The following is a 71,642-nucleotide window of genomic DNA, read 5'->3' as shown; positions in this document are numbered from 1 at the left end:
ACGAAGGATCCATCAGGAATAACTTGTAGAATAAGTCTTACAATTTCCTCATGGAAGAATGGCTAAACTTGCTAAAAAGGATACTACAACAATAGGTCCTCCACCCAGGGGGGGGGGTGCTAGGCATGACATCATGTTACCGGGTCATCAAAGGACCAACATCATAACTCTTGGAAAGTTGTCCCAACCATCATATCTGACCGAGATTCAGATCCGATTGGTGTTAGGATACCTCAGACTTAGGATACCTGAGAAGAAAAGGTGCAACGCAAATTGACGAGATGACATGGTAATATTCTCGGGGAAATGAACTATGAAGCGATTTCCGTTAACAAGAGTCCATCATTAACCCAAGGAGAGGACAAGGCGGTGTCTGGTGAACTCAACGGCAATTCACCGAGATTCCCAAAAAATGGATTTCCACCATTAAGTGAACAAGGAGATAACATTTGTCAGATCAAATGATATAAGGAAGTATGCTCGAGGAAAACATACACAATTAAACATTGGTTGAAGGGTGCGCCCGAAATATGGGTTGGGTTGCACGACCAATGTCAGAATGGTGATTCAATAATCAATAGCCTAAGAATGAACTTTCGACCATTAACTTCAAAAATAGGGTTGCTAGAAGGAAAGAATCCAAACAACACCGTTCACTTGTTGGAATTAACACGGGGACCAAGAAAGAATGGTGATGGTGAGAAGTATTTCTATGTCAAGAATTCTCAAGAGGTGGAACAAATCTCAGAACATTCTTGACATAAAGGATGGTAATACTCCAAGGTAAAGAAGAACAATTGCAGGATAGCAAGGAACTCAAGGTATAACACCAAACATGAACAAGCTTGTGTTGGTGGGAAGGCAATAAAGTGGTCGATGATAATACAATTCATCGAGGGCAAGGATGGTATTTCTCATCATGAATTCAATTGATATCCTGGATGAGCTCAGAATCGTTGATGATCACGACACCTTTGTCGCGAGAGTTCATGAAGATGTAATCGATCGGCGACGACATCAAGTCAAAGTAATGATGAAGTGAAAGGTTATTGGAACCAAGGGTACGACACAACTCGAAACCAAGCTTGTTGTTCAAGGCGAAATGGTATGACGATGAGGATCGACGTAAGGTTAGTTCATCGTCGAAAATTGTGCTCCGAGAAGAAGGACCGGGTAGCACAGTTAAAATCATCAAGACAATGATATAGCCAAACAGGCTAGGAATGGCGTGATCGGGTACAAACTCGTACTTAAAGAAGATTACTAAGAGTTGTTGAACCGTAGTGCGGACTCGGCTCAGTTATCGGTGTCTTTGAGTGTTTAATAACTCAGAGCCCATGAAAAATTGTAATCAGTGAGAATGTAGTACTTGATGAAGAACTCATAAGAAGTTATGCAGTTCCAAGATAATCTCGAGATACCAGGGGGGTAATACTCGAAGACGGATCAAAGTAGAGGTTGGACCGGGGTATTGATCCACAGAAGACAAGTGCTTACACTTGCATCGAAAATGGTATTTAAAGGAGAACATGGTCGGAACCACGATTGTAAAAGGGCAGACCCCAGATATAAGATGAACTTATATCAAGGGAATAATTAGTTTTAAAAGAAGCTTCGATGAGAAGATGTACAACGTGTCCATGGGCATGAACATAAAGTTCAAGGTCGACTCCCACTTCTCCAATGTATAACCTTTCATTCACTTCTCACTTTCGAGGAAGTTGTAGTGTTGAAATTTTATCTGGCATAATACCAGGAGTGTATGACTCGTGAAAACTTTCGGGTTCACACGTTTTAGAGAAGGCATATGTTCAACCCATCAGGTTATCGTGGAAATATATACCACAAGCTTCAATAGTAGATATCACCAGCTCGAAGCAGAGCATGGTTGAGAAAGCAGAGGATACAATTTACCAAAGGCATTATGTATCAGAGGAAAGGCTCACAAGGTTATTGAATATGAAGGGCGTTGTCAGGTAAAATCCAACAATGGATCGGGCGATCCACAACGGAGCTGATGTGAGTATCGGTACTCAATCAGAGGAAGAAAGAATGCACGGGCATCATATTATAGGACAACTGAATAATTTGATGCTTAGATAACAAAGGAATTATGATTTCCAAAACAAAGGATCAGAAGCAGACGCTCTGACCAAGGATGGATAAGTTCAATAGACTTAGGGGCACAACCGACGGCAATTGATTGGTCGAGAACCAGCTCATGTTCAAAAATGACGTCTGAGCCGGAAGGAGGAATTCTAGGATCTGTTTGAGGATTGCGAGCATTCGCAACAAATCGAATCAACGGACTCAAATGATAATGACAATGGATGTCAACAAGATTACTAGACTTATGGGATTAACCATAATGCAAGTAATCAAGAATTTCAAGAGCAATAGGATGCTCAGGATTTTCGGAAGATCGAATGGTATTTCGAGGATTCGCGACATACATGCATCAACTGGGGATGAGTGGATACTCGGTAAGTGCGAGAAATTATCCGTAGGGGTATTCAGGCGACAAGGAACTGCAAGGCAGTAGGCACAAAAGGATTCTCGGAACATTAGAGAGAATTTCGGGGTATCTTGTAATAACAAGATCAACTGGGTATAAAAGTAAGAACGACAGGTGTAAGTATTTATCCATAGGGATGTTTCGGTGGTAGGGAATTGCAAAAGCGACAGGCATAAGGTCTCGAGAGAATATCGGAGAGTATCTTCAAAATCTTCTGGCGTAGTAGGCGATCATTTGTGATAATGGGCTCTCCGGGAGAAAGTAGTTACGAGAACCTAGAGTCAGATTTAGTAAAATTATTTAACCCGTATAGAGGAGAGATTAGAGTCCCAGAGTATAGGTCGAGGAATAAAAGATCCTAGTACCACCCAATGGCGACGTGTGCCCATAAGACACACAGCCATGTTAGTAAAAGTTTTGCAATGCCTAGACTCGACTTCGGCCAAGGAGTTGGAAGGGGGATTCCTACAGGCAGTCGGCTCTGATACCAACTTGTGACGCCCCCGATTCAATCGTACACTAATCATGCACGCAAATGTGTACGATCAAGATCAGGGACTCACGGGAAGATATCACAACACAACTCTAAAACATAAATAAGTCATACAAGCATCATAATACAAGCCAGGGGCCTCGAGGGCTCGAATACAAGTGCTCGATCATAGACGAGTCAGCGGAAGCAACAATATCTGAGTACAGACATAAGTTAAACAAGTTTGCCTTAAGAAGGCTAGCACAAACTGGGATACAGATCGAAAGAGGCGCAGGCCTCCTGCCTGGGATCCTCCTAACTACTCCTGGTCGTCATCAGCGGGCTGCACGTAGTAGTAGGCACCTCCAGTGTAGTAGGGGTCGTCGTCGACGGTGGCGTCTGGCTCCTGGACTCCAGCATCTGGTTGCGACAACCAGAAAGAAAGGAAAGGGGAAAAAGGGGGAGAAAGCAACCGTGAGTACTCATCCAAAGTACTCGCAAGCAAGGAACTACACTACATATGCATGGGTATATGTGTAAGGAGGCCATATCAGTGGACTGAACTGCAGACTGCCAGAATAAGAGGGGGATAGCTAATCCTGTCAAAGACTACGCTTCTGGCAGCCTCCGTCTTGCAGCATGTAGGAGAGAGTAGATTGAAGTCCTCCAAGTAGCATCTCCAAGTAGCATCTCCAAGTAGCATCTCCAGTCGCATCGCATAGCATAATCCTACCTGGCGATCCTCCCCTCGTCGCCCTGTGGAAAAGCGATCACCGGGTTGTCTGTGGAACTTGGAAGGGTGTGTTTTATTAGGTATCCGGTTCTAGTTGTCATAAGGTCAAGGTACAACTCCAAGTCATCCTGTTACCGAAGATCACGGCTATTCGAATAGATTAACTTCCCTGCAGGGGTGCACCACATAGCCCAACACGCTCGATCCCATTTGGCCGGACACACTTTCCTGGGTCATGCCCGGCCTCGGAAGATCAACACGTCGCAGCCCCACCTAGGCAAAACAGAGAGGCCAGCACGCCGGTCTAAACCTAAGCGCACAGGGGTCTGGGCCCATCGCCCATAGCACACCTGCACGTTGCGAGGGCGGCCGGAAGCAGAACTAGCCCCCTTAATACAAGAGCAGGCTTACGTTCCAATCCGGCGCGCGCCGCTCCGTCGCTGACGTCTGAAGTGCTTCGGCTGATACCACGACGCCGGGATACCCATAACTACTCCCGCGTAGATGGTTAGTGCGTATAGGCCAGTAGCCAGACTCAGATCAAATACCAAGATCTTGTTAAGCGTGTTAAGTATCCGTGAATGCCGAACAAGGCCAGGCCCACCTGTCTCCTAGGTGGTCTCAACCTGCCCTGTCGCTCCGCCACAAAGTAACAGTCGGGGGCCGTCGGGAACTCAGGCCCACCACTACCTGGATGGAGCCACCTGCCCCTTCAGCCCCCATCTCCAAACAATATCACCAGTAATGTAACAATGTAAAGTATATAGTATATGCCCGTGATCACCTCCCGAAGTGATCACAACCCAGTAGTATAGCATGGCAGACGGACAAGAGTGTAGGGTCTCTGATGGTAAACTAGCATCCTATACTAAGTATTTAGGATTGCAGGTAAGGTATCAACAGATGTAGCAACAATGTCAGGCTATGCATCAGAATAGGATTAACGGAAAGCAGTAACATGCTACACTACTCTAATGCAAGCAGTATAGAGAAGAGTAGGCAATATCTGGTGATCAAGGAGGGGGGCTTGCCTGGTTGCTCAGACAAGGAGGGGTCGTCGGTGACGTAGTCGTACACGGTGGCATCAGCGTCGGTCTCGTAGTCTACCGGAGATAAGAGGGGGAAGAAACAATGAATACAATGCAAACATAAACACGACGATGCGTGACGTGACAATGAGCGGTGCTAGGTGTGCCCTAATGTGGTATGAGGTGGTACCGGTTAAGGGGGGAAACATCCGGGAAAGTATTCCCGGTGCTTCGCGTTTTCGGGCAGAGGAGCCGGAGGGGGAAAGTTGCGAGTTCGATAGGTTAGGGGTGTGTGGCGGATGAACGGACTGCGTATCCGGATTCGTCTCGTCGTTCTGAGCAACTTTCATGTTGAAAATATTTTAATCCGAGTTACGGATTAAAAGATATGATTTTCTAAAGATTTTATTAATTTCTGGGATTTAATTAATTATTTAATTAATTCGAAAATGATTTAATGACATCAGCATGATGTCATGCTGACATCAGCAGTCAACAGAGTTGACTGGTCAACCTGACATGTGGGTCCAGTGGGACCCACCTGTCATTCTCTGTTTAGGTTAATTATAGATTAGTTAATTTAATTACTATTTAATTAACCTAACTAGCTAATTAAATTAATTAAACCGGATTAATTAACTTAATTAATTCATTAGATAATTAATTAATTAATAATTAATCTTATTAAATCATTTTTATATTATTTTTGTTTTATTTTTATTCCCTTTTTTTAAAGGTTATGGGACGTGGGCCCCTGTAGTCAGTGGCACACAGGGCCATAGCGGGTCAGGCGCTACGGGCGAAGCCCCAACCCGATTGGGCGCTGGCCCAGGCGAACGGTGGGGGGGGGTGCCGGCGACGGGTGCAGGCCGGCGCGAGATTGCGGCGGCAGGGCGGTGCGTGGCGGGGTGGGAGCAGGGGGAACGACGGCGCGACAGTGGGGGGCTACGGCCATGGCCGGGCGCCAGCTGCAGGCGGAGCCGGCGAGGTCAGAGGCGGAGCGGGGGCACGGCGAGTTGGACGGGGCGAGTGGGCGCGTTCACGAGGAGGGGCGAGCAAAGGCGGGAGCGTCGTCGCGCGCGCGTAGTCGACGCGGGCGGCGGGCGACGCACAGGGGCGGCAGAGGCGAGGGCCGCCGCGGTAAGGTGCTAGGCGGGGGAAGGAGGACCGGGGTCCTCACCGTCCGTTGGAGGGAAGGGGGCGTCGAGGCGCGATGGCGACCGGTGGGGAGGAGGACGAGGAGGCTATCCGGCGACGGCGACGGGGCGGCGTTGAGGCGAGGGAGATCAAGTTGAGGGGGGGGGGCGCCGCACAGTATTTACATATTTACATATTTACATATTTTATACAAGTGTGGTTTCTCTACCATAATTACCTACGCATTATTTGGCACAACCAGAACATTTTAGTTTTATTATTTGAAAACTTTTGTCGTTTGCCTATATTTTCAATTTGAATTTGAATCGTTTTGAACTAACATGAGTTTACCAACAGTAACCGAGGTGACGTGGCATCATTAGCGCAGGGTTACTGTAGCTTGATTACCCGGGCGTCACATCACGGGCATACAGTATATACTTTATACTGTTACATTACTTATGATACTGTTCGGAGATGGGGGCTGAAGGGGCAGGTGGCTCCATCCCGGTAGAGGTGGGCCTGGGTTCCCGACGGCCCCCGACTGTTACTTTGAGGCGGAGCGACAGGGCAGGTTGAGACCACCTAGGAGAGAGGTGGGCCTGGCCCTAGTCGGCGTTCGCGGATACTTAACACGTTTAACGACATCTAGGTATTTGATCTGAGTCTGGCCACTGGCCTATACGCACTAACCATCTACGCGGGGACAGTTATGGGCACTCGACGTCGTGGTATCAGCCGAAGCCTTTGTGACGTCAGCGACTAAGCGGCGCGCGCCGGGTTGGACTGGAACGCCTGCTCTTGTATAAGGGAGGCTAGGTCTGCTCACCGGCCGTGTACGCAACATGCAGGTGTGCAATGGGCGATGGGCCCAGACCCCTGCGCCATAGGATTTAGACCAGCGTGCTGACCTCTCTGTTGTGCCTAGGTAGGGCTGCGACGTGTTGATCTTCCGAGGCCGGGCATGACCCAGGAAAGTGTGTCCGGCCAAATGGGATCGAGCGTGTTGGGTTATGTGGTGCACCCCTGCAGGGAAGTTAATTTATTCGAATAGTCGTGATCTTCGATAACAGGACGACTTGGAGTTGTACCTTGACCCTATGACAACTAGAACTGGATACTTAATAAAAACACACCCTTCCAAGTGCCAGATACACCCGGTGGTCGCTCTCTAACAGGGCGACGAGGAGAGGACCGCCGGGTAGGATTATGCTACGTGCAGCCCGCTGACGACGACCAGGAGTAGTTTAGGAGGATCCCAGGCAGGAGGCCTGCACCTCTTTCGATCTGTATCCCAGTTTGTGCTAGCCTTCTTAAGGCAAACTTGTTTAACATATGTCTATACTCAGATATTGTTGCTTCCGCTGACTCGTCTATGATCGAGCTCTTGTATTCAAGCCCTCGAGGCCCCTGACTTGTAATATGATGCTTGTATGACTTATTTTATTTGTAGAGTTGTGTTGTGATATCTTCCCGTGAGTCCTTGATTTTGATCGTACACATTTGCGTGTAGATTAGTGTATGATTGAATCGGGGGCGTCACAAGTTGGTATCGGAGCCGACTGCCTGTAGGAATCCTCCTCCCACACTCCTTGGCCAAAGTCAAGTCTAGTCGATGAAAACTATTTTACTAACATGGCTGTGTGGCCCATGGGCCCACGTCGCCATTGGGTGGTATTAGGATCCTTTATTCCTCGACCTATACTCTGGGACTCTGATCTCTCTTCTATTCGGGTTAAATGAATTTGCTAAACTCTAACATTAGGTTCTCGTAACAACTTTCTCCCAGAGAGCCCCTTGTTATAGATGATTGCCGGCTGCACTTGAAGATTTCGAAGTTACTCTCTGATACTCTTTCGAGACTTTGTGCCCGTTGCTTTTGCAATTCCCTACCACTGAATTATCCCTACGTATAAATACATACACTTGCCGTTCTTACTTTTATTCCCAGTTGATCTTGTTATTACAAGATACCCTGAAATTCTCTCTATTGATCTGAGAATACTTTGTGCCTACTGCCTTGCAGTTCTTGCCACATGAATACCCCCTACGGATAATTTCTCGCACTTACCGAGTATCTGCCCATCCCTAGTTGTTTGTGTGTTTCACTAAGTTCTTCAAAATAATATTCGAACTTCCGAAAATCCTGAGTAGCCTATTGCTCTTGAAATTCTTGCTTGCTTGCATTATGGTTAATCCCATAAGTCTAGTAATCTTATTGGCATCCTTTGTCACTATCATTTTAAGTCTGTTGATTCTATATGTGTGCGAATGCACGCAATCATCAGTTGATCCTGATAAATTATCTTTCCGGCTCAGACATCTTTCGAACATGAGCTGGTTCTCGGCCAATCAGATTGCCATCGATTATACCCCTAAGTCTATTCAACTTATCCATCCTTGATCAGAGCATTTGTTCCTGATCCCTTGATTTGAAAATCATAATTCCTTTGCTAATTAAATGTTGAATTATTCAGATGTTCTATAAACCGATGCATTGCATTCTTTCTTCCTCTGATTGGGTATCGATACTCACATCAGCTCCATTGTGGATCGCCATATCCACTGTTGGATTATTATCCGACATTGTCCTTCATAATTAATCACCTTGTGAGTTCTTTCTCCGATACATAATGCCTTTGGTAAATGGTATCCTCTCCTTTTTTCAACCATGCTCTGCTTTCAAGCTGGTGATATTTACTCTTGAAGCTTGTGGTATATGTTCCTAAGAATCCCTGATAGGTTGAACCAATGCCTTCCCTAATCTGTGCAAGCCAAAAGATTTCACGGGTCATACTTATCTGGTATTGCACCAGGTAAAACTTTCCACAACTAATGTCATTTTCGAAATACAAGAGGTCAATGTAAGGTTATGCATTGAGGAAGTGGGAGTCGACCTTGAACCTTTGTGTTCATGCCCATGGAAACAATGTAGATCGTATCATTAAAGCTTCTCTTCAAATAAATATTTCCGTGGTATAAGTTTATCTTATATCTGGGATTTGGCATTTTGCAATCGTTGTTCCGGCCATGTTCTTCTTTAAATACCATTTCTCGGACAAGTTGAAGTACTTGTCTTCTGCAGATCTTTGCACCTGTCCAACCTTTACTTTGATCTACCATCGAGTATTACACTCTGGTATCTCAAAAATAGCATGGAACTGCATAACTTTTTATGGGTTCTTCATCAACTGTTATTTCTCACCGATTCCAATTTTCCTAGGTTCTGGGTTGTCGTCAACCGAGAACACCGATATGTGAATCGAGTCTGCACTATGGTTCCATAACTCTAAGTAATCTTTGTTGGTTATGAGTTTATTAATCCTTCAAGTCATTCCTAGCCTGGTCGGCTATATCATTATCGTGCTAAATTTTAACTGTGCTACCTACTCTTTATTCCCGGAGCACAATTTTCGACGATGAGCTTAGCTTATGTCGACCTTACTCGTCATAGCATTTCGCCTTGAACAGCAAGCTTGATTTCGGGTTTCTGTCATACCCACGGTTCCAATAGCCATTCGCTTCATCATTTCTTTGACTTGATGTCATCGCTGATTGATTACATCTTCATGAAGTCTCCCGACCATTGTGTCGTGATCATCATCAACATTCTGAGCTCTTCCAAGATATCAATTGAGTTCATGATGAGAAATACCATCCTTGCCCTCGATGATTTGTGTTACCATCGACCACTTTATTGACTTCCCTCCAACACAAACTAGTTTGTGTTTTGTGTTATACCTTGAGTTCTTTGCTATCCAGCATTTGTTCTTCTTTACCTTGGAGTATTACCATCTTTAATGTCAAGAAAGTCGTGAGAATTTCACCACCTCTTAAGGATTCTTGATACAGGTAATACTTCTCACCATCACCTTTTTTTCTTGGTCCCCGTGTTGGTTCTAACCGAGATACCAACAGGTGAACGGTGATGTTTGGATTCTGCCCTTCTAGCAACCCTATTGCTTTGAAGTTAATGGTCGAACGTTCATTCTTAGACTACTGATCACTGAATCACCATTCTAACATTTGATCATGCTACCTAAGGCCATACTTTGGGCACCCTTTTCAACTAATGTTTAATTGTGTATGTTTTTCCTTGAGCATACTTCATTATATCATTTGATCCGACAAATGTTATCTCCTTGTTCACATAACTATGGAAATCCATCTTTTTGGATACCTCGTTGAATTATTGCTGAGTCCATCAGCCACCTCCTCATCCTCTCCTTGGCTTAATGATGAATCCCTTCGTGTATCCAGACTCTGACCTTTGATTGAAGACCATGTCAATGCTATCTCGAAGCATGTCTGTGGTACTCCGATTTTCAAAGAGAACATTTGAAGCCCAATGCTAAATGTTTCCTGCTCAATTACCCAAACACCAATGTATGGGTAATGTCAGGAAATCCCCCCCCCCCCCTTACCTAAAGGGTTTTCTACATTATATCCTGTCAAGGAAATCATGCTCTGCTTGTCCTTGGGAAGAATATACCCTTGAAATATGTGTTTAAACACATTTTCCTTTCCATTGTTCTGTTTAAACCTGATAATCACTTTCCCTTTCCATTGGTTTGTTTAAACCTTCTTGTGATCTATATTGTATAAGCAGTAATATACCCTTGCTTATGTAAACACCTTGTTGTACCACTCTGTCAGAAAGACCCTTTTACTTTTGTCGATGGCATTCCGGTAACCACCGATGGACGAGAATCTTGCCTACTGGTCCGCCTCGTTCAACGAGCAGGAAAATGGTTCTCTCCGTCCCTCGCCCTTGGTACCGATGTGTTGCCGACATGACCGACAGACTATCCTCTGACATGTCTTGCTTACATGATCGTGCAAGATGTCACCGACCTTCCTACTTTTAACCACATGGTGGGCCCATAACCCACAGTTCCACATGATCGAAACCTGACTCTCCTATATGCCTTGTTAACAAAGTTATCCCTTGCTCTTGGTTTCGTAGGTAATTCGCGAGCCACCTTCCTAGTGCTCCATTATGGTATCAGACGCAATACTTACTCTCGCTGCTCTGAACCCTTTCTCACTATGGTTCAGACTTTGAGCAGCTACCTATCCGCTTGGACCCTCTCATTGTACCTTCGTACCTTACTCTTGATGTATTTTATATGTTCATCTCGAGAGTTAGTCTTATGCTCATTCATGGGTTAACCCCCAGATTTTTTCCCTCATAAGCATTCTGACGTAGCCAAGTTGCCCCTTAACTATTCGTAAGTACGTTGGAGTTCCCGAAGAAAAGGATGATGACTTCCTCATGATGACCTGAAGCAGAGGAATGAAGGCATCGATGTAATGGATCGACCTCTCCGGGAAGAGCAACCAAGACCGAGAAGACTCGATAGAATTTCGTAGCCACATCTTTCCCTTACTCCCCTCTTAAATCTCGGGACAAGATTTCTTGTAGTGGAGGAGAATTGTGACGCCCGGATATTTAAGCTACAGTAAACCTCTACTGATGATGCCATGTCACCTCGATTACTATTGCTAATCTCGCATTTGTTCAAAAAAAAGGATTCAAATTCAAATTAAAAATATGGCAAACAAAAGTTTTCAAACATTAAAACTAAAATGTTCGGAGTGAGCGAAATAATGCATAGTTAATTATGGTGGAGAAACCACACTTTTATAAAATGCTTAAATACTCTAAAATGAATAAAACAGCGGCAAAACTATTATTTAAAATGCTCTTAGAATAATAAACAAATGCAAACTATTTAATTAATGTACCAACTTAATTATGGTAGTAGCCTAATTATAAATACTAATTTATGTACTAACATTATATTTTATAAAACTAAAAAGAAAACAGAAAGCAAAGAAAAGGTAGAAGAAAAATAGAAATGGAGAAAACCCCCGGGGCCTTAGCCACCGGACCGGCCCAGGTGGTCTAGCCTAGCCCACTTCCCCGCAGTCGTCCCCTTCCCCCTGTTCACCCGACCGAGGCGCGCGGTCGCCGCCCGACCACCTCGCCACACCGCGTCTCGTCGTCGCGGCGATAAGGTCAAGCCCCCTGGCCTCGTCAGCTTCCCCTCACCCCGAGCAGATATTTCCCTCCACTCCCCTGCTCACTCTTCCCCCTCCATCGAGCTCCCTCTCGATTTGGAGCTCGCCCGCCCGAGCCCGACGCCAACGCGTCATCGATACCGTGCTCCGGGGTCTCACCAAGCTGCGCTGTGGCATCCAAGAGGACTGCCGCACTCGTCTCCGTCCTTCTCGAGTGCCAGGACGAGCCGGACCGGCTCCGCAGCTCCGCCCCGACCTCGTCTTCGACCTCGGTGCCCCGAGCTCGCCGATGTCGATCCACTCCGCCCCGACTCCCTCCGGCTTCCCCGAGACCTCCTCGCGCTCCGCTGTGAGCTTCCCGTCGTTTTCCTCCCCCCCCTAGGATTTCCCCTGTAGTAGGCCGATCCACCCCCGCGCCCGGTGTCCCGACAAGCTCGCGGCCGCGGCCCCGTCGCTGTGCACCCGCCGCACTCTGGCCCTCCTGCTCGCGCTCGCTGCACCCATGGACGCGGTCCCGCTCGATCCGTACGCGCCTAGCCGCGTAGTCCCAGCCGTCGCGCGCCCGCTCCTGCTCGCTGCTCGCGCCTGCTCCTACTACCGCCTCCCACTGCTACTTCTACGTCCGCCACTGGCTGCGGTTTGCCTCGCACCGCATGGCCCGAGCCTCTGCCGACCGCCGCCGTCCGCCCGCTGACCTGCCGCTCCTTGTCGAGGCCACCACAGCCGGAGCTCCACCCTTAGTCGTCGTTGCCGCTGCTTGTTCTGCTGCTGCTGCTACAACTGCTTGCCTCGTCGGCGCCCGCTTCTGCGAGCTCCTGCTCGTCGCTCCCCGTGGCCGTGCACTCGCGCAATGGTCTACCCCGTCTGCCGCTCACCGCGCCGGCCGTGCCCCGCTCCTGACCCACTCCCACATGCCCCCGCCGTCTCGTTGCGCCCGTCGCCGCCTGCGCGTGCCGCCACCGCGCCTCTTCCGTCGACGCATGTGCGTGCCGCCGACGTGCCTCGCCCGTCCGCCGCTCCCTCTGGCCGCTGCTGCCGCGCAGCCCGAGCCCCGCTTCTGCAGCTATCGGCGCCCGCAGCTACCTCCAGCAGCGGTTGCCCGGCCGTGGTCGCCGGTGCCTCGTCGGGTGCGCCCCGACTCTACGGCCTCGCCCATAGCCCGTTTGCCGCGCCCGTTTGGCCCTATGGGCCAATGACTAGTGGGGCCCGCCCCCTATTAAAACAAAAGAAAATTTATTTTCAATAAAGTTAATAATTAGTAAAAATAATTAATTAATAAGTTAATTAATTAATTCTTAGTTAATTATCTTAATCACACTGCCATACGGGTCCCACCAGACCAGTTGACTGGTCAACCGTGGACCAGTCAACTGTTGAGTCAGTGGTTGACTGGACCCACTAGTTAGCCTCACTGGTGCACTACACCGGGTGCACCTAGCATTTCACTCTTATTTTTGAATTATAATTAAAATTCAGAAAAATGTTTAAAACTTTGAAAAATCATAGTATAAAATAAACCGTAACTCGGATGAAAAAACTTTATACATGAAAGTTGCTTAGAACGACAAGACGAATCCGGATACGCAGCCCGTTCGTCCGCCACACACCCCTAGCATAGCGAACACGCAACTTTCCCCCTCCAATTCATTTGTCCAAAAATGCAAAACTCCGGGGATACTTTCCTGGATGTTTCCCCCCTTCGTCGGTATCATCTCCTACCGCGTTAGGGCATACCTAGCACCGCGTATTACCTCATTATGTTTTGAGATGCTTTGTTTGCATTATATTTATTGTTTCTTCCCCCTCTTCTCTCGCTAGACACCGAGACCAACGCCGCTGCTACCCAGTACGACTACGGTGTTGATGACCCCTCTCTCTTGCCGGAGCAACCAGGCAAGCCCCCCCCCCTGACAACCATATATCGCCTATCCTCTCTACTGCTTGCATTAGAGTAGTGTAGCATGTTACTGCTTTTGATTTATCCTATTCTACCGCATAGCCTGTCATTGTTGCTATAGTTGTTACCCTTACCTGCTATCCTACTGCTTAGTATAAGATGCTAGTGCTCCATCAGTGGCCCTACACTCTTGTCCGTCTACCATGCTATACTACTGAGTCGTGATCACTCGGGAGGTGATCACGGGCATACACTATATACTTTATACTGTTACATTACTTATGATACTGTTCGAAGATGGGGGCTGAAGGGGGAGGTAGCTCCATCCCGGTAGAGGTGGGCCTGGGTTCCCGACGGCCCCCGACTGTTACTTTGAGGCGGAGCGACAGGGCAGGTTGAGACCACCTAGGAGAGAGGTGGGCCTAGCCCTAGTCAGTGTTCGCGGATACTTAACACGTTTAACGAGATCTTGGTATTTGATCTAAGTCTGGCCACTGGCCTATACGCACTAACCATCTACGCGGGGACAATTATGGGCACTCGACGTCGTGGTATCAGCCGAAGCCTTCGTGACGTCAGTGACTGAGCGGCGCGCGCCGGGTTGGACTGGAACGCCTGCTCTTGTATAAGGGAGGCTAGGTCTTCTCGCCGGCCGCGTCCGCAACGTGCAGGTGTGCAATGGGCGATGGACCCAGACCCCTGCGCCATAGGATTTAGACCGACATGCTGACCTCTCTGTTGTGCCTAGGTAGGGTTGCGACATGTTGATCTTCCGAGGCTAGGCATGACCCAGGAAAGTGTGTCCAGCCAAATGGGATCGAGCGTGTTGGGTTATGTGGTGCACCCCTGCAGGGAAGTTAATCTATTGGAATAGCCGTGATCTTCGGTAACAGGACGACTTGGAGTTGTACCTTGACCCTATGACAACTAGAACCGGATACTTAATAAAAACACACCCTTCCAAGTGCCAGATACACCCGGTACTCACTCTCTAACAGGGCGACGAGGAGAGGACCGCCGGGTAGGATTATGCTACACGTTGCTACTTGGTGAACTTACCATCTACTCTCTTCTCCTGCTGCAAGATGGAGGTTACCAGAAGCGTAGTCTTTGATAGGACTAGCTATGCCCCTCTTATTCCGGCATTCTGCAGTTCAGTCCACATATGATATCCTTATTCCATTTGATACCAATGCATACATATGTAGTGTAGCTCCTTGCTTGCGAGTACTTTGGATGAGTGCTCACGGTTGCTTTGCTCTCTCTTTTCCCCCTTTCTGTACCCAATTGTTGCGACCAGACGTTGGAGCCCAGGAGCCAGGCGCCACCGTCGACGACTACTACTACTCGGAAGGTGCCTACTACTACGTGCAGCCCGCTGACGACGACCAGGAGTAGTTTAGGAGGATCCCAGGCAGGAGGCCTGCGCCTCTTTCGATCTGTATCCCAGTTTGTGCTAGCCTTCTTAAGGCAAACTTGTTTAACTTATGTCTGTACTCAGATATTGTTGCTTCCGCTGACTCGTCTATGATCGAGCTCTTGTATTCAAGCCCTCGAGGCCCCTGGCTTGTAATATGATGCGTGTATGACTTATTTTATTTGTAGAGTTGTGTTGTGATATCTTCCCATGAGTCCCTGATCTTGATCGTACACATTTGCATGTAGATTAGTGTATGATTGAATCGGGGGCGTCACAAGTTGGTATCAGAGCCGACTGCCTGTAGGAATCCTCCTCCCACACTCCTTGGCCGAAGTCGAGTCTAGTCGATGAAAACTGTTTCACTAACATGGCTGTGTGGCCCATGGGCCCACGTCGCCATTGGGTGGTATTAGGATCCTTTATTCCTCGACCTATACTCTGGGACTCTGATCTCTCTTCTATTCGGGTTAAATGAATTTGCTAAACTCTAACATTAGGTTCTCGTAACAACTTTCTCCCGGAGAGCCCCTTGTTACAGATGATCGCAGGCTGCACTTGAAGATTTCGAAGTTACTCACCGATACTCTTTCGAGACTTTGTGCCCGTTGCTTTTGCAATTCCCTACCACCGAATTATCCCTACATATAAATACATACACTTGCCGTTCTTACTTTTATTCCCAGTTGATCTTGTTATTACAAGATACCCTGAAATTCTCTCTATTGATCAGAGAATACTTTGTGCCTACTGCCTTGCAGTTCTTGCCACATGAATACCCCCTACGGATAATTTCTCGCACTTACCGAGTATTCGCCCATCCCTAGTTGTTTGTGTGTTTCACTAAGTTCTTCAAAATAATATTCGAACTTCCAAAAATCCTGAGTAGCCTATTGCTCTTGAAATTCTTGCTTGCTTGCATTATGGTTAATCCCATAAGTCTAGTAATCTTATTGGCATCCTTTGTCACTATCATTTTAAGTCTGTTGATTCTATTTTTAAGTCTGTTGATTCTATTTTTAAGTCTGTTGATTCTATATGTGTGCGAATGCACGCAATCATCAGTTGATCCTGATAAATTATCTTTCCGGCTCAAACATCTTTCGAACATGAGCTGGTTCTCGGCCAATCAGATTGCCATCGATTGTACCCCTAAGTCTATTCAACTTATCCATCCTTGATCAGAGCATTTGCTCCTGATCCCTTGATTTGAAAATCATAATTCCTTTGCTAATTAAATGTTGAATTATTCAGATGTTCTATAAACCGATGCATTGCATTCTTTCTTCCTCTGATTGGGTATCGATACTCACATCAGCTCCATTGTGGATCGCCATATCCACTGTTGGATTATTATCCGACATTGTCCTTCATAATTAATCACCTTGTGAGTTCTTTCTCCGATACATAATGCCTTTGGTAAATGGTAACCTCTCCTTTTGTCAACCATGCTCTTCTTTCGAGCTGGTGATACTCTTGAAGCTTGTGGTATATGTTCCTAAGAAGCCCCGATGGGTTGAACCAATGCCTTCCCTAATCTGTGCAAACCCAAAAGATTTCACGGGTCATACTTATCTGGTATTGCACCAGGTAAAACTTTCCACAACTAATGTCATTTTCGAAATATGAGAGGTTAATGTAAGGTTATGCATTGAGGAAGTGGGAGTCGACCTTGAACCTTTGTGTTCATGCCCATGGAAACAATGTAGATCGTATCATTAAAGCTTCTCTTCAAATAAATATTTCCGTGGTATAAGTTTATCTTATATCTGGGATCTGGCATTTTGCAATCGTTGTTCCGGCCATGTTCTCCTTTAAATACTATTTCTCGGACAAGTTGAAGTACTTGTCTTCTGCAGATCTTTGCACCTGTCCAACCTTTACTTTGATCTACCATCGAGTATTACACTCTGGTATCTCAAAAATATCATGGAACTGCATAACTTTTTATGGGTTCTTCATCAACTGTTATTTCTCACCGATTCCAATTTTCCTAGCTTCTGGGTTGTCGTCAACCGAGAACACCGATATGTGAACCGAGTCTGCACTATGGTTCAATAACTCTAAGTAATCTTCGTTGCTTATGAGTTTATTAATCCTTCAAGTCATTCCTAGCCTGGTCGGCTATATCATTATCGTGCTAAATTTTAACTGTGCTACCTGCTCTTTATTCCCGAAGCACAATTTTCGACGATGAGCTCAGCTTATGTCGACCTTACTCGTCATAGCATTTCGCCTTGAATACAAGCTTGATTTCGAGTTTGTGTCATACCCATGGTTCCAATAGCCATTCGCTCCATCATTTCTTTGACTTGATGTCATCGCCGATTGATTACATCTTCATGAAGTCTCCCGACCATTGTGTCATGATCATCATCAACATTCTGAGCTCTTCCAAGATATCAATTGAGTTCATGATGAGAAATACCATCCTTGCCCTCGATGATTTGTGTTACCATCGACCACTTTATTGACTTCCCTCCAACACAAACTAGTTTGTGTTTTGTGTTATACCTTGAGTTCTTTGCTATCCAGCATTTGTTCTTCTTTACCTTGGAGTATTACCATCTTTAATGTCAAGAAAGTCGTGAGAATTTCACCACCTCTCAAGGATTCTTGATATAGGTAATACTTCTCACCATCACCTTTTTTTCTTGGTTCCCGTGTTGGTTCTAACCGAGATACCAATAGGTGAATGGTGTTGTTTGGATTCTGCCCTTCTAGCAACCCTATTGCTTTGAAGTTAATGGTCGAACGTTCATTCTTAGACTACTGATCACTGAATCACCATTCTAACATTTGATCATGCTACCTAAGGCCATACTTTGGGCACCCTTTTCAACTAATGTTTAATTGTGTATGTTTTTCCTTGAGCATACTTCATTATATCATTTGATCCGACAAATGTTATCTCCTTGTTCACATAACTGTGGAAATCCATCTTTTTGGATACCTCGTTGAATTATTGCTGAGTCCATCAGCCACCTCCTCATCCTCTCCTTGGCTAAATGATGAATCCCTTCGTGTATCCAGACTCTGACCTTTGATTGAAGACCATGTCAATGCTATCTCGAAGCATGTTTGTGGTACTCCGATTTTCAAAGAGAACATTTGAAGCCCAATGCTAAATGTTTCCTGCTCAATTACCCAAACACCAATGTATGGGTAATGTCAGGAAATCCCCCCCCTTACCTAAAGGGTTTTCTACATTATATTCTGTCAAGGAAATCATGCTCTGCTTGTCCTTGGGAAGAATATACCCTTGAAATATGTGTTTAAACACATTTTCCTTTCCATTGTTCTGTTTAAACCTGATAATCACTTTCCCTTTCCATTGGTTTGTTTAAACCTTCTTGTGATCTATATTGTATAAGCAGTAATATACCCTTGCTTATGTAAACACCTCGTTGTACCACTCTGTCAGAAAGACCCTGTTACTTTTGTTGATGGCATTCCGGTAACCACCGATGGACGAGAATCTTGCCTACTGGTCCGCCTCATTCAACGAGCAGGAAAATGGTTCTCTCCGTCCCTCGCCCTTGGTACCGATGTGTTGCCGACATGACCGACAGACTATCCTCTGACATGTCTTGCTTACATGATCGTGCAAGATGTCACCGACCTTCCTACTTTTAACCACATGGTGGGCCCATAACCCACAGTTCCACAGGATCGAAACCTGACTCTCCTATATGCCTTGTTAACAAAGTTATCCCTTGCTCTTGGTTTCGTAGGTAATTCACGAGCCACCTTCCTAGTGCTCCATTCTGGTATCAGACGCAATACTTACTCTCGCTGCTCTGAACCCTTTCTCACTATGGTTCAGACTTTGAGCAGCTACCTATCCGCTTGGACCCTCTCATTGTACCTTCGTACCTTACTCTCGATGTATTTTATATGTTCAACTCGAGAGTTAGTCTTATGCTCATTCATGGGTTAACCCCCAGATTGTTTCCCTCATAAGCATTCTAATGTAGCCAAGTTGCCCCTTAACTATTCATAAGTACGTTGGAGTTCCTGAAGAAAAGGATGATGAATTCCTCATGATGACCTGAAGCAGAGGAATGAAGGCATCAATGTAATGGATCGACCTCTCCGAGAAGAGCAACCAAGACCGAGAAGACTCGATAGAATTTCGTAGCCACATCTTTCCCTTACTCCCCTCTTAAATCTCGGGACGAGATTTCTTGTAGTGGAGGAGAATTGTGACGCCCGAATATTTAAGCTACAGTAAACCTCTACTAATGATGCCATGTCACCTCGATTACTGTTGCTAATCTCGCATTAGTTCAAAAAAAGATGATTCAAATTCAAATTCAAAATATGGCAAACAAAAGTTTTCAAACATTAAAACTAAAATGTTCGGAGTGAGCCAAATAATGCATAGTTAATTATGGTCGAGAAACCACACTTTTACAAAATGCTTAAATACTCTAAAATGAATAAAACAACGGCAAAACTATTATTTAAAATGCTCTTAGAATAATAAACAAATGCAAACTATTTAATTAATGTACCAACTTAATTATGGTAGTAGCCTAATTATAAATACTTACTAACATTATATTTTATAAAACTAAAAAGAAAACAGAAAGCAAAGAAAGGGTAAAAGAAAAATAGAAATGGAGAAAACCCCCGGGGCCTTAGCCACCGGACCGGCCCAAGTGGTCTAGCCTAGCCCACTTCTCCGTAGTCGTCCCCTTCACCCTGTTCACCCGACCGAGGCGCGCGGTCGCCGCCCGACCACCTCGCCACACCAAGTCTCGTCGTCGCGGCGATAAGGCCGAGCCCCCTGGCCTCGTCAGCTTCCCCTCACCCCGAGCAGATATTTCCCTCCACTCCCCTGCTCACTCTTCCCCCTCCATCGAGCTCCCTCTCGATTTGGAGCTCGCCCGCCCGAGCCCGACGCCAACGCGTCGTCGATGCCGTGCTCCGGGGCCTCACCGAGCTGCGCTGTGGCATCCAGGAGGACCGCCGCACTCGTCTCCGTCCTTCTCAAGTGCCAGGACGAGCCGGACCGGCTCCGCAGCTCCGCCCCGACCTCGTCTTCGACCTCGGTGCCCCGAGCTCGCCGATGTCGATCCACTCCGCCCCGACTCCCTCCGGCTTCCCCGAGACCTCCTCGCGCTCCATTGTGAGCTTCCTGTCGTTTTCCTCTCCCCCCCTTGAATTTCCCCTGTAGTAGGCCGATCCACCCCCGCGCCCGGTGTCCCGACGAGCTCGCGGCCGCGGCCCCGTTGCTGTGCGCCTGCCGCGCTATGGCCCTCCAGTTCGCTCTCGCTGCACCCATGGACGCAGTCCCGCTTGATCCGTACGCGCCTAGCCGCGTAGTCCCAGCCATCGCGCGCCCGCTCGTGCTCGCTGCTCGCGCCTGCTCCTACTGCTGCCTCCCGCTGCTTCTTCTACGGCTGCGACTGGCTGCGGTTTGCCTCGCACCGCGTGGCCCGCGCCTTTGTCGACCGCCGCCGTCCGCCCGCTGACCCGCCGCTCCTTGTCGAGGCCACCACAGCCGGACCTCCACCCTTAGTCGTCGATGCCGCTGCTTGTTCTGCTGCTGCTGCAACTGCTTGCCTCGCTGACGCCCGCTTCCGCGAGCTCTTGCTCGTCGCTCCCCGTGGCCGCGCACTCACGCAACGGTCTACCCCGTCTGCCGCTCACCGCCGGCTGTGCCCCGCTCCTGGCCCACTCCCGCATGCCCCCGTCGTCCCGTTCCGCCCGTCACCGCCTGCGCGTGTCGCCGCCGCGCCTCTCCCGTCGACGCATGTGCGTGCCGCCGACGTGCCTCGCCCGTCCGCCGTTACTGCTTTCGATTTATCCTATTATACCGCATAGCCTGTCATTGTTGCTACAGTTGTTACCCTTACCTGCTATCCTACTCTTAGTATAGGATGTTGGTGCTCCATCAGTGGTCCTACACTCTTGTCCGTCTGCCATGCTATACTACTGGGTCGTGATCACTCGGGAGGTGATCATGGGCATACACTATATACTTTATACCGTTACATTACTTATGATACTGTTCGAAGATGGGGGCTAAAGGGGCAGGTGGCTCCATCCCGGTAGAGGTGGGCCTGGGTTCCCGACGGCCCCCGACTGTTACTTTGAGGCGGAGCGACAGGGCAGGTTGAGACCTATTGGGGAACGTTGCAGAAAACAAAAAAATTCCTATGGTTTCACCAAGATCCATCTATGAGTTCATCTAGCAACGAGTGATCGGATTGCATCTACATACCTTTGTAGATCACGCGCAGAAGCGTTCAAAGAACGGGGATGAGGAAGTCGTACTCGACGTGATCCAAATCACCGGAGATCCTAGCGCCGAACGGATGGCACCTCCGTGTTCAACACACGTACGGTCAGCGTGACGTCTCCTCCTTCTTGATCTAGCAAGGGGGGAGGAGAGGTTGATGAAGATCCAGCAACACGACGGCGTGGTGGTGGATGCAGGGCGTCACCGCAGCAGGGCTTCGCCGTTAGACTGCGAGAGGGAGAGGTGTAGCAGGGGAGAGGGAGGCGCCAAGACACAAGGGTGCGGCTGCCCCTCCCTCCCCTTTATATAGGCCCCCCTATGGGGGGCGCCGGCCCTTGGAGATGGGAACTCCTAGGGGGGGGGGGTGGCGGCCAAGGGGTGGAGTGCCCCCGAAGCCAGGTGGGGCGCCCCCCTCCCTAGAGTTCACAACCCTAGGCGCATGGGATGGGCCTAGGGGGGCGCACCAGCCCACTATGGGCTGGTTCCCCTCCCCACTATGGCCCATGGGGCCCTCCGGGATGGGTGGCCCCACCCGGTGGACCCCCGGGACCCTTCCGGTGGTCCCGGTACAATACCGATGACCCCCGAAACTATCCCGATGGCCGAAACTGCACTTCCTATATATAATTCTTCACCTCCGGACCATTTCGGAACTCCTCGTGACGTCCAGGATCTCATCCGGGACTCCGAACAACTTTCGGGTTACTGCATATTCATATCTCTACAACCCTAGCATCACCGACCTTAAGTGTGTAGACCCTACGGGTTCGGAAGACATGTAGACATGACCGAGATGGCTCTCCGGTCAATAACCAATAGCGGGATCTGGATACGCATGTTGGCTCCCACATGCTCCTCGATAATCTCATCGGATGAACCACGATGTCGAGGATTCAAGCAACCCCGTATACAATTCCCTTTGTCAATCGGTACGTTACTTGCCCGAGATTCGATCGTCGGTATCCTAATACCTCGTTCAATCTCGTTACCGGCAAGTCACTTTACTCGTACCATAATGCATGATCCCGTGACCAGACACTTGGTCACTTTGAGCTCATTATGATGATGCATTACCGAGTGGGCCCAGAGATACCTCTCTGTCAAACGGAGTGACAAATCCCAGTCTTGATCCGTGTCAACCCAACAGACACTTTTGGAGATACCCGTAGTACACCTTTATAGTCACCCAGTTACGTTGTGACGTTTGGTATACCCAGAGTACTCATACGGTATCCGGGAGTTACACGATCTCATGGTCTAAGGAAAAGATACTTGACATTGGAAAAACTTTGGCAAACGAACTATACGATCTTGTGCTATGTTTAGGATTGGGTCTTGTCCATCACATCATTCTCCTAATGATGTGATCCCGTTATCAATGACATCCTTATGTCCATAGCCAGGAAACCATGACTATCTGTTGATCAACGAGCTAGTCAACTAGAGGCTCACTAGGGACTCATTGTGGTCTATGTATTCACACATGTATTACGATTTCCGGATAATACAATTAGAGCATGAACAATAGACAATTATCATGAACAAGGAAATATAATAATCATTTTATTATTGCCTCTAGGGCATATTTCCAACAGTCTCCCACTTGCACTAGAGTCAATCATCTAGTTACAATGTGATGAATCGAACACCCATGGAATTCTGGTGTTGATCATGTTTTGCTCTAGGGAGAGGTTTAGTCAACGGATCTGCTACATTCAGGTCCGTATGTACTTTACAAATCTCTATGTCTCCATTTTGAACACTTTCACGAATGGAGTTGAAGCAACGCTTGATATGCCTGGTCTTCCTGTGAAACCTGGGCTCTTTGGCAAGGGCAATAGCTCCAGTGTTGTCACAGAAGAGAGTCATCGGGCCCGACGCATTGGGTATGACTCCTAGGTCGGTAATGAACTCCTTCACCCAGACTTCTTCGTGTGCTGCCTTCGAGGCTGCCATGTACTCTGCTTCACATGTAGATCCTGGCACAACGCTTTGCTTGCAACTGCACCAGCTTACTGCCCCACCATTCAAAATATACACGTATCCGGTTTGTGACTTAGAGTCATCCAGATCTGTGTCGAAGCTAGCGTCGACGTAACCCTTTACGACGAGCTCTTCGTCACCTCCATAAACGAGAAAGATTTCCTTAGTCCTTTTCAGGTACTTCAGGATATTCTTGACCGTTGTCCAGTGTTCCTTGCCGGGATTACTTTGGTACCTACCTACCAAAATTACGACAAGGTTTACATCAGGTATGGTACACAGCATGGCATACATAATAGAACCTATGGCTGAGGCATAGGGGATGACACTCATCTCTTCTATATCTTCTGCCGTGGTCGGACATTGAGCTGAGCTCAATTTCACACCCTGCAACACAGGCAAGAACCCCTTCTTTGACTGATCCATATTGAACTTCTTCAATATCTTATCAAGGTATGTGCTTTGTGAAAGACCTATGAGGCATCTTGATCTATCTCTATAGATCTTGATGCCTAATATATAAGCAGCTTCTCCAAGGTCCTTCATTGAAAAACTCTTATTCAAGTAGGCCTTAATGCTGTCCAAAAGCTCTATATCATTTCCCATCATAAGTATGTCATCCACATATAATATGAGAAATGCTACAGAGCTCCCACTCACTTTCTTGTAAACGCAGGCTTCTCCATAAGTCTGCATAAACCCAAATGCTTTGATCATCTCATCAAAGCGAGTGTTCCAACTCCGAGATGCTTGCACCAGCCCATAAATCGAGCGTTGGAGCTTGCACACCTTGTCAGCATTCTTAGGATCGACAAAACCTTCCGGCTGCATCATATACAGTTCTTCCTTAAGATGACTGTTAAGGAATGCCGTTTTGACGTCCATTTGCCATATCTCATAATCATAGTATGCGGCAATAGCTAACATGATTCGGACGGACTTCAGCTTTGCTACGGGAGAGAATGTCTCATCGTAGTCAACCCCTTGAACTTGTCGATAACCCTTAGCGACAAGCCTAGCTTTATAGATGGTCACATTACCATCCGTGTCTGTCTTCTTCTTAAAGATCCATTTATTTTCTATGGCTCGCCGATCATCGGGCAAGTCAGTCAAAGTCCATACTTCGTTTTCATACATGGATCCTATCTCGGATTTCATGGCTTCCAGCCATTTGTCGGAATCTGGGCCCGCCATCGCTTCTTTGTAGTTCGAAGGTTCACTGTTGTCTAACAACATGATTTCCAAGACAGGGTTGCCGTACCACTCTGGTGCGGAACGTGTCCTTGTGGACCTTCGAAGTTCAGTAGGAGCTTGATCAGAAGTATCTTGATCATCATCATTAACTTCCTCTCTAATTGGTGCAGGCACCACAGGAACATTTTCCTGAGTTGCGCCACTTTCCAGTTCAAGAGGTAATACTTCATCAAGTTCTACTTTCCTCCCACTTACTTCTTTCGAGAGAAACTCCTTCTCTAGAAAGGATCCATTCTTGGCAACAAAGATCTTGCCTTCCGATCTGAGGTAGAAGGTATACCCAATAGTTTCTTTAGTGTATCCTATGAAGACGCATTTTTCCGACTTGGGATCGAGCTTTTCAGGTTGAAGTTTCTTGACATAAGCATCGCACCCCCAAACTTTTAGAAACGACAGCTTAGGCTTCTTCCCAAACCATAATTCATACGGTGTCGTCTCAGCGGATTTCGACGGAGCCCTATTTAAAGTGAATGCGGCAGTCTCTAAAGCATTGCCCCAAAATGACAGCGGTAAATCGGTAAGAGACATCATAGATCGCACCATATCCAATAGAGTGCGATTACGACGTTCGGACACACCATTACGCTGAGGTGTTCCAGGCGGCGTGAGTTGTGAAACTATTCCACATTTTCTGAAGTGTGTGCCAAATTCGTGACTCAAGTATTCTCCTCCACGATCTGATCGCAAAAACTTGATTTTTCTGTCATGTTGATTCTCAACCTCACTCTGAAATTCCTTGAACTTTTCAAAGGTTTCAGACTTGTGTTTCATTAAGTAGATATACCCATATCTACTCAAGTCACCAGTGAGGGTGAGAACATAACGATAGCCACCACGAGCCTCAACACTCATTGGACCGCACACATCAGTATGTATGATTTCCAATAGGTTGGTTGCTCGCTCCATTGTTCCTGAGAACGGAGTCTTGGTCATCTTACCCATGAGGCATGGTTCGCACGTGTCAAATGATTCGTAATCAAGAGACTCTAAAAGTCCATCAGCATGGAGCTTCTTCATGCGTTTGACACCTATGTGACCAAGACGACAGTGCCACAAGTATGTGGGACTATCATTATCAACCTTACATCTTTTGGTATTCACACTATGAATATGTGTAGCATTACGCTCGAGATTCATTATGAATAAACCATTCACCATAGGAGCATGACCATAAAACATATCTCTCATATAAATAGAACAACCATTATTCTCGGATTTAAATGAGTAGCCATCTCATATTAAACGAGATCCTGATACAATGTTCATGCTCAAACTTGGCACCAAATAACAATTATTGAGGTTCAAAACTAATCCCGTAGGTAAATGTAGAGGTAGCGTGCCGACGGCGATCACATCGACCTTGGAACCATTCCCGACGCGCATCGTCACCTCGTCCTTCGCCAGTCTCCGTTTATTCCGCAGCTCTTGCTTTGAGTTACAAATGTGAGCAACTGCACCGGTATCAAATACCCAGGAGATACTATGAGTGTTGGTAAGGTACACATCAATTACATGTATATCACATATACCTTTCGTTTTGCCGGCCTTCTTGTCCGCTAAGTATTTGGGGCAGTTCCGCTTCCAGTGACCACTTCCCTTGTAATAAAAACACCCAGTCTCGGGCTTGGGTCCATTCTTTGGCTTCTTCCCGGCAGCTTGCTTACCGGGCGCGGCAACTCCCTTGTCGTCCTTCTTGAAGTTCTTCTTACCCTTGCCTTTCTTGAACTTAGTGGTTTTATTCACCATCAACACTTGATGGTCCTTTTTGACTTCTACCTCTGCTGATTTCAGCATTGCAAATACTTCAGGAATGGTCTTTTCCATCCCCTGCATATTGAAGTTCATCACAAAGCTCTTGTAGCTTGCTGGAAGCGACTGGAGGATTCTTTCAATGACCGCGTCATCCGGGAGATTAACTCCCAGCTGAGTCAAGCGGTTATGTAACCCAGACATAGTGAGTATGTGCTCACTGACAGAACTATTTTCCTCCATCTTACAGCTGAAGAACTTGTCGGAGACTTCATATCTCTCGACCCGGGCATGAGCTTGGAAAACCATTTTCAGCTCTTCGAACATCTCATATGCTCCATGTCGCTCAAAACGCTTTTGGAGCCCCGGTCTAAGCTGTAAAGCATGCCGCACTGAACGAGGGAGTAATCATCAGCACGTGTCTGCCAAGCGTTCATAACGTCTTGGTTCTGTGGGACGGGTGTGTCACCTAGCGGTGCTAGTAGGACATAATCTTTCTTGGCAGCTATGAGGATGATCCTCAGGTTCCGGACCCAGTCCGTATAGTTGCTGCCATCGTCTTTCAGCTTGGTTTTATCTAGGAACGCGTTGAAGTTGAGGACAATGTTGGCCATTTGATCTACAAGACATATTGTAAAAATTTTAGACTAAGTTCATGATAATTAAGTTCATCTAAGCAAATTATATAATGAACTCCCACTTAGATAGACATCCCTCCAGTCATCTAAGTATAACATGATCCGAGTTAACTAGGCCGTGTCCGATCATCACGTGAGATGGACTAGTCAACATCGGTGAACATCTTCATGTTGATCGTATCTTCTATACGACTCATGCTCGACCTTTCGGTCTTCTGTGTTCCGAGGCCATGTCTGTACATGCTAGGCTCGTCAAGTCAACCTAAGTGTTTGCATGTGTAAATCTGTCTTACACCCGTTGTATGTGAACGTTGGAATCTATCACACCCCATCATCACGTGGTGCTTCGAAACAACGAACTGTCGCAACGGTGCACAGTTAGGGGGAACACTTTCTTGAAATTACTATGAGGGATCATCTTATTTACTACCGCCGTTCTAAGTAAACAAGATGCAAAAACATGATAAACATCACATGCAATCAAATAATAATAGTGACATGATATGGCCAATATCACATAGCTCCTCTGATCTCCATCTTGGGGCTCCATGATCATCTTGTCACCGGCATGACACCATGATCTCCATCATCATGTCTCCATGAAGTTGCTCGCCAACTATTACTTCTACTACTATGGCTAACGCGTTTAGCTATAAAGTAAAGTAATTTACATGGCGTTTCTCAATGACACGCAGGTCATACAAAAAATAAAGACAACTCCTATGGCTCTTGCCGGTTGTCATACTCATCGACATGCAAGTCGTGATTCCTATTACAAGAACATGATCTCATACATCACATATATATCATTCATCATTCATCACAACTTTGGCCATATCACATCACAAATCACTTGCTGCAAAAACAAGTTAGACATCCTCTAATTGTTGTTGCAAGTTTTACGTGGCTGCAAAAGGGTTCTAGCAAGAACATTTTCTTACCTACGTAATAGCCACAACGTGATTCGTCAACTTCTATTTACCCTTCATAAGGACCCCTTTCATCGAATCCGCTCCAACTAAAGTGGGAGAGACAGACACCCGCTAGCCACCTTATGCAACTAGTGCATGTCAGTCGGTGGAACCAGTCTCACGTAAGCGTACGTGTAAGGTCGGTCCAGGCCGCTTCATCCCACAATACCGCTGAAGCAAGATAAGACTAGTAGCGTCAAGAAAGTTGACAACATCTACGCCCACAACAAATTGTGTTCTACTCGTGCAAGGAGAACTACGCATAGACCTAGCTCAGGATGCTTTCCCGGATGTTTCCCCCCTTCGTCGGTATCACCTCATACCGCGTTAGGGCATACCTAGCACCGTGTATTGCCTCATTATGTTTTGAGATTCTTTGTTTGCATTATATTTATTGTTTCTTTCCCCTCTTCTCTCGCTAGACACCGAGACCAACGCCGCTGTTACCCAGTACGACTACGGTGTTGACAACCCCTCTCTTGCCAGAGCAACCAGGCAAGCCCCCCCTTGATCACCAGATATCGTGTATTCCTCTCTACTGCTTGCATTAGAGTAGTGTAGCATGTTACTGCTTTCGATTTATCCTATTCTACCGCATAGCCTGTCATTGTTGCTACAGTTGTTACCCTTACCTGCTATCCTACTCTTAGTATAGGATGCTAGTGCTCCATCAGTGGTCCTACACTCTTGTCCGTCTGCCATGCTATACTACTGGGTCGTGATCACTCGGGAGGTGATCACGGGCATACACTATATACTTTATACTGTTACATTACTTATGATACTGTTCGGAGATGGGGGCTGAAGGGGCAGGTGGATCCATCCCGGTAGAGGTGGGCCTGGGTTCCCGACGGCCCCCGACTGTTACTTTGAGGCGGAGCGACATGGCAGGTTGAGACTTGTTGGGGAACGTTGCAGAAAACAAAAAATTTCCTACGGTTTCACCAAGATCCATCTATGAGTTCATCTAGCAACGAGTGATCGGATTGCATCTACATACCTTTGTAGATCACGCGCGGAAGCGTTCAAAGAACGGGGATGAGGAAGTCGTACTCGACGTGATCCAAATCACCGGAGATCCTAGCGCCAAACGGACGGCACCTCCGTGTTCAACACACATACAGTCAGTGTGACGTCTCCTCCTTCTTGATCCAGCAAGGGGGAGGAGAGGTTGATGAAGATCCAGCAGCACGACGGTGTGGTGGTGGATGCAGGGCGTCACCGCAGCAGGGCTTCGCTGTTAGACTGCGAGAGGGAGAGGTGTAGCAGGGGAGAGGGAGGCACCAAGACACAAGGGTGTGGCTGCCCCTCCCCACTTTATATAAGCCCCCTATGGGGGGCGCCGGCCCTAGGAGTTGGGAACTCCTAGGGGGGGTGGCCAAGAGGTGGAGTGCCCCCCAAGCCAGGTGGGGCGCCCCCCTCCCTAGGGTTCCCAACCCTAGGCGCATGGGATGGGCCTAGGGGGCACACCAGCCCACTATGGGCTGGTTCCCCTCCCCACTTTGGCCCATGGGGCCCTCCGGCATGGGTGGCCCCACCCGGTGGACCCCCGGAACCCTTCCGGTGGTCCCGGTACAATACCGGTGACCCTCGAAACTATCCCGATGGCCGAAACTGCACTTCCTATATATAATTCTTCACCTCCGGACCATTCCGGAACTCCTCGTGACATCCAGGATCTCATCCGGGACTCCGAACAACTTTCGGGTTACTGCATATTCATATCTCTACAACTCTAGCGTCACCGAACCTTAAGTGTGTAGACCCTACGGGTTCGGGAGACATGTAGACATGACCGAGACGGCTCTCCGGTCAATAACCAACAATGGGATCTGGATACCCATGTTGGCTCCCACATGCTCCTCGATAATCTCATCGAATGAACCACGATGTCGAGGATTCAAGCAACCCCGTATACAATTCCCTTTGTCAATCGGTACGTTACTTGCCCGAGATTCGATCGTCGGTATCCCAATACCTCGTTCAATCTCGTTACCGGCAAGTCACTTTACTCGTACCGTAATGCATGATCCCGTGACCAGACACTTGGTCACTTTGAGCTCATTATGATGATGCATTACCGAGTGGGCCCAGAGATACCTCTCCGTCATACGGAGTGACAAATCCCAATCTTGATCCGTGTCAACCCAACAGACACTTTCAGAGATACCCGTAGTACACCTTTATAGTCACCCAGTTACGTTGTGACGTTTGGTATACCCAGAGCACTCCTACGGTATCCGGGAGTTACATGATCTCATGGTCTAAGGAAAAGATACTTGACATTGGAAAAATTTGGCAAACGAACTATACGATCTTGTGCTATGTCTAGGATTGGGTCTTGTCCATCACATCATTCTCCTAATGATGTGATCCCGTTATCAATGACATCCTTATGTCCATAGCCAGGAAACCATGACTATCTGTTGATCAACGAGCTAGTCAACTAGAGGCTCACTAGGGACTCATTGTGGTCTATGTATTCACACATGTATTACAATTTCCGGATAATACAATTAGAGCATGAACAATAGACAATTATCATGAACAAGGAAATATAATAATCATTTTATTATTGCCTCTAGGGCATATTTCCAACAAGACCACCTAGGAGAGAGGTGGGCCTGGCCCTAGTCGGCGTCCGCGGATACTTAACACATTTATCAAGATCTTGGTATTTGATCTGAGTCTGGCCACTGGCCTATACACACTAACCATCTACGCGGGGACAGTTATGGGCACTCGACGTCGTGGTATCAGCCGAAGCGTTCGTGACGTCAGCGACTGAGCGGCGCGCGCCGGGTTGGACTGGAATGCCTGCTCTTGTATAAGGGAGGCTAGGTCTGCTCACCGGCCGCGTACGCAATGTGCAGGTGTGCAATGGGCGATGGGCCCAGACCCCTGCACCATAGGATTTAGACCGGCATGCTGACCTCTCTGTTGTGCCTAGGTAGGGCTGCGACGTGTTGATCTTCCGAGGCCGGGCATGACCCAGGAAAGTGTGTCCGGCCAAATGGGATCGAGCGTGTTGGGTTATGTGGTGCACCCCTGCAGGGAAGTTAATCTATTCGAATAGCCGTGATCTTCGGTAACAGGACGACTTGGAGTTGTACCTTGACCCTATGACAACTAGAACTGGATACTTAATAAAAACACACCCTTCCAAGTGCCAGATACACCCGGTGGTCGCTCTCTAACAGGGCGACGAGGAGAGGAGCGCCGGGTAGGATTATGCTACACGTTGCTACTTGGTGAACTTACCATCTACTCTCTTCTCCTGCTGCAAGATGGAGGTTACGAGAAGCGTAGTCTTCGATAGGACTAGCTATCCCCCTCTTATTTCGGCATTCTGCAGTTCAGTCCACATATGATATCCTTATTCCATTTGGTACCAATGCATACATATGTAGTGTAGCTCCTTGCTTGCGAGTACTTTGGATGAGTACTCATGGTTGCTTTGCTCCCTCTTTTCCCCCTTTCTGTACCCGATTGCTGCGACCAGACGTTGGAGCCCAGGAGCCAGGCGCCACCGTCGACGACTACTACTACTCGGGAGGTGCCTACTACTACGTGCAGCCCGCTGACGACGACCAGGAGTAGTTTAGGAGGATCCCAGGCAGGAGGCCTGTGCCTCTTTCGATCTGTATCCCAGTTTGTGCTAGCCTTCTTAAGGCAAACTTGTTTAACTTATGTCTGTACTCAGATATTATTGCTTCCGCTGACACGTCTATGATCGAGCTCTTGTATTCGAGCCCTCGAGGCCCCTGGCTTGTAATATGATGCTTGTATGACTTATTTTATTTGTAGAGTTGTGTTGTGATATCTTCCCGTGAGTCCCTGATCTTGATCGCACACATTTGCGTGTATGATTAGTGTATGTTTGAATCGGGGGCGTCACAATTGGGGAGAGCGTCAAACCAAGGAATTGCGCCTTGTACGCGGTCGACGCCAAGTAAAGACCATCCGTAGAGTGTTTCCATATGATGTCATCTTCGGTGTGCTCATGGAACTGGAAGTCATGAATGAGCATCCAAAGAGTAAAAAATTCACGGACGTGGTGGCCAGTGATAACGGTGTCTCGACTGATCTTCAACATCCAAGCGTTCCCCTTGAGAGCGTCCCGCACCTTGCAGTTCTTTCTCCTTGAGGCATCAAAAATGAGAGGCACAATTTCCTTGGGCTTGCGACCAAGTAACCAAGGTGAGTCTCAAAAAGGCGTTTTGGCTTCATTGTCGATGATGATAGTAGTGGAGGCGTAGAAGAAGTCGCGGTCCTCCTCGACGCAAGGGTTTCCTAGACCCACCCATAGTTTGCTCGGCTCCTTCCATTCATACCAAAGCCATCTCAGCCACAAGGCACGGGCAAAGTTATCGGTGTTGAGGACACCGAGGCCTCCATAGCTTGTAGGTCGACATACCACATCCCAGTTGACTTTGCATTTTGCATCGGTAGTTTTCTCTGAGCCAGACCAGAGAAAAGCCCGCTCAATCTTGTTGACGTTGTTGAGGGAGCCTTGCGGGACAATGAGGAGGGTGATGGAGTACACGACCTGGGAGGTGATGACCGACCGAACTAGGGCCGTGCGCCCAATGGTGGTGATATTTTCCCGTCCCAGGTGACCAATTTTCCGGTCGCCTTGTCCTCAAGGTATTGGAAGTCAACTTTCCTCAGCTACCACACTCAAAGCGGAAGATCCAAATATTTGATTGGGAAGGACACCCTTGATGCCGGAATACTATGGAGGATGCGCGTTAAGTCAAGGTTTGCACACCGAATGGGCACCACTGAGCTTTTATGGAAATTAGTGCAGAGACCCGTCACATCACCAAATCCCTTTAAGATGGCCGCTAGGTTGTCAACATCTCTCTTTATTGGTGCCAAAAAATGGCGGCATCATCGGCGTACAGGGAGGTTCTAACCATGGCACCTCGCCCTCGGATCTTATGAAGGATACCCTTACGTGTTGTCGGTTCAAGGATCTTGTGCAGTGGGTCAATTGCAAGGACAAACAGAAGCGGAGAAATAGGGTCTCCTTGGCGAAACCCACGTCCATGCCTGATGGGGGAACCAGGCAGGCCGTTGAGGAGGAACCGTGGGGATGAAGAGTAGAGCAACGCAGCAATCCAATTCCGAAATTTATCTGGAAACCCCATGTGTTGCATTAGGTCCAACACATATTCCCATATGACGGAGTTGAAGGCCTTTTCGGTGTCAAGCTTGAACAAGAGGGCCAGAGTCTTGCACTTGTGTAGACAGCGAGCGAAGTTCCGAACATACATGAAATTATCATGAATGCTCCTTGTGTTGGAGATCAGGGTGTCCATGTGCGGCGCAAGACGTAGAGATAAAATCTTGGCGATGGCATGAATGAGGGTAATGGACCTATAATCGGAGATGCCCTCGGCACCCTCCTTCTATAATCGGAGATGCTATCATGACGCCTAATGGGCCTATAATCGGAGATGCTATCATGACGCCTATTTTCTGTAACAATAATAATTTTGATTATGCATGGCGAGAGCAACTAGTTAACGAGCGCTCCTTCGGGAACCTCGCAACGATCAGCGCCACTTGGCGCGCTCTCAGCCATTCGCCATGTGTCATGCTCTGGGCGCTTCCTTCAGATTTGTTTTTTTTTCGCACGCGTTTTTGGCTTTTTAAATGGTTTTTTTCTAGGTTTTTTTTACATATTGGTTTTCCACCGGTCTTCCTAAACTTTTCAACAAAAAATTGAAAAAAAATATTCACGCGAAAAAACGCGTTTTTTTCCTTTCGTGAGAGGCACGGTTTTGCTTCCACGAGAGGCACGATTTTGCTTTCGCGAGAGTCATGACCGTGCCTCTCGAAAACGAAAAATACACGTTTTCTGTTTTTTTTCTTTCGCGAGAGTCACGGTTTTGCTTCTACGAGAGGCACGATGTGCTTTCGCGAGAGTCATGGTCGTGCCTCTCGGAAACGAAAAAAAACGCATTTTTTTTCTTTTGCGAGAGTCACGGTTTTGCTTCCGCGAGAGGCATCGTTGTGCTTTCGCGAGAGTCACGGCCATGCCTCTCGGAAAGGAAAAAAATGCATTTTCTATTATTTTGTTCTTTCGTGAGAGTCACGGTTTTGCTTTCGCAAGAGTCACAGTTGTGTTTTCACGAGAGTCACGGCCGTGCCTCCTCGGAAACAAAAAAACGCACGTTTTCTTTTTCTTTTTTCCTTCCGCGAGAGTCACAGTTTTTGTTTCCGCGAAAGGCACGGTTGTGATTTCATGAGAGGCACGGGCGTGCCTCTTTCGAAAAGGGAAAAAAAACATGTGCTCTCGGTTCGGTTTTTTCGTGAAAAAAAAGTTCGTCAAAACCTATCAACATGGGATCTAGGTTTGAAGATCTCGACATGAGGAATCCAATGGTGAAAGCGGTTCGAGATTTGGACGCACGGTTTGAGAGATAAAACGTTTTGAATAAACAGATCTATAAAAAAACTCCCACGTTGCGACAAGTGGCGCGCTGCATGGGCGCCGCGCGCTGCATGGGCGCCACTTGTCGCAACCATTGGAATTGGAGTGATCTTTGCAACGGGTACTCCTCAATTAGTGATTTTGATGCATGGCAATGCTTCTATGCTTTGAGCGACAGAGTCCTTCGAAAGTACTCACTCTGTAAATGCTTTTATATTTCTTTACGAAGAGAGTATGTCTGCACGTAGTGATATTTGCCCGAACTGTGATAAAGCGACTTTATTTTACCAGTCCACTGAAAGAAATTTAGTCACGTGCCGCCAGTTCAATACAATTATACTTTGTGTATTCAAGAAGAAGAAGAACAATTTATCTGATGCCACAGAAAGATCTTTGGCCACTATCAACGTCTTTCTCGCATCGGTTCTCCATCGGAGATGGTCATCACATTGAAGTGGAGCAAACTTACAAGCTCAAGGAAGAAAATAGGCATTATTACAGGCAGCTGAAACACCCTACCAGTGCCGGATATCGACTAACAAATCTAAAAGTTGTTCCTGTGACAATGGAAGCCGGGCCTTAAGATACTTGTGCATATACCTCCATTCATCTACATGTTCTATAGCAGACATAGGCCAACCAAACCTGGTTAGCGCCTCTGGCAGTCCTCCACAGGCTTGAGCCATCTGCGCATGATACGAAACTCAGTTAAGTCAAGTTGGTTCACAAAGCAAGCAACACTACCAGAATAACCTTATATGCCTACGGCCTTATCTATGCCGACGGCTGCCGTAGGCATAGATGGAGCTATGCCGACGGCCTGGCGAACACCGTCGGCATAGAAAAGCCGTCGGCATAGCTCCATCTATGCCTACGGCAGCCGTAGGCATAGTAAGGCCGTCGGCATACATCGATCTATGCCTACGGTAGCCGTAGGCATAGATAGGCCGTCGACATAGAGGTGGCCCGGGGACAGACGGCGGGCTGACACCGTCAAGTCTATGCCGACGGCCCTAACGGCGGTCGTCGGCATAAATATCATCTGTTTTTTTACTAGGAGCTACCACGTGGCAGAGCTATGCCGACGGCAAAGCCGTAGGTATAGTTTTCCATCTATGCCTACGGCAAGGCCATAGGCATAGCCCTGCCACGTGGCGCCTCCTGGTAGCCCCGAAAACTATGCCTACGGCATGGCTGTAGGCATAGATATCATTTGTTTTTTATTTTAAATTATTATTATTATTTAAAAGTTAAAATTTGAATAATTTAAATCTAACTTTTCTAAAAAGATAAACATACACAAATTATACGTCGACTTGGGGTAGAATTTTCCATAGATTATGAATATACATTTTGTTTTTGTTTTTGAGTATGTTAGAAATGTGACCTCGTGTACTTTTGCATATAGGTCCTTATACTTTTGGGGGTACATTGGACCAGTTGACCAGGGTTATTGATACTTGGATCGATTTTGACAAATTTTATATGGATTTTTTATCCAGTGGCGTAGATCTCCGAGTCAACTGGTCCAGGGTTACGCCGGTCGGGGCCTTTTGGGGGGTAGCAATGCCACCAGAGCATTGCCCCGGGTCCTCATACACGTCTTAAGGTGTGGTGGCATGTATGAAGAGGCAATACGCGGCTCCAGTGTGTGCCCCCCCTAATGGATGGCAATGAAATCGAAGTAATCCCTCTGCGGTTTTGGCGTTGCATGAAATATTTCTAAACACTCGGAGTGTGATCAATTCATGAAATTTTTACACAGTGTAGACACATGTGATATAATAGGTGTGGAAATTTCTTAAATTTTTTAAAGATGCAAGAGTATGTGGAAAAAAAACCACTATGGATTGTTCTTCGCGTGTCTATGAGTGTCGTCAGGGGCCTTCGGGGGCTAGCTATGCCACCAAATCTTGCGTTGGGTCCTCTTACATGTCTAGAAGTGTGGTGTCAGGTGCAAACACCCGTCATGCAGCTCTGGAGTGTGACCCCCTTCACAAAACCGGACACGTTCTCTCTCGATAACTAGATACTACCTTGGAGATGGTGTAGTTTACAAGCGGCCTCTAGTCAGGCTTCTGTGAAACATGCTCAAACTTTTACCACACCCTACAAGGGCCATATGACTACACCATGCCATGCCTCGAGGATTTCCGGCATCATATGATTTCCCGTGGATTTTAACGGCTAGATTCGCCATGCCGCTGAGGTACATTCACCCTACAGTGGTGGGGCCTGCCCCTCCTTTGGTTGCACTAGGCCTACACATACCGCAAAGACATCATATATGATTTGACAAACCACTTCTGGACATCATTTCAGGTGGCTGCGGTGCAGATCTGCAATTTCCCACGTTTAAACCCTACGGATGCAGTAAGTGTGTCAAATATTGCAGGTGGGCTCGAAAAATGCCATGTACTGGCACGTGTCATGCAATGGCCCCCTTTGAGAGCATGAGAAGTTTCGAGGTCAACGGAGCAACGGACAACACACTTTCTTCACAAACCAGACACATTCTCTCTCGATAGCTAGATACTACCTCCGAGATGGTGCAGTTTCAAGCGACTTCCGGTCAGGCTTCTGCGAAACGTGTTAAAACTTTCACCGTACCCTACAAGGGCCATATGATGACACCGTGCCAGGTCCCAAGGATTTCCGGCATCGTATGATTTTTTGTCGATTTTAACAGCTGGATCCGGCATGGCGCGGAGGTACATTCGCCTCCCGGTGGTGGGGCATGCCTCTCCTTGGGTTGTACTAGGCCTACACATACCGCAAAGACATCATATATGATTTGACAAACCATTTCTGGACATCATTTCAGGTGGCCGCCGTGCAGATATGCAATTCCCGCATTGAAACCCTACGGATGCAGTAAATGTCTCAAATATTGCAGACGGGCCCGAAAAATGCCATGTACTGACACGTGTCATGCAGTTGCCCCCTTTGAGAGCACGAGCAGTTTCGAGGTCAACGGAGCAACGGGCAACGCACTTCCTTCATAAACTGGACACGTTCTCTCTCGATAGCCAGATACTACCTCGGAGATGGTGCAGTTTACAAGCGACCTCCGGTTAGACTTCTACGAAACGCGCTAAAACTTTCATCACAGCCTACAAGGTCCATATGACGACACCGTGCCAGGTCCCGAGGATTTCCGGCATCGTATGACTTTTGGTCGATTTTAACGGCTGGATCCGGCATGCCGCCGAGGTACATTCGCCCCCCGGTGGTGGGGCCTGTCCCTCCTTTGGTGTTGTCGTTCGATGGTGAGGGACGTTGCACGTGTCATCGCCGACGGTGACGGGGAAAGCCGAAGAGATGTTCCGTGCGACTGTGCGTAGGTCCCCGTCCGGACTCATAGTCGTCATACCGAACGCACCATTCCCCGATCCATTCCCTCCCCACCTCACCAGACCATCTCCTCCTCGCCGCCCTCCTCTCCCCTCATGGATCGTCGACGGTCGGTGCAAGAGGGTAGAAAAAATTAGAAGAAAAACAAAGGAAAAACACAATTGTATGAGCTTCGTTTCTATTGGTGGAAACTTTGTGCCACGGACCGATGATGTGGCGCATATCCATCCATCTATCCATCTGGCTGTCCACCCCACGACCATCCATCCATCCATCTAGAGAAAAGGAGAAAAAAGAAAAAGAAAAAAGAGCCCACCCAACCCCTACCTCGCTCTCTCCCCACGAACCTCTCTGTCTCTCGAGACTCCTCTCTCCCCCCACGAGCCTCTCTCCCTCGCCGCCGCCACCACCCACGCCGGCCAGTTCCGGCGAGCTCCGGCGGCGCGCAGCACGCCCCCGAGCTCCCCTAGGTCCGCTCCACCTCCCCCTCCGTCCAGAATCGGCGCTCCCGCCCTCCACTGTCCCCGTCGCTAGATAGGGTTTCGGCCGCCACCCCTAACATCGCCAGGATCAGCCAGATCCGGCGACGGTGAGGCCAGAGCTCGACAGATCCATTACCGGCGTGTCGCAGGTATGTCCTTCCCCTCTTTCCTCACCCGGATCCACCCTCCCCACCTCACCTTCTTCTTTCCTTCCCTTGCTGCAGGTCACCTTGGCGCGGTCTGGACGACGACGACGGCAGGAGGGCGCCGTCCTTCCTACTGGCGCACCTAGCTGGCGGCCCTGTCCTGCTCGAGGAGGCGGGGCTGCCTAGCTCAAGCACGGCCACGACGGCCCACCTCGGCAGGTAGCACCTCCATCTCCTCCGCCTCCTTCCTCTGCTCACTACTGCTGCTGCTAAGTAGAGGAATATGTGATGCAAATCCTCTTGTGTGAAGGAATTCTAGAGGGATTTGTATGAACAAGTCCTTTATTTATTTATTTGTCTAGTTAGTACCAAACAGAGAGAGAAGATGAGTTTAGAATCCTGGTTCTTTAGTTAGATAGTACCAATAGGGATTGGTTAATTTTGCTGCTACAACTCGAACGGAGATGATGAGCGAGGTGGAGTACAAGGTGATGAAAGTCGACGCAACGCTGAGCCAAACCCACTCCTTGCCGAAGCAACCTAGCTGTGGTTCTCTTAAGTCACGAAGCTGGATATATCCTTCACCGGTAGCTAGTTTGATCTATCCTGATGGACAAGCTAACATACATAGCAGTAGTTGCTTTTTTTATCATTCCCCCACTGGCCAGAGCACAACGTACACACACAGAGAGAGGAAATCTCTAGTTAGCTTTTTTTAGTTTGTCCTCTAATTAGCAGAAACTACTCATTCTTACTCCCCGCAGGTGGCTGGCAGTATCATCCTTGATCTATATTTTTTGGATGGTTAGTCAAAGAGCATGTGATTAATAAATTAGTGGAAGTGCAGGTTACTTTGTTGTTTCCCCTAGATCTGTTCTGACGAACATGCATATGCATCACACTAATCTGCTTCATCATAATTATTAAATCCAAGCATGTAAGTCGCTATAGCATTTGCACATCAATCCAGATATGTTTCATTACTCCAGTTTCTACCTTTAGTTTTATATATGGGCTATCTACTACACAATTTAATTACTCTGCATATTTTGTATTACCTGAACATGGATAAATTGCATGTAAAATTTTGGTTCCCATAGATCTCTCGGTTGAGTCAAGGACTCTAGGTAGCAATTTTTTCTATCTCAATTTCATTTGCTATAGTCAGTTACTATTTCGCATTAATATGTTCAGATTCCCAGTTATGATTAATTGATCATATGTACCTTTGGATCTTCCAAAAAAATCAACATTTTATCTGCGCTATTTTCTTTCACATTTGCCATTTTGTTCATATCTGTAGATCTATTTATATATATTCTTTTTTTGTTTCTGCCAAGCCACATATGCATCAATTTGAATGAACTTAAATTTGATCCTTTGTTCTATTTATATATATTATTTTTTTGTTTCTGCCAACCCACATATGCATCAATTTGAATGAACTTAAATCTGATCCTTTGTTCGGTATTACCTACATATAAATTGATTATCCATCTCTTCTTTGATGCACAGGTAGGTACTGCTTATGTACTGGAGCCTTGATCTTAATTTTTCTTCATTGGTAATAATATCATCTCTCAAGAAGTCCTTTACAGATATATGTAGTACAGCGGGTCATTATTTATTTGTTGTTGTGATGTCAAGCTCTGTTTTCTTTATCATGACAAGTTGCAAAATTAATAGTGGGAAGTAAACTTTTGTTAACTTGTTGGCTGAACTAATGGAACTACTGTTATATTTGATTTGTTGCTCAACTAGTGCTGCAATGATGGAACCGATGGTTGTGCATGGTGCATCCATCCATTCTATCGGAGTGGATGTGTTTTCTTCTTCTTGTGCTAAGATTGATAGCATCACATATCCTATTATTTTGTTTCTCCACTAGAGCCTTGTGAGTTGATGTGTCTGCCACCGTCCTCGAATGGTTGTGCAATAATAATGGTCCTAGCTAATTACTAGTATGTGATGTTGCTAAAACAACTTGCTCCTCGTTTAGCAACAACAACAACCACGCTTTGGTTCCCCAAAATTCAGATGGCACTTGCATCTCTACATACACACACATATGAATATGCACCTCGGTTTGGTTCAGTTTGCATGTTTACATTTGCTTTAACTTTGACTGAAACTATCTTGGTGGCACTTGCATTAATGGTGTGTTCTGCCCTTGTAGATGTCCTTGGAGAAGATGGCCATTGGAGTGTAGGGGAGGAACAACCTTGTCTTGCTCAAGGAGGAGGACCACCCGATGTCGACGACGGCACGGCAACAGGTAGCACTCGCCTCCCTCCCAAGGTGAAGGTCTGATCCGCCTGTTTACATGGTCTGCTCTTGTCTTATGCATGTGAGGGGAGAAGAAAGCCATTGGACTGAATTATATTTGCATGTGAGGGGAGCGGTCTTTTTGGTAGATGCAGAGTATAGATTCACAAAATTCACCACATGAGCGTACTACCTATATCCAAATTCTGGATAGCACTTGCATCTTTTGTATGTACACATGAAAAAGCATGACGGTTTGCTTCAGTTTGTATGTGTCCAATTGTTTTTTTACTTTGACTGAAACTATCTATCTTGGTGGCACTTGCATCTCCTGTACATACATACATATGAATCAGCACCACACTTCTCTTCAGTTTGTATGTGTCATTTTTTTTGGTTGAACTTTGACTGAAACCAACTGGATGGCACCTCAATTTGTACATGCACATGAATCAAACACCACCTTGGTTTAGTTTTGTATGTGTCCTTTTGTTTTTACTTTGACTAAAACCAACTCGATGAAACTTGCATCTTCTGTATATACATATGAGTCAGCACCACACTTCTCTTCAGTTTGTATGTGTCAATTTTTTGGTTGAACTTTGACTGAAACCAACTGGATGGCACCTCAATCTGTACATGCACATGAATCAACACCACTTTCATTTAGTTTTGTATGTGTCAATTTGTTTTTACTTTGACTAAAACCAACTCAATGACACTTGCATCTTCTGTATATACATATGAATCAGCAGCACCACACTCTGGTTCAGTTTATATGCATCAATTTTTTGGTTTTACTTTGACTGAAAATTTATATGAGTAAGTATCATCAGTCACAATCAGAGACCAATTTCTTTCTCTTTGGAGCTCAATTTCTTTCTCTTTGGAGCTTGCCTTGAACAACTCATGCTTGATAGATACAACCAAAACTGGAGCATCTTCATGAAAGGCAATAATTTTCTGCCTTTTTAGTTGGATGCCCCTGTTCTAGGCGGGTTTCTTTTGGTAAATTCAGTGTATAGATTACATATTCATCCTCATATGTAGGATCTTCGGTTTGTTATACTGACTGTATGCCACCTCCATCGTTGCAGCCTTGTCTCCCCCACCAATGCCCCTCGGCCTCCTCTAATGCTGTTGTGGAGTCTTAGAATGGGAATGTTATGTACATAAAAAATATTCTATGGTCTGTGTTTGCAAATCCATGGTTGTTGAATCATGTCTGTATAAGCATTTGTAAATAGCTAGCCTTTTTGGCTAATCTTTTTTTTTTCGTTCTGGTGAGCAAGTATGCCGACGACAATGCCGTAGGCATAGATGGCTCTCGTGATACCAGAAGCTGCCATGTGGTGTGTATGCCTACGGCAAAGCCGTCGGCATAGCCTGCAGCAGGAGCTACCAGAATGCGCCATGTGGCAGGGCTATGCCTACGGCTTAGTTGTAGGCATAGGTTTGAAGCTATGCCTACGGCTAAGTCGTCGGCATAGCCCTGCCACATGGCGTCTCTTGTATGGGCAGCACTTGACGGCGGCAACAGCAATCACCGTTAGGCGCGAAGCATTGCCGACGGCCAGATGTACGGGCGCCGTTGGCATAGATGTACGGGCGCCGTCGGCATAGGCATCTATGCCGACGGCCATTCTGTGCCGACGGGGACCTGGGGTACGCCGACGCATATGTTGCCGGCATAGGGCCGTCGGCATAGGCCTATGCGGACGGGTATCAGGGCTATGCCGACGGCCTGGACCGTCGGCATAGGGGCTCAGTGTGGTAGTGCAAGAAGCAACTTCTATGAAAGTAGAAAGGAGCAGCTGAAGCGCTGCAACGATAAAGGAAGGATTTGCATGCATGATGAATCTACGTTACGTATTGTACCTCTTTGGCAAGCGACCAAATCCGAGAATCTTGGAGGATTTTATCCCCAACGCAGTCTCTGAAGAGGCCCCACGCGTCGTCTTCCCCCATGCACCTGACCTCGACGACGTTGTCCGCGGTGCACCCCATGAGGGCGCCCACGTCCGGGCTCCTCGTGGCCACGACCACCTTCTGGCGCCGCCTGCCCTTCCCGAGCGGCGTCGGCAGTCGGCAGGCCGACCGCCGCCAGGTCGACGGGCGCCTCCAGCGGCCCGTCGATCAGCAGCAGGAAGCTTTTGCGCGAGAGTTCCGCGCGGATGAGGCAGGCCCGGCTCCGGTCGTCCGCCGACGACATCACGCCGTAGCTGCAGCCCATGCAGGTGCAGCAGATGCCGAGCTGCACGTCGGTCACCGACCACCCGCTGCCCACGTCCAAATAGAACACGCGGTCGAAGAGGGCGTGGTACGGGCTGGGCTGCCGGAGCGGCGTGAGGAGCGACGTCTTGCCGGCGCCCCGCCGGCCCCAGATCCCCAGCCGGTCGTCGCCGGGGAGGTCGCTCTCGAGGAAGTCGTGCATTCTGGTGAGGTGGCTGTACACGCCTCGCAGGTGGCGGCAGGCCGAGCGCAGCCGGTCGAGCCTCGCCGGCCGGCCGTGGGCGCGCGCCGCCGCCTCCTCGAGCTTCGCGATGGCACCCTTGAACTTGATCATGTGGATGTGGTAGATGATCTTGATTAGGAGCCACATGGTGATGCGTACGTACGGGGTTCGACGATCGCGCACGAGAGAACCCCACGCAGCGAGAATCGACTCGACTAGCTATTGCGTACTACAACCTCAGAATATGTAGAATTCGTATCAGGAGGGGATCGTGTCCAACACGGACATGGCTTCAACTTCAACTTGTATCGCACATGACTTGAATTGCTCCTGAAGCCATGGTGAGTCGAACGCGTGGACGATCTGCCATATTAGGCGCTACTAGCCTGAAGAACTGAAGAGGGGAGAAATTCAGTCAAAATCACTCAAGAGTAGCACACTTTGTGGGATGATTGCGAGGAATTTACGACGAATTAGGATATGCACTTAGGCCAACCAAAACATGTCGGCTAGGGTTTATAGGCTTTATAGGCTTGCATTTTTTAGAAAGTAAAAAGTAAAAAGTGCCCCAGTGCTGTTCTCGGATTTCAAACAGAGATAGGAAGACTAACATTAGCTGCGATGGAGGGCTGCAGTGCTTCGAGGCAGCTCAACGAAGCAGTAAGTTGCCGTTAGATGCAGATCCAACAGCCGGGAATGTTTGGTTTCTTCAGCTAAGCAGAACGGAGTGTCGATTTCTTCAGAGATCAAAGCGGTTGGGGCCTGACATATGCTATACTTCAGATTCAGAGGGTTATAGGCTCAGAACATGGCATCATAACTTCATTCGGGCCAACATAATAACCACGACAGACAACACGACTACCAAGTACAGCAAACCAACTTCACCACATGACTGAATGCATACTGCAAGCCCACAGTACAACAGAGCTTAAGATGACACGATAGGGGCATTCGACCGTCGTCAGATTATGCCTACCAGTCAAACAATGTAACTGAAACAGCGGCAGCTAGATTATTCCGCAGTATGGCTACTGGCATTGCGTTGAGCTTCATGGAAGCCTCGTCCCCTCAGAAGTACGGCCTGTAGCGTGTCGGCCGGCGGAATCTGGGAACTCTCCTGAAAATAGCACAAAAAGATAAGATATCTGTTAGAACAGGCCATACAATTGAACATCCACGTTTTGCAAAAGCTGCGGAACTCACCCATATCCGTACGGTGGGAAATACGGTGCCCCGTATGATCTATAAGGGTAGGCATGGTAGGGATTGAATCCGCGTGGAGGACGCTGCTTCATCCCAGGGACGTTAGTCCTCTTTGGTGACACCTGTTGGGCACAACAGAATGAAGGTTGATTTTAAACTCAAAGACATTATTAAAGAGAGGTGGTACTGGAAACTCAATGTCTGAATGAAAAGCTGTTAATATGTCTGCACCTTGATCTGGCGACCATGCAACTCAGATTCATTCAGATTAAGAGCCTCCTGAACGGCTTCTTGTTCTAGAAATTCCACATAAGCAAAGCCTTTTGGCTGTCCAAACTTGTCGGTCAAGATTGTCACTCTGTTGACGGTTCCACAAGCTTGGAAATGCTGCTGCACTTCCTCTGGTGTACACGCATAATCAACCTGCAGTACATGATAATATCAGAAAAACAAATCTCAACTGGATGGAGATGAAAGATTAAAAAAATAGATTATTCAGCTAAGAATTTACTGACACAACAAGATTCTACTAGATATTGTGTCTACTTTGCACTTGAAGGGTAATCATATAGTTATAAACAGCTGCTTACAGCTGTATACTCCCTCCGTCCGGAAATACCTGCTGGAGAAATGGACGTAGATATTTCCGGACGGAGGAAGTATTAGTTAATGACGAATATAGATGGTCTTTGACTTACTACACAAGCTCAAGATTAAAACAAATGCAAATGACATTGTAACCGAGGGAAGGTTAAATTATACAGCCAGAGAAAACTATCGCTGATATAGAGATTAGTCGATGATATTCAAGATCTAAATGGTTATTCCTCAAAAGTCAAAATTGAAGGTACAACAGAAACCTCGCTACCGTAAGTAGCGGTATCCAATAGGAACAATGAATGAGATTACATAATCCATAGGGAAGTAGATGAGAAGTCATTAAGTATGATTCGCAGAGGAACATTTGTGGGACTATGCTTTTTTTGGGGGGTGGGGGTGGGGTGGATGATAGTTAACAATCTGAGAACGGTAAAAGTAAAAGTCATGCATTGCATGACACATGGAGAAGTTGTAATTTACGGAACACATGTGAAGAAAAGCTTGAAAGCCTGCTAACAGCATAAACTTGCGTGTGGAAGATGCAACTTCTATATTCTTTTGCTCCCTACAGTCTATAATGCAAGCATTTCAAGAAAAGCAGTTCAAGAAAAGTTCTGTTAGTATCAACGTTTGGTTAATCTTCTATATAACTATACTCCCTTCAAGAATCTTAAGGTAGGAAGTACCTCAACAGCATTTAGTTAAAGTAAAATTTTGTCTTCTGCAATTCCATATATAAACTCAGCTCTGTGGGAAGTACAGAATGTTGGGCAACTTTACTTGCATTTAGAGTTACATGTAATCCTCGTAAACCGTTAGAAACACTTTTATGCTAACGCAGAAGCAGACATCACGTTTAGAGAAAGATCAACGATAGACCATAAAGAGAGCGAAAAGGAGCAGCATGAATATGGGTTTTGGTAGCACATGGACAGTTCTGAAGTGAAAAGAGGGAGAGGAGCGATAAGCAAGCGCACATTCAGAGTGAGCAAAAGAACGGTCAACATAAGGCTCCATTCTGATGATACACTTACATGTCATACCTATCCACCGTTCAGATGATTCTCACTGTACGAGTGGTTTAGAATCACACCACATCACACGCAGGTCCAAGTCTCAAGCGCCAAGAGCAGCAGATTTCTAGACTTCCTTTCTGTCTTCAGGGAGGTAACTTATCCTATACTATGTAAACTCGTTTTTCTTTTTTCTGCTTTTTTCTATCCATTTTTCCAGGATATATTTCTTCTTTTTTCCAGGGATTTTTCTCTTAATCTACTAATATATACTAAAACACGAGATGGTACTGAACCATCGGAAAGTTCTTGATATCAAAAGCCTACCCCTGCGACCATCACATTGTGCAATTAATGCACCAGAGCATTAGAACAGGGGGACATTCCAATATAAAAACAATAGTATACATTTTCTGAGATTTTAGCATACTAGCAAATGATGGTGACAAAGGTTAACACTAATCTAAACAACACTGCAAAACTGCAAATGGAAATTATCCTTTGCTATGAGGAACGGCATTAAGCATGAACTACAATTAAGAGCAATAGCATATCAAAGAGTTATGAATTAGCTATATATTGCCTGCTGACAGCAACGGTAGGCAGGAACAGAGCAATTTCAGGATCCACTCCATATTATGCATTGAACATTTGAACATAAGAGAAGTGGAGAATAAATCAGACCTTTTGGCGTAAGTATCCCTTATCTAAGTTAAGTGCACCAAAGACATTTTCGACTAACTAGCAGTCAGTACCCAATATCTAATGAAGTCCATATATCCACACTTTTTATGCTACATAGCCAACAACTATACGAATACCTTGGCAACACAAGTGTACATCTATCATAATACAGACCCAACATTTGGCATGTGTGCGGCCACCAGCCATGCATGTGTGAGAGAGAGATTAGGAAATCTTACATTTCCAACATAAACAGAGCGGGCATCAACCTGTTCTTTTGCCTCAGCTGTAGACGCATTGGCATCTCCTCCTACAGAAGAAAATAGGTAAGTGCATAAGACAACTGGTAGCACATAAAAGATGAGGCACCAAAACACTGATAAAAATAAATCACATTGTGTTAGAAAACTTTGCTGTAAGCACCAACGGATCCATCACAAATAAAAAGGCAGTAAACACTAAATCAAATGTCTAAAGCTCATCCAGATATATATTTAATGAGAAAATGTCCAAAATTAGCCCAAAAAGCAAGCATATGCATAACCATGGAAAATCATTTTGAAAGACAGCCATAACATTTATCCCACACTCGCTTGTTTTTACCACAAGACACGAATAAGTATTCATGCCAAAACAAAGATTAATACAAGGCATGCTACACAATCATGCCACTACTTCAACTACATAAGCAAGAAACCACGAGGCATATCTTCATTGCACAGACCTAAATTTACTGTTGGTGATATTATGAAAATATGAAGTAATCAGTACAAGGAGCAGAAAGATTGGAGAAGAGTGAGTATTATAGAGAGAGAAAAGAACAAGGGTCCCAATATGATATAAAATACTGAAAAATAAGGGAGGAACTCTGAAATATGGCGGCAGTTTAAAATTGAAACATTAGCACAAAATTATTCTTGAAGTGCATATCCTGGACATAGTCATATAGAAGAACCAGATCTCTAGAGTCTATGCCGGGATTACAAACAGCAAACCAGTCAACGTTCAGATTCATGTAACTCAATAGTGGTGCAGAAGGAACTTAAAACATACTGCTCGCGTGTGGTTACAAACTACACACATCGGCACTATGTGCAGAAGGCACAATTCATCCGATTTATTTTACCTACTCAACACTACAGAATGGGCCATAAAGTTACAAACAACACCTACAATAGTTGCAATTTTACGGTGTAAAAGAAACAGTAATTTGGTCAGATTTATGAGTACCAATCTCAAGTTCATCAAATTGCCTGATAGCCTACTGCGTGTGGGATTACAAGACCATCACGAGGCATCCCCAAATAGATCAAAAGCGGCTAAAACCAACCTAAGCAAATCGCGACAAGTACAAGGAGGCGCATCTAGAAAGACAACCTTGCATCTCCTTGGCGACCTTGGCCTGCATGTCGCGCAGGGCGGCGGCCTCCTCCTCCATCTCCTTGAGCCTACGCTTCATCTCGTCGAGCTCCTGCAGCGGGCGAGAAAGCGCGCGGTCAGAACTAAACTAGGTTTAGGGTTTAGCGCGCAGACAGGGAGCCGAGGGATGGGGATGGGGGTGGGGGCAGGGGTGGACCTTCGCTGCGTCGTCTCCGGCGGCGGCCATGTCGACGTCGGCGCCTTCCATGTCGCCGTCCACGGGGATCTCCTGGCCGTACACCTCGTGCTCCTCCTCGTCCATGGCCGTCTCTCCCCGATCTAAACCCAATTCGGTGGATTTTTTTTTTTTGGAGTTGATCCGGTTCGGTGGATTTGGGGTCGGAAGCGAAGATGGAGCGGGTGGGCTCGGTCGGTACTCCGCGTATGCTTCAGTTGGGCTTATGGGCCTCGTACTATCATCGCTGCTCTTGGGTTTTGGGCTTATAATGGACTATACGCCCGTTGGGCCTGGGCCTGGGCCTTGTAGGTGGGTCCAGACATCGCGGGGAAAGGTGCCGGACGCATTCCCGTGCCTTCTGGACTGTTCGGAGCGCAGCTGCGCGGCGGGGCATTCGCGAAGCTTCTAAATCCTTCCCCAAGCCACATCGCGGATATAAATCTCCACAGTCCCCGGCGATCCGCGTCGTGCTCATCGCAGTAAAATCCAGAAACATCCGACGAACACAGGCAGGGAGAGAAGGGAGAGCGTGGACAATGGCATCACGGGTGGTGTTCTCCAACAGGATCCCGCTGGTGCGCGCCATGGAGAACCTCCTGGCCGCGTCCTCCGGGTCGGCTCTCAGGCCGGCTGCCGTCGCCGGCGGCGTCCGCGGGTACAACGCCGGCGCGCCCCTCCGGAGCTACGACCGGGACGAGGCGGTCGAGCGCAGCCCCCGCAGCGGCGCGCGCGAGCGCGACGTCGGCGTGCCCAGCTTCTTCTCAGGTAGTCGTCATCCCGCACCATGCTTGTCACTCCAACGCGTTGGATTCATCTCTCCGCTGCGCGATCTGAACCAGATTCCAACTCCGGCAGCGTGCGTGACAGAGTTCTGTGCTGACTGTTCTTGTGCAGATGTGTTCCGTGACCCGTTCAGCGCGCCGCAGAGCCTGGGCCGGCTGCTGAGCATGCTGGACGACGTGGCGGCGGCGTCCCCCGACGGCGCGGCGCGGGCGGCGCCGCTCCGGCGCGGGTGGAACGCGAGGGAGGACGCGGACGCGCCGCGGCTGAGGGTGGACATGCCGGGGCTGGGCAAGGAGCACGTGAAGGTGTGGGCGGAGCAGAACAGCCTGGTGATCAAGGGCGAGGGCGAGAAGGAATCGGACCGGGAGGGCGCCGACGCGCCGAGGTACAGCGGCCGGCTCGAGCTCGCCGGGGACGTGTACCGGATGGACCAGATCAAGGCCGAGATGAAGAACGGCGTGCTCCGGGTGGTCGTGCCCAAGGTCAAGGAGGAGGAGCGCAAGGACGTCTTCGAGGTCAAAGTGGACTAGGCACTAGGCAGGATCACGCCAAGTTTCGCGTCACGGAATAGCCGAGTCGTCTCGTGTGAGCCGAGTAATAATAACTAAAAATAACTCAAGCTTTTTTGTTTGTCGTGTTGGGTCTGGATGTTTTGGTCTCGTGTTAAGTGCCTGTACGAGTATGAATCGATCAAACAATAGATCCGTTTTTCTTGGTCTTTCTTCTGAAGCAAATTTTACATATCGTATAAGAGGGCCACGGCCCGAGAATATAGAGCACGACGCAAATGATTTCAAATCCCTGAAATACTTTCTCTCAACCGTGATGCGGACGGCTGGCGTTTGTTGCCGTTATCCACCATTGTGCAAAAACCTTCCTTCCCATTCCCTTACGTCAGCTGGCCTCCTCCGGCCCAACTTGCGCCGGCGGCGCCCGATTTCGGTGGCCACCGCGACATACCCATCGGAGCAGCGACATGAGAAGGAGAAGGACTAGGCATGTGAGGTCAAGGTGCTCGCCGGCAGCGACCAACATGGTCGCCGCTCTCGACCTGCATCCTCGCGAAACTGTGGCGCGAGCAATAACTACCGTCCTCCGCGGTGTGACCGCAAAAGGAGCAACAATAACAGCGAATGAACGATAAGGATGCCCTCCGTCTCAACCGCGCACGAGCAAAGCAGTGTTGCTTGTTTAGAAGTAGCAGCAAACGAATCGATTGATTCGCAGCCATAAACGATGATAACCTTATTTCTTTGGTTCTTCTGCATTTCTGTCCTCCGTTTGTACTGAATGTACATGTCTCTTTATATTCTGTAAATTATCATCTCGTAATTTTTGGAAATTATAAGACTTACACAACCATATTTATAGAATTGCACATTGACCATCAGGTAGTTGGTCAGGTGGCAGCAGAACTTACACATCATACTCGAAGGGCTAGTTCAGGGGTCAATGGGCAGGGAAAAGGTTGTACACTCTCGTCAGCGTGGTAGTTCACGCACGGCCGCGGAGTTTCATACTCTTGTCGACATAGTTGCACACGTGCGTCCTTGGAGTTGCACACTCTTATCGACATGTCCCATAGTCTCATCGGTATTATTGCACACCCGCAGTTACGGAGTTGCATACTTTTGTCTCCATTGTTGCACACGCAAGACCGCGGAGTTGCACGCTCTCGTAAACATAGTGGCATATGTGTGTCCGTGAAGTTGCACACTCTTGTCTGCACAGTGGCACACGTCCGGCTGCGGGAGATGCTCATGTACATCGGTGGGGTTGCACACTCGTCGGTATAGTCGCACATGCGTAGCCGGAGCTTCACACTCTTATCCGCATAATTGCACACACGCGGCTGCCAAAGGTGCTCACGGACGGTTGCGGGGTTACACAATCTCGTTCGCATAGTTGCACATGGCAGCGGCAGAGTTGCACACTCTTGTCGGCATAGTCGCACATGCGTGGCTGCGAAGTTGCATACTCTTGTCTGCATGGTCGCACACGCACGGCTACGGGAGGGGCTCAAGGACGGTTGCGGAGTTGCACAGTCACGCCACAGAGTTGCATGCTCATGCCGCGGAATTGCACGCGTTCGTCTACATATTCGCACACGCACGACCACGAAGTTGCACACTCTCGTCGACATAGTTGCACATACGTGGCCATGTAGGTGCACACTCTCATCTGCATAGTCGCACACGCATGGGGTGCAGGAGATGCTCACGCACAGGTGCGGGAGATACTCACGCACGACTGTCAAGTTGAAGATTTTCCTTGTGTAGTCCCACATGCGTGGTCACGAGGGGTGCACACTCTGGCCTGCATAGTCGCACGCGCATGGCTACAGGAGGTGCTCTTGCACGACCATGGAGTTGCACACTCTCATCTGTATAGTCACATAGTTGCACACGCACAACCGCGAAGTTGCACACTCTCATCGGCGTAATCGCACGCCGCGGAGTTGAAGACCCTAGTCCGCATAGTCGCACACGTACTGTTGTGGCAGGTGCTCACACACGGATGTGGAGTTGCACACTCTCGCCTGCAGAATCATACATGTGTGACCATGGAGTTGCACAATCTCGTCCGCATAGCCGCACATGAATTCATGTGGGAGGTGCTCACGCCCAGCCGTAGAGTTGCACATTCCAGTTCAACATAGTCGCACATGCATGGTCACAGAGTTAGCCGGGGCACCAGATAAAATTGCATATTTCATTGTCCATGGTCACAGAGTTGAGCCCATGCAGTTCATCGAGCGAGTGAGGCTGGCGGGCGACAGGCTCTACGACAGGGTCCTCGTGTTGCTCTTTCACGTGCAGATGGAGGAGGCACTCGACGCGAACGAGATCTACAAGATGGCCTGGGAGGTTTTCGGCTCCACGTACAACAATCTCCTCCGCGGTTTCACCGAGTATCTTCTGACTGGGCACGACTTTCTGAGGCGTCGCATGATGAAGGAGACGTTGGAAGAGCATCGTGCTCCCGCAGCAAAGCGCAAGGCCCCTGCCGTCGCAGCGGCCATGAACCCAGTCGGCGACGGGCACAAGAAGAAACCTCGCATCGACGAACGGAAGATGACGGACCGACACGCCTCCCCTCTTGTCATCGACACCTCAAAGAGCGACAAGTTCTCTGGGTGTAGGAAGGCGTGGGAGTTTGAGACCACATACTCGAAGCTGGTGGTCGATTAAGACGCACAAAGAAAGCACTAGAAGAAGAACCGCTGGGACACCACGGACGGCCACACAAATTTGAGGAACTCTACCCTCGTCGTGAGTGCCAGGGGGTTCTCCAGGAGATGTACGGCGACATGTTCGGAGCGATGCAGGAGGCACTCAAGGACGACGTGCGCACGGAGCTGGCGCTAAAGACGATACTACGCAGGATGAGGAAGCTAGAGCATGTGGCATTGAAGATGGCGATGGAGCGGTGGGATCCCGCCCGAGTTAAGGACCGGGTGTACAAGTGTGTCGTAGATCGGGTGGTGGACCTAAAGAAAGAGCAAAAGGATGGGGGCACGCGATCAATTGTGGTGGCGCGTGAGCATCTCCGGCCGACATGTGGCATGATGGAGCATGAGAAGATCGGCGCACTTGTCTTGTCTGTCGAAGTGGTCTACGGTGTTGAAGTATACGAGAGGAAAAGTATACCATAGGGGATGGCGCGCTCCGCCGCGCCGGGCCATAGGCGTGTACTTTTTAGGCGAATTTAGGGGAGCCTGGAGTAGTGTCGTTGATGGGGTATAAGGGCCATGTATCTACACGGGCTAACTTTTTTTTTTCCTATCACATGCTAAGGGTTCCTTTAATTCAAAGGAATTCTATAGGATTGTTTCGAGGATTGAAATCCTTACTAAATTTTTCTAAGTTGGTCATTTGATTCATTGGATTGGATCATATGGGAATTTTCCGTATGAAATCTTTTGTACTACATTTTATAGAAAAATCTAACATTCACTCCAACCTTTTTTTACAATTTTTTTGTTTTTCTGTGCCCTTAAACGCTCCTTACGGATCCTATAAGATTCAAGTGAACGTGCTCCAATCCTATACCTTTTCTATTCTGGCATTTTCAAAAATCCTGTGAATCAAAGAGGCCCTAAGTTATGCGCAAATGCTAGGTATCACCCCCTGCGGTCGTTTCTTCCCTTTTATGTGTTTCACTGTCATCTTTTGGGTTTTTTAAATTTGAAATATGTGGGCATTTTTTCAAGTTAATGAATATTTTCAATTTTTTGTGCACATTTTTAATAATAAAGGAACCGACAAAACAAAAATAAAGTAAAAAAAGGAAAAAAAAACTCCACAAGCTTGGGCTAGCTCGTGGGGACTGCACCTGCGGTCTCTCAGCACAGGCTAGACTCATGTAGGTAAGACGTGTGAGCTACTGGGATCCTTAAGGATCGCAAGTGGCACTGCATACCATCAATGCAGAGTATGTGGTTTGAGGTGTTAACGCGTGGGGAGGGGGCGCGTATTGGTTTTGTGTTGTTCGGGGTGTTGGTGTGCCCATATGTCGTTGTTGCATGAAGTTTTGTTTTGTGTTGTGGGACGGTGTGATACCTTAGTGCCGGCAAGTTGTACAATGGTGGCCTCAGTATGTCCGGTGTTCCCTATGTTCCTTTATTGTGTGAGTCAGTGATGGACCTAGAATCTTAATACCAAGGTGTTACGGCTCATACTTCTGAAAAAGTACATAATTATGCTCAATTCTATCAACTGTCCAAAGTAATTTGTTTACTCACTGTTGCTTTGATTTCAAGAGAGAAACCACTAGTGAACATATGGCCCTCGGGTCCATTGTCCATCAATACTGTACTAAGAATCCTATAATTTCTTTATTTGCTCTCTTTTATTTACTTTTTACTTTTTATTTGCTTCGCCTATCGCTGTCAGTTTTAGTCTTACAACTGGCAAGAACAAGGGGAGTGACGACCCCCTTGCCTTTGTTGGATGCAAGCAATTGCTTTGTGTGTGTGTGCAAGTATTGTCTATGTTGCTGGTGTGGTGCGTTCTACTGCTTCGATAAATCTTGATTCTTAACTAAGAGAAATACTATCTGCTAGTATATTGCTTCACCCTTTCTCTTCGGGGAAATCCAACAACTCCATCGTGAGTAGCAAATGCTCTGCCGCCTCCCATGCCCTATTCATCCTTGGAGGACTCCGCGACCTGTCCGTCGTCGGTGGATGTGAGGTCCATGATGGAAATGGAGGGGTTGTCACTCTCGTCGTCCCACATGCGCTTCCAAACAATGTTCGTCAGCGCCTAGGACGCGCAACTAACGGTGTTCTGGTCCGTGATCACCTGCACAACCTGCACCGCCTCCGCGTCTGCGCCCAGCTGCGTCGCCTATGCGGCGCAAGCGGCCTCATAGAGCCATCCGCCAGCCGGTGCCGCTCGAGGAGAATCAGGTTGTACCGCTGCTCCTCCTGCGCGTGTCAAAACAACGACATAGGTGTCGGCGCAGGCTGCTCCTCCGCCATGGCGTCATCGAAGTGCGCCTGCGCCTGCTCCATGGTCAAGCCGACATGCATCGGCATGGGCTCCGGCGCTAAGTCGTTGTCAGAGCCTGTCTCCATCGTGGGATCGTCGTCGAAGACCTCGGAAGAGTCGGTCGGCATGCCAGCCTCGATCTGCCTGGCACGACAGCTCTACCAGGCGGCCACAAGGGGCGGCGACCTCATGCTTCATCTTCGTCGATAGGCTCTCCCACAGAGCGTTCCTGCTGGCGGTCATGGCGGATGTGATGCACGGGAGGAAGATGTGGAGCGGGTAGGGTTGTGTGTGACGTTCGCGGGATGTGTCCGCCTTTAAATAGTGGATGCCGGTGAGGCCAAGCGTCCGGGTGTGTAAATTCGCAGGCACCGGAGTTGGCTTCTCGGTCGACAGTATGTTGAATGGCGGCAGACGAAGGGACCGACATTGGATGGACATGGTAGATATCCATCCGCCCCGTCCACTAAACATCTCTCCAACATTGAACAGGCGTGTAGACCAGGAATGCGGCGCGGGTGGCGCCCTCGGCCGGCAGGTCACTTCAATATTGGCGCCAGCGAGCGGTCATGTCCGTTTTGGACGGGCGTCAATGCGGAGCGGCCGCTCTAGAGCGGTGTGAATGCGGGCAGCTGGCTTCGGGTTGGAAAGCGCGCAGGGGCGCGAGAGGGGTTTTTGGTCGGCCAGATTAGTCAGACACGGGCGTGGCAGAGATCCGGATGCTACGAGTTGTTCCCACGATTTAATCCATGATGATCTCACGGTGGGAGATGGTGCTAAAACGCCTTTTTGGGACTCCCCGTGGCTTCTTGGACGCAAATCCAAGGATATTGCATCTCTCATCTTTGCAGCCTTGGCAAAAAAAAAACTGGAAGGTTCGTGAGGCCCTCAAGGGGAACGCTTGGATCCTCAAGATCAGCCACGTCGCGGTTGTCTCCGCCGCCCACATTCAAAAAAATTTCACTCTATGGATGCTCCTAAATGATTTTCACCTTCATGAGCAAACCGAAGATACCATCGTCTGGAAGCACGCGAACGACGGGGTATACACGACGGCCAGCGTACCAGGCCCAATTCCTAGGTTTGACTTTTTCCCCCTTGGATCGCATGGTTTGGAAGGCATGGGCACTTTCAAAGGTCAAATTTTTTGCATGGTTGGCATTGCAAGATAGGATTTAGATCGCCGATCGTTTAGAGAGGCGATTGGCTAAATTGTAGCCTCTGCAAGCTTTGCAATAGGGAACAAGAAAACGGGTGCCCACCTTTTCTTCAAGTGCCGCTATACGATTCGGCTATGGAAGTCTCTCATTGAGTTGCTTGGTCTCGCGCACATGGATACGCCCGACTGGCACATGGACGAATCCGTCTTCGAATGGTGGGACAAGAAAACCGACAACCGTAACCCCAACCGGTAAGTTTTGGCCTCTCTCACCATGCTTGTCTCGTGGACCATTTGGAATAAAAGGAACACTCAGGTGTTCCGTCATAAGAGTGCGCCACCGACCATCCTACTCGCCGCCATCGTCGACGAGGCCAAGCTTTGGGTGACCGTCGGTGCAAAAAAATTAGGGAATATTTTCGCGGGCGAGTAATTGTCATGCCGTATCTGTGGGTGTGTTGTAAAACTCTAAACTCTATTCTCTCCTTATTTAATAGATGCGGCAAATCTTATAACTCCGTTTCGAAAAAAAAATTACAGACCGTATCCACTCCTGTCACGGATTCAGGGCTGAACACGATCACGACACGAAACGGCCACGGCGTGTAACGAAGCGCCCCTGATCCATCCGTGAAGTCCGAAACCCTTTCTTTTTCTTCTCTTTTCTTTCTATAAGTGACGAGAACGTCAAATCTGAAACCCCACCCGTCCGGTCCGCACTACAGAGAAATAACCCGCGCCGCCGGCCGAGACGATCGAGGCCGAGGGAGCCGCCGCCATGGAGCAGCTGCTGGAGAGCTTTCCGCAGCCCGCGGTGTACGACGCCCTATCCCTCCTGGAGCAGGTCAAAGCATGCTTCGCGCCCGATCCGGACGTCACCGCGGAGTTCCTCGACCTCTTCGCGCGCTTCAGCAGGCGCGAGATCGTCGACATCCCCGCCGTCGTGGCCAGGGCGTACGCGCTCCTCCAGGGCCATCCCGATCTCATCCAGCGTTTCGACACCTACAACCCCTTTCTCCGCCGTCCTGCTCAGCACGAAGCCGAGCCCGTCCGCGATGATCCGCCCAAGCGGCCTAAGAGGGAGCGCCGCCACCCGGCGGCCGCCTCCGTCGACGCCGACTGTGCCGGGGCCATGCGGTTCCTCGAGCGGGTGAAGCTGGCGGACGCCGGGCTCTACGACAGGGTCCTCGCGCTGCTCTTCCACGTGAGGGCGGAGGTCAAGCTCGACGCGAATCAAATCTACGACCAGGCCCGGAAGATTTTCGGGTCGGCGCACGGCCATCTCCTCCGCGGTTTCACGGAGTACCTTCCGACGGGGCGTGACTTTCTGAGGCGTCGCGCGCCCAAGAAGGAGCCGCCGGAAGAGCACCGTGCTCCTGCGCCCAAGCGCAAGGCCCCCGCTGCCGGAACGGCCACGATCCGAGTCGACGCCGCGTGCAAGAAGAAACCCCGCGTCGACGAACGGAAGACGACCAACCAACGCGCCTCCTCGGCCGTCGATGCCCCCAAGAGCGGCGACAAATTCTCCAAGTTTAGGGAGGCGTGGGAGTTCGAGACCACGTACACCAAGCTGGTTGTCACCATAAGACGCACCAAGAAAGCACTAGAAGAACTCAGGCCAAAGCCAAAGAAGAAATCACGGGAAGAAGCCGAGCCGGCGAAGGAACCGCCGGAGGAAGTCAAGCCGTCGCCGGGCCACCACGTGCGGGCCGCGTACGTTCGAGGAACTCTACCCCAGCCGCGAGTGCCGGGAGGTTCTCCAGGAGATGTACGGCGACATGTTGGCGCCGATGCGGGAGGCGCTCGAGGACGGCGCGCGCACAGAGCTGGCTCTGAAGACGATCACGCGCAGGCTGAAGAAGCTGGAGGAGGTGGCCGTGAAGATCGCGAGGGAGCGGCGGGATCCCGCCCGCGTTGAGCGCCGAATGGCAGAGCTTGCCATAGATCAAGTGGTGCTTCTTCGGGGTCAGGCGGAAAGAGCAGCGGCACGCAATCCTGATGGCCCGTGCGAGACCAAGATTGACATGGACCAAGATTGACGGTGAGCAGTGTGGCGTGATGTAGCTTCGGGAAATCGATGCTCTTGTGTGTTGAAGAGGATCATTGAGTGGATAGAGGTGTGTGCCAAGAAAACAAAAAATGAGTGCTCCATAATTCGTTCTTTTAAGTTCAGAATTTTGTTTTTTTGTACATACCTCTACGGATGTCTTTTCAAGGTGAAATTTTGCACCATGTTAGAACATTTGTTGAAGTTCATTAAAAAACAGTTTTTTACTTTTTTTTCTTTCTAAATTTACTGTTTATGTGGATGTATTTGAGCTCGGGAGAAGATAATCCATGTCCTTTTCCAAGTCTTAATGTAAGAAAATAACTTTTCAAGCATTTCTTTTGTCAAACACATAAATCTCTTCAGACTACTCTTGGTTCTTGTGAATCATCCCAAAATTCACGCTCACAAAAAAATTACACAAAAAACAAGTCCTAGGATTATTCTGATATTTTTTACGCAATTATATTCATTGAGTCAGATCCCCGCAAACCGTTTATGTATTAATAAATTCCATTTTTACTATTTTCCAGTCTATTGAAAATTGATTTCGCTCCCGTTCGATTTGTTACCCCCGAATCTTGGCGCTCGTCTCGTGGGTTTTTATTTTCTTTGATAGCAACAATCAGGGGGAATTTCCTCTGAATCTGCATAGTGCTTTTATGTATCAGGTTATACAGATTTGGTTATTTCAGACTTAGTTCATAGTGCTCTTTTTGGTTTCCTTGAAATTTTCAAATTCATGGTTTTGCAGGGTGAATTTTTTGTTGCAGATTCATAATTTTTTCAGTCGTTCATTCTTTGATTTCTTTCTTCAGTGTTTAAGATGCTCAGTTCAATTAGTTTTTCTCTCTTCGGTTTTATTCTTCTCGTAATTATTTAAATTTTCCCAGTCAGTTTCATTATGTGGGTTCCAGTTTCAGTCCTATTTGTTCCTCATCATCTCGGTTTTAGTTTCAGTCTTTTCCTCTCTTTTTTCCTCATTGTCTCATTTTCAGTGCAGATGTATATTCATTATTTCATTTTGAGGTTTTTCTCTTTCTAGCAGTCAGGCATTCAACGGCACTTTACCGTTTTCTTTTGTTTCAGATTTTTTTATATTTAACTCTCTCTTTCAGTATTCAGTGTTCATCCAATCCTTTTTCCATTCATAGTTTCTCAGTATTAATTGTCTTCAGTGTTCACACTCTCTTCCTTCAGTATCAAAACAAGGTGATGTTTGCCCTAGGAAATTCTTCCATCACTGCACATGATTTGATTTCATTGTCCTACGTGAGCATTTTACCTAAATAAAATGGAAACGACGTGAGCATTTGTTTTTGCGTTGCAGAATATCCACAAGGAGATCAGGATCAACATCCCCACGAGACAACTGGTTGCACTAATGGCCAAAGCCCATTATCCCATTTCATTCCAACAACCAAAGAAACCACACCTCGTTGTTTTCTGTGGTCTCTAGGTCGTTTTTATGTGTGTTGCCTGCGGACCAACCCTAGTGGATGTTGTTTGTCAAAGTCTATATCCGAGCCCGCATCTCTAGTTATATTGTTGGAACATTCAGTTACTTTATGAATTTTTTCACTTGTGCTTTTTTTTGGAAGTATGCCAATTGCATCAATACTATCAGTGTGATTGCTTCATCTATGTGTGGAAGTGGTATCTGAAATACATGTACTTCATCCGAGTGCTTCATGGCGGCCACAACTCACAAGATGAAGCTTTTCTAATTATGCAGCCCTTTTCTTGTGCCAGGGATATCAGACAGTGTATGTGTTTTGATGCAGCAGATACTGGAGTAGATTGCTTGCACCTTGCACCAGCTAGCAGCTGGTAATCCGCTAGTTGGGACAATAATGGAGAATGAAACCATTTTTTTTATTTGGGTGGTTAAACATTAAGACCTCTTTTGGTTCATAGGATAGAATTATTATATGAATAGAAACTTCATAGAAAATGAGATGGCATGTATATCAAATCCTATGAGTAGGAATAGGAAACGAGATGTCATTTGGTTAACATCAAAGGAATTTTTCCATTGAGTCTAGACTCATTTTTATTTTCCTATGAAATGTGGAGGATAGGAACCATTCCTATGTAGGAATAGGAATCCATTCCTATGAACCAAAGGGCTCTAAAGGAAAAAATCCTATAAAAATCATATCCTCTAAAATTTCTATGAAATTCCTTCAAACCAAAGGAGGCCTAAACATTGACTGTTCCACGGAAGGAAAACAGACAGATGAAAACATATACAGGGACGGAGTCGACGTGTCACGCTAGTGTTGGACAAAAATTTAACCGAGGCTTTTTTTATTTTTTGCAAAAGAAAATTTTAACCCATGCTGGATTCGAAATTCAGTCAATTGTTCATTAGACAGTCCAATAAACACATCATCAAGGCGTGAAAGAGCTGCATCACACTTCGCCAAACGAATAAATCTCCCAAAGTTCATGCCCGCAAATAAAAATTACCCAAGAAACAAGCCTAAAGTTTAATCCGATGACCGATAAAAAGAACTTCGGCGGAGACTTTTTATCGCACAATTACATTCAATTGATTCGAATCAAAACTAAAAAACGTCCATATGTCTCCTTTCACAAAAAAATCATAGCAAGGTCTGAAATATAGCTGCATTGCACCACGCATAATACTATATCCCGGCTTTATTCGGCGGACCAGAATATTGCGTGCGTGCGTGCTACTCCCCTCGTACCCAAAATTTTCCTATTCCGAAGAAAGCGGCTTCTGCTCGGCGTGCCGAGCCCACCAGCAACCATCTTTCTTCCTCGCCTTCCTTCTTTCTCCCCCGCCACTTCTCCGGGGAGACAAAAGAGACCTCGCTCGATCTCCCGAGCCGTGCCCCCCACCCCGCCTCCACGCGGCGCCGAGAAGCTTCCGGAGCCAGCCGGACTCGTCCGCCCCCACCGCCCCCGCCCCCGACCCGCCCCGAACCCTCACCCGCCGCACCCCCTCCTCCCGGCCGGCGCGGCGCCGCGGCTAGGCCGAGGCGGAGGGCGGCGAGATGTGGGTCTTCTACCTGATATCGCTGCCCCTGACGCTGGGCATGGTCGTCGTCACGCTGCGCTACTTCGCCGGCCCCGGCGTGCCGCGCTACGTCCAGGCCACCGTCGGCTACGCCTGGTTCTGCTCCCTCTCCGTCATCATCATCGTCCCCGCCGACATCTGGACGGTCAGATCTCTCATCCCTCTACATCACCCGCCCCCTAGATTTCGATCCTCGTAGTTGCCTGTGATCCCCTCCGGTTCCGGTGTCGGTGCCTCGGCGCGCTGAGATCCGCCCCGGGCTGAGCTAATTGCGTGCTCTGGTTTTGCGCCAATTGGGGTGAATTGGGGTATTAGGACATGAATTTTGATTGGGAAGCTGTTAGTGCGTGGAGTTTCGGGTGCTTGAGGGGAGAACGCGTGGTGAATCGTACATTTGAGTTGCTGCTTCTGGTCCCGGAATGAGGTCTAGGTGACAGGGTATTAGGTTCACCCCTGCGTCAATCAGAGATGCCATCTGTCCAGGAGTACTAATTGGTTAGTTCATAGTTCTAAGAAATGCAGCATAAACAACATGGCCGAGCTAAATTGGCACCATATGTTTAGTGTATAGGGCCTGCTTGACTCTAATTAGCTTCTGAGAAGTCTCTACACTATTTTACTCTTTGTGGCTAATTGCCGTAGCAATGTTCCATTGTCTTGCCTTGGTCCCCTTCGATAAACTTTTTCTGCTGTTTGTGCTGGTACTTGCCGATTAAGTCATCAGTCCACACATGACATTCACGGATTCACCATTATGTTAGATTCATAGGAATGTAGGACACAAGGTGGAAAAAAATTTGTCCTCTCTAGTTGACGGCTTACATGACTTTAGCAAGGGAGCATTCAGCTGCAACAAGCAGTAACTGTTAGCTCAAGGGAACTGAGAACGAAACGATAAGATGGAATGTTAACCAGGCATCAAAATCACACATTTATTCAGATTACATAGTCCAGCTTCACATGTGTCTTCAGTCTGAATGAATGCTATAGAAGAAGTATAGCTGCAAATAGTCCGAGCGTGGACTTGGTTACCTCCACAAAGCATAGAGATCAGGTGCAGGCGAAGTGTCTATAAATAAGGTTTAATATTTTGCTAGAAAGAATCCTAGGTCAGATACATTAGCATGCCTTGAATATTTTGTAGATACATGCTCCACTGATGCCATGCTTATTAGGGTATGGGCCACTCCCTCCCTCTACTGCTTCACATACATGTTGTTGGTGTATTCATCTGTATGAGCAAAGCCGTGCCCAAATGGAACAATCCTGCCCTCTTTATTTAAATGGGTTTTAAGCACAAGCGAACAAATGTTAAAAAGTTAAAAATAGAATATGTCAACATATACATAAGCCAATAAATAGTGCAGGCCATTTATGGCAAACTTTATCCTTGCACTGTGCTGTCAAATGATCTTCACTTATTCGGTCTAAACTCTTACATCACCTCACTTGCAGACATTAACTGGCTTTGATAAAGGTGGAATTGGCTTCTTTTGGGGCTGGTCTTATTGGAGCACATTTATCCTAACATGGTATGAAACTATCATCATCAACATGTCTTCCATTGCTTTCTGCCATGGTTAATGTTCCTGATTGTCAGTGGCATCTAGGACTGACTACTGTTGGTGCACATGCCCTAGCATAATAGATGTTTCTTACAGTAAAATGTCAGCTTTACTTTCCAAATTCAATTTTTTTTTTGGATCCTGCTTCATCAGTCCCCAGATCAGTGATTTAGCAACGTATTATTTGCATACCAATGCAACTGTTTCAGCTTCAGCTGAACTTACTAGGTCTGTAGGGGCAGCCCGGTGCACGTAGCTCCGGCTTGCGCAGGTTCCGGGAAGGGTCCAACCACTTTGGGTCTTCATGCCCTCTCTTATGTGCCTGACACTTTCTTACTGTTTGGTTTCAAGGCATTTAAGGTTTTGATGTTACTATAAGGTTGCTTACTTGCTCACTCTATTTCTAGTAGAACAGATAATAACCTAGTTCTTTTCAGCTTTTCAGGGTACTACTTTAGTTATCAATTCATATATTAATTTCTCATGGGATGCAGTAAATTTTATCCTTGTCATTTTCATTGGCACTTTTATCGCTAACACAAGGCTTGTGTCTATGTCCCTAAACAGGGCTGTAGTTCCTACTATTCAAGGCTATGAAGATGCTGGAGATTTCACTGTTAGAGAAAGGCTAAAAACTAGTATTCACATGAACCTGCTCTTTTATTCAATTGTGGGAGCTATTGGCCTCTTTGGACTCATACTGCTTTTAGTCATGCATAGAGCTTGGTATGTTTTAATCTCCACTTGAGCTTCCATGCTCCACGAGTCACCTGATATGTGAATAACCTTGTGTAATATCTTGATATTTTTTTACATTTTAGTTAAGTCATTTCAGCTCTTTCTTTATGGTTGTCGTTCAATAACTTATGGAATATTTTACGGAAACATTTTTGATATTTCAATATTGAACAAGCTACATGTTTAGGATGGTCAGCTTTGATTGGTAAAGAAACATGATGTAATCATTACTACTGCAAAATACTACTCCCTCCGAAGGGACTACATCCATTGGCCATTGCACTATTCGTTTGTGTTGCCTTGAGTTCTGCCGAACTAGTTTTCTCAAAATGGCTGCCACTTAAACTTCTGTGATGTGCAGTCTTGACTCTTGACCTGAAGTAAATATTTTTGACAGGGATGGAGGTCTTGTGGGCTTTTTAATGGCTTGCTCAAATACCTTTGGACTGGTGACTGGTGCTTTTCTTCTTGGTTTTGGATTGAGTGAAATTCCAAGAAACATTTGGAAAAACGCAGACTGGACTCACCGCCAAAAAGTACTTTCTCATAGAGTTGCCAAGATGGCCGTGAAGCTTGATAATGCTCATCAAGAGTATTCAAATTCAATTGTTGTAAGTACATTTCTAAGTCCTTAATAATACCCATACTCGTTGCCAACTTGCCGTTTGCTGAAGTATTGTTCCTTTTCCAGGTTGCTCAAGCCACTTCAAATCAAATGTCAAAGCGTGATCTCTTAAGACCTTATATGGATATTATTGACCGAATGGTTGCTCAAATGGTACCAAAGCAATTATTAGTACTATTTGCAGTTGAATTTAAAACACTGCGATAAAGATGGTAACTTGTGATTGTATGCACGTTTCAGCTGCGGGATGACCCATCTTTTAAGCCTTCTGGTGGCAGATTAGGCGAAAATGATATGGACTATGATACAGATGATAAAACAATGGCCACTCTCCGACGTCAGCTTAGGATGGCCCATGAGGAGTATTATCGGTGTAAAAGGTATTGTGGAATAAACCAACCGGGAACAGTATTACTCTTTGTGTATCTCTTAGTAATATCTGGTACTCCCTCTAAAGAAATATAAGAGCGTTTAGATCACCAAAACGCTCTTATATTTCTTTACGGAGGGAGTACATAACTAATGCAGTTTGTTTGTATGGAAACTGGAAGGGTAATAAGGGGTTGGTTCGCAGCCTAAGATTTCCTAAGTTGGCAAAATTCTTGAGTTAGTTAAGTATGCTGAGTTAGGCGGGTGTTTAGCCCACGTTACATCTTAAGCTGAATTCTATATGAATCAAGATTGTATGGTCGATGATTGTGGGTACTGGGTAGAATGCTAGATGCCTGGGACCATGTTACTATTGTTCCTTTCTCTTTTCCCTCAGCTGGGCCCGAAGCGTCATAAATTCCAGATGTGTGGCAAGATTTCTGTAGGCATGCCAAAGTGTTGTACTTGGAATTCTAGTTTGTAGAGAAACAACGTTCCTGGTGTTCTGCTGTCCCTTTTTAACTGATAATATTAACTTTAGTTTTTGTTATTGTACAGTGAATATATGACTTATGTCATGGAAGCTCTCGATCTAGAGGACACTATTAAAAATTATGAACATCGTGATGCAAATGGATGGTGAGTTTGTTAATTCTTTGGTTAAATGTTATCTCCAGAGTATTTTAATCTTGACAAAATAGCCCTTGCAACTTCACTAAACTTTTCTGTAGGTACTGTAATGCATCTTTTTTGCCTCATTCAATTATATTTCATGATATTGTATTTTGGCGAACCTTCTCTTGTTGTAATGCTGCACAAAGCTACGATAACTTGACAGTTCTGTTCAATAAATGATGTCAAGTGATATGCCATATCATTATGATGGAGGTTTTATTAACCTGGTTAAACAGAAAACAGATAAACTGTGTACAAACAGGATTGTTGATAGTTCCACAAATGGCTTGATTAGTATGTTAGCATATATTCCCTCCGTTCCTAAATATAAGTCTTTGTAGAGATTCCACTATGAACCACATGCGGATGTATATAGATGTATTTTAGAGTGTAGATTCACTCATTTTGCTCCGTATGTAGTCCATAGTGAAATCTCTACAAAGATTTATACTCCCTCCGTCCGGAAATACTTGTCACCAAAATGGATAAAAGGGGATGTATCTAGATGTATTTTAGTTCTAGATACATCTCTTTTTATCCATTTAGATGACAAGTATTTTCGGACAGAGGGAGTATTTAGGAACGGAGGGAGTATAGCGTGATGTGTGGTACTGGCGAAGAATAGTTGATTGGTGGGCTGAATAATCTCAATTGCCATTATGGATGTGTGTGCATGTCTACACGAGCTATAAAATATGCCTCAGTAATTTGTTTGCAAAACCTCGATTAATAAGTACTGCAAACTTGTTATACTCGTCTGAAACCTTGTGATGTATCCAACCACAACCATTATTGATTTAGTTTCTTTTTGTCTAAACAGGAAATATGTATCGAGTTTTAGGGAGAGTCGGTCAGGCACACTGGGATCCCTTTTGGACACTATGGGTAATCCTTCTGACCTTTACCAACTATTTTTATTAGTTTTTGTCTTTATCTATTACTCAGTGAGAATGGCTTAACATCAGTTTCTAGACGAAAGTCTAAATTCCAGGCCCACATATTATTCTTAGTACGTTTGAGTTACTGCCTTATGGCTTGCTCAATAATTGATGGAACTGACTCAGTGATACTTTCTTGCATTATCAGAGTTCATTTGGCGTTGTATACTGAGAAAGCAGCTTCAAAAAGCACTGGCTGTTATTCTCGGCTGCATGTCAGCTGCTATACTGTTGGCTGAAGCTACTTTGCTGCCAGGTGGTGTTGATTTATCACTTTTTTCCATTCTTGTAAAATCCGTCGGAAAGCAGGAGGTTCTAGTCCAGGTAAGAAATTGCGTGCTTCATTAAAAACTAAAATAAATGTATCACATGTTCAGTTTACAGGGAAGTTTTGTTACTTATGGGCTCTTGCTTTCTGCAATGTGTACTATATTGTGTTATTGGTGATAGCTTTGTAGTTTGTTTGCACACCAATCATGTGCATCCGTCATCCATTTGTTATTTAAACACATGCAGACGTACAAGTCACTATAGTTATTTCTAGGTGACTCAGTATATCAGGCCTTGCTATTCTTTTGCTCGGTTGACATTAGTTATATTTTATGCAGTATAAAATTTATATCTTAGTCAATGGAATGCCCTTGTCTGGGTCACCTAGCTGTACATTCATTGTGTAGCGTCAGCCTTATTCTGCATGATCTTACATACTTCCTATTTGTTTACAGGTTGCTGCATTTGTCCCTTTGATGTATATGTGTATATGCACATACTATTCGCTATTTCAGATTGGGATGTTAATGTTTTATTCTCTGACTCCACGGCAAACAAGTTCTGTCAGTTTGCTTATGATCTGTTCGTAAGTTCATACTGTTCTGCTTTTTTATGTTTTGTGTGCTTCCTGTCCAATTCGTTCAACTCATTCTGGGCTGTGCACCGAATGCTATTTTGCAGGATGGTTGCAAGATATGCACCTCCCATTTCTTATAATTTCCTGAATCTCATTCGCCTTGGTGGTAATGTTAAAACTACTTTTGAGAAGGTAATAGTTGGACAGTTTCTTCGTGTTATTTATGCTATGTGCTTCTGTTTTGTGAGGATGATATAGTTGACATTTGAAGATGGAATGCTTCCCAGTTTTTCAGTTTTGTTACACTGCTTATTGTTCACCAGATAAATAACACCTAGTTTATCTCTGAACGGACCATATGTTGGCATGTTGCAGAGAATGGGGAACATAGATGATGCAGTTCCTTTCTTTGGAAGACGCTTCAACAGGATCTACCCACTAATTATGGTTGTTTATACACTACTTGTTGCTAGTAACTTCTTTGGACGTGTGATTGACTATTTTGGAAGCTGGAAAATGTTTAAGTTCCAGCGTGAAGAAGAACATATGGATGGTTTTGATCCGTCTGGAATTATTATTCTGCAAAAAGGTTAGGACCGATTTGTGTGTGGGCATATCCTTCATTCTCTTTAGTATATCAGCATAGATTTTTCTATGGTGTATCTTTCATTTCTCAGTAGTGCATTGTTGTGTTCTTTTGTTTGCTTCTTTAGCTGCTTGTCCCTTCAGCTTTCACAGTTCCGCATGGATTTCAGTTTTCTTGTTTCCGCAGATGAAAGCATGTGTGATGCTGTTGCGAATGAACATATTGGGCTATCCGGCTTACAATAGAAATCTGATGATTTATCTGATCATTATTATAGAATCTTTTGTATATTCATTGCAAATTGTTGTGGAATGCTGTCTTTGTTATTTTCAAAAACATGTTCCGCCTAAGCGAAGTTTACTTTCTTTGCAGAGAGATCTTGGATTGAGCAAGGATATAAAGTTGGCGAGCAGGTTATTCCATTGGCAAGATTCAATGGCGCGATTACAGATGTTGAATCTGGAAAGGTACCATTGATGTTGTAGCATAATTACCATATTTTCCCAATCTTATTAGTTATATGTCTATGTTCTGTTTGAAAGGTTTAGTCTTTTTATCTCCTTGTTATGTCATACACAGATTGAAGATACAGTGGAGATGAAAGCCGGGACAACTTCTTCGAGAGTTGATGGAAGAGCCGGTCAATCAAAATATATTCACAACAGGGAAATGATTTCCACCAAGTATTCATCTGTTAGAGATCAGAGTCGGCAGGCAACAAAGCCAGTGAAAAAGGAAACAGTGTCAGCATCTGTATCTCTGCTTGGAGAAGGGAATCCTGAAAATCGCTCGGCTGCTGGAATCTCCCAAACATGGGCTTCAATGAAGAATGGTTTTCAGAACTTCAAAGCGAATATGGGTGCCAAGAAGTTCACTCCTTTGCGCCAGGATCCAGGATTTGCTCCTCATTCGAACGCCTCCTCGCCCGAATCTCTCGATGACATCTTCCAAAGGATAAAACAGCGCCCTGCAGAATCACCCGTAGATTACCTTGACGATGACGACGACGATGACAATACCGGAGACATGGATCCTCCGTTTGCAGGATCGAGAAGATAGGCCGTGTTTTCCCCCTTAGAAGTTAGAACATTGAACTCTGGGAATCAAAAGGATTTGGTAGCATTAGATGCAGAATAGAAGATACAGGATGTATAGATCAGATGATGGTTTTGGTGTGCTTCGAGGAAGCTCAGAGACGCCCTTGCCCATCTGGAAAGGTGCAGACGTGAATGAAAGCACGTGACATGATGACACAGGCCCTGCAGAAAGGACAGCGGATTCTCCCCAACAAGAGATCATGGGAGCGTGACCGTATCACACTTTTCTGCTTTACACACATTGCGGGAGTAGGCACTGCTGACGTGTTATTTTACTTGTTATTAAATGTTGAAATCTGTATTGAACATAAACGAATTCATACTCGAAGCTGACGAGTGTAGGCTGTAAAGTTGGTATGCATTATGTGATGTGCGTTGAAAACATGCGGCCGATACTAAATGGAAAAAAAAATTGAAGGTCACAAGTCTCTTGTGTGGGCGAACATCTGACTTTATATTACAGTATTTTGCCGTATATCTTCACCATCTGAACATCTGAGTTTAGTTTACCACTAGGTGCTTGCAATGGGCTACGGAGGTAACTAACACCAGTTAAACGTCCGCAAATATTCAGTGAAAGTCAAGTTATGGAAGTAACGGATGAGAACCAAGTAAAATTGTTGTCTGGAAGTTTTTTTTGAGAGGGGGGGGGGGGGGGGGGGGGGTTATATTATGGAGCCGAGGGAGTACAATACAATATGATGGGAAGGTGTTCGACAAATAGTTAAAAATTCAAGGTCAAAATTAATTTCAGTTGCAGGGTATCAACAAAAGTAAATTATTATTATTTTTTGCGAAAAAACTTCTGATATGTTCATCTTTAAATATGGCAGTACAACGAACACTAGAAATAATAAAAATTACATCTAGATTCATAAACCAGCTAGCGACGACTACAAGCACTGAAATGAGCCGAAGGCATGCCACCGTCATCGCCCTCCATTGCCGGAGTCGGGCATAACTTATTGTAGTAGACAATCGCGAAGTCGTCGTGCTAAGGCCCCATAGAACCAACGCACCAGAACAACAACCGCCGCCGATAAAGAATAGCGTAGATAAGAAGGATCCAATCCAAAGACACACGAATAAAGACGAACAGCGACGAGATCCGAGCAAATCCACCGAAGATAGATCTGCCAGAGACACACCTCCACACGCCCACCAATGATGCTAGACGCACCGCCGAAACAGGGGCTAGGCGGAGAGACTTTTATTCCATCTTCAGAGAGCCGCCGCCGTCTCGCCTTTCTAAGCAGGATACAAACCCTAACAAAACTGAAACGAACGACTAAAATCAGAGCCTTCCCGCCGGCCATTGCCAGGATCCACCGTGCCCCTATGACCCTAGGGCCACCGGAGACGAGGCGGACCCGCGGTGGCGCTGGCGAGAGGCAGGAACATTAGCTTTTTTTGGAGGAGGAGGCGACAGCTGTTTATCATCACGTATGAAAAAGTAAATTAAATCAACAATATATACTTGGCTTCCTATTACCTTATAAGATGAATATAGTCCAAACTTCAAGTTCAATATGTGTATAGCACATAACCTTTCTAACGTAAATTAAAATTTGAGAGTTTTGGCGAACTTCCAAACGAAATTTCCATGCACCTTGATTTCTGTTAAGAATAATTAACCCATCATTAATTATGGGATAATCCCCACTCTTCCCGCACGGGCAGTTCCAACTGATGGAGCGGTTTTCTCCCTAGAGCGTTGCAACCTTTGGAGCCAACCTTTCAGGAATAGTCGCCCCCTTTGGAGATGCCTGTTGAGATTGTATATAAACCCATATCATCTATCAATAAAGGGTCACTTGATTCTCTATCGCTTGTCTCTTGATTACATTTAACACGTTATCAGCACGCTCTTCGGCGAGAGCAATTCCGACGAGAAGACAAGGAGAACAGGGAAAAGGTGCGAAACGGAACCATGCCTCGAGTTCCGATGTCCCTGTTTCTTCGCCTTCTTCGCGCCGATGGCCGTGGCCGCTGCTTCCAGCATCATGTGCGCGACCTCCGCCGTTTCCGGCGTGGAGGTTGGAACCAGCGCCGCCAGGACCTCCGTCACAACCACCGGAACGGCGTGGAGCCGTCGAACCAGCCCGTGCAGCCATCTGCGCCTCTGCAGCCCGATGTGCCCGCCTGACTTCTGGCCGGTCCAGTTGCACCAAGGCTCGAGGCCGATGGGGGCATCGACCAGGCGCTGGCGGCGGGTGCTCGGTGCATGGCTGGGCACTATGCCCCCTGCATCAGTACGACTTTCCCGTCATGGATCCGCCGCTGCAGCCTCCGACCCCAGCGGTTGTTGAAGCAGAAGCCGGCGCGCCGCTCCAGAGGTTGCCGACGGTCGCGCGTGTCCCGGGCGACGCTGCCGCGCTGCCGCGCCTGCCGTCCCCGACTCCGTCGAACGGCCACTCCGGCCGTTCCGGCTCACGGAGCCCCGCGGCACTCGGGCTCGCAAACGGCATCGCGTCCGGCCCCCTCGCCCTCATGCTGCACCCGCCCGCGCCCGTCCACGCCGAGGCCTCGCCCTCGCGCGCTGCGCCCGCCTGCGCCTCACCGTGGCCGCGCCGCTTTAAGGCCTGCATCTCACCAGTGAGGATTCTCCAATGGTGACGCCCGCGAGAGCGACCACACGGCGCTGCTCCCCACCCCGCGGATTCGTCGGCGCGGTCCGCGGTGGCCAACATCGTGGTGTCCCTCCGGCATGGCTCGAACCATCCAGGCGGTGGTTCTGTGAAGCAAATGGGAAGCAAATCGATTGATGTGTGCCCACGTAGGTAATCACGATGGAGAACCTTATCTCTTCGTCTCTTTACACTAAGGTCCCTGCAGTTACTAGAATTAGCAAAACAGTCTGATTCAGTGGTCCAGGCTAATATTTGCACATCATCCTTCAATTTCGGGGGTTCTGCAAATTGGTCCTGTTAACAGTGCTATTTACTAGTGTTGATCTGTTTTGACCCTGTTATTTCCAGTATTTGTCTTAAATACGGTGTTTCTGTAGAGTACCTTGTATTCCAGAACGTGATGTAATATATTTCCATGTTTCTTACACGTTGACATTCATTACATCTATTATTTGCAATTGAGATTTGTTTTTATCTCTTGCAAAGATAAATTTAGTACCTCTGGAGTACTGATTTGCAATTGAGATTTTTCTTCTCTCGCAAAACAATCTCATTGCGGTTCAGATTAATTTTCTCTCGCAAAATATTAATTCACTTTGTTGAATTATCTTGCAACTTGATACAACATCATCTCATTTAATTTGAGGTCTATACAATTCAAGTTTTTCACTTGAGGATCAAGTTTGCAACATCATTATTATCCACTACATTAGTAGTGTATATCTGTAGT

At 47.1% G+C, this 71,642-nt stretch overlaps 3 protein-coding genes and 2 pseudogenes across 4 annotated transcripts; 3 read left to right on the top strand and 2 right to left on the bottom strand.

The window, feature by feature from the left end:
- Nucleotides 1-42,423: 42,423 nt before the first annotated feature.
- On the bottom strand, nt 42,424-43,963 carry LOC123128450 (probable disease resistance protein At1g61300; annotated as a pseudogene).
- Nucleotides 43,964-44,080: 117 nt separating this feature from the next.
- On the bottom strand, nt 44,081-48,498 carry LOC123128452 (polyadenylate-binding protein 2). Its single transcript, XM_044548453.1, has 6 exons — nt 48,292-48,498; nt 48,093-48,186; nt 46,955-47,025; nt 44,650-44,841; nt 44,419-44,540; nt 44,081-44,332 (listed from the first exon to the last, which is right to left on the bottom strand). The coding sequence occupies exons 1-6, from the start codon at nt 48,394-48,396 to the stop codon at nt 44,284-44,286; spliced, it is 633 nt and encodes a 210-aa protein (XP_044404388.1). The 5' UTR covers nt 48,397-48,498; the 3' UTR covers nt 44,081-44,283.
- Nucleotides 48,499-48,756: 258 nt separating this feature from the next.
- Nucleotides 48,757-49,813, top strand: LOC123128451 (24.1 kDa heat shock protein, mitochondrial). Its single transcript, XM_044548452.1, has 2 exons — nt 48,757-49,077; nt 49,207-49,813. Exons 1-2 carry the CDS (start codon nt 48,849-48,851, stop codon nt 49,623-49,625), a joined length of 648 nt encoding a protein of 215 aa, XP_044404387.1. The 5' UTR covers nt 48,757-48,848; the 3' UTR covers nt 49,626-49,813.
- Nucleotides 49,814-56,435: 6,622 nt separating this feature from the next.
- On the top strand, nt 56,436-57,939 carry LOC123131008 (uncharacterized; annotated as a pseudogene).
- A 2,638-nt stretch (nt 57,940-60,577) lies between these two features.
- LOC123128449 (LMBR1 domain-containing protein 2 homolog A) lies at nt 60,578-68,704 on the top strand. 2 transcript variants are annotated; one of them, XM_044548450.1, is made up of 14 exons: nt 60,578-60,987; nt 62,298-62,374; nt 62,975-63,133; nt 63,543-63,756; nt 63,837-63,923; nt 64,011-64,150; nt 64,698-64,778; nt 65,635-65,699; nt 65,901-66,076; nt 66,478-66,608; nt 66,704-66,791; nt 66,975-67,188; nt 67,558-67,652; nt 67,765-68,704. In XM_044548450.1, exons 1-14 carry the CDS (start codon nt 60,820-60,822, stop codon nt 68,242-68,244), a joined length of 2,175 nt encoding a protein of 724 aa, XP_044404385.1. In that variant the 5' UTR covers nt 60,578-60,819; the 3' UTR covers nt 68,245-68,704. The 2 variants fall into 2 exon arrangements, with proteins under 2 accessions (XP_044404385.1, XP_044404386.1); XM_044548451.1 differs by lacking the exons at nt 67,558-67,652; nt 67,765-68,704 and having other exon boundaries at nt 66,975-67,193.
- The last annotated feature ends 2,938 nt before the right edge of the window (nt 68,705-71,642 follow it).

The sequence above is a fragment of the Triticum aestivum genome, chromosome 6A, assembly GCF_018294505.1.
Source record: "Triticum aestivum cultivar Chinese Spring chromosome 6A, IWGSC CS RefSeq v2.1, whole genome shotgun sequence".
Classification (NCBI taxonomy): domain Eukaryota; kingdom Viridiplantae; phylum Streptophyta; class Magnoliopsida; order Poales; family Poaceae; genus Triticum; species Triticum aestivum.
The sequence above is the reverse complement of the archived record's forward strand: the minus strand, read 5'-3'. Positions and strand labels throughout refer to the sequence as shown.

Bases quoted from the DNA above. Each gene is read 5' to 3' on its own strand.
- LOC123128452 (XM_044548453.1), bottom strand. From the start codon at position 48,396: ATGGACGAGGAGGAGCACGAGGTGTACGGCCAGGAGATCCCCGTGGAC. The intron at 48,187-48,291 runs GTCCACCCCTGC...CGCCCGCTGCAG, and splicing joins CCGGAGACGACGCAGCGAAG to GAGCTCGACGAGATGAAGCG. The intron at 44,333-44,418 runs GTGAGTTCCGCA...TGCTATTTTCAG, and splicing joins TTCCCACCGTACGGATATGG to GAGAGTTCCCAGATTCCGCC.
- LOC123128451 (XM_044548452.1), top strand. From the start codon at position 48,849: ATGGCATCACGGGTGGTGTTCTCCAACAGGATCCCGCTGGTGCGCGCC. The intron at 49,078-49,206 runs GTAGTCGTCATC...GTTCTTGTGCAG, and splicing joins CGTGCCCAGCTTCTTCTCAG to ATGTGTTCCGTGACCCGTTC.
- LOC123128449 (XM_044548450.1), top strand. From the start codon at position 60,820: ATGTGGGTCTTCTACCTGATATCGCTGCCCCTGACGCTGGGCATGGTC. The intron at 62,375-62,974 runs GTATGAAACTAT...GTCCCTAAACAG, and splicing joins AGCACATTTATCCTAACATG to GGCTGTAGTTCCTACTATTC. The intron at 63,757-63,836 runs GTAAGTACATTT...TTCCTTTTCCAG, and splicing joins AGTATTCAAATTCAATTGTT to GTTGCTCAAGCCACTTCAAA.